At 46.7% G+C, this 72,089-nt stretch overlaps 1 protein-coding gene across 1 annotated transcript; it reads right to left on the bottom strand.

The window, feature by feature from the left end:
* Nucleotides 1–30,807: 30,807 nt before the first annotated feature.
* On the bottom strand, nucleotides 30,808–52,965 carry ACRV1 (acrosomal vesicle protein 1). The gene is made up of 3 exons (XM_089690897.1): nucleotides 52,936–52,965; nucleotides 37,254–37,915; nucleotides 30,808–30,898 (listed from the first exon to the last, which is right to left on the bottom strand). The coding sequence occupies exons 1-3, from the start codon at nucleotides 52,963–52,965 to the stop codon at nucleotides 30,808–30,810; spliced, it is 783 nt and encodes a 260-aa protein (XP_089547023.1).
* Between the last annotated feature and the right edge of the window lie 19,124 nt (nucleotides 52,966–72,089).

Genomic DNA, 72,089 nt, shown 5'->3' with positions numbered 1-72,089 from the left:
AACAGTAAAAGGAAAATCATTAGGCTGATAAGCTCATCTGTCACTCTGCTCTCTCCACCTATCAGCATGTTTCCTGTTAGCACATTACTAGTTACTTGTGCTGCATCTGCCTCTCCCAGTCTGAGCTCTGCTGTACAGGGCCTGCAATAGGCTGATACAGGTCAAAGTCAGGTACTCACATTGCTTGGGGGTCGATTTCCATATACTGTATGTGTTGTGGAAAGACATTTTACTCACACAGCAATGCTTGTTACATGCGCTGACCAATGATCAACACATGAAAGAAACGCACACACCATAGTGAATTGCAGCAAACATTGAGACACAACCAATACTTGGGACATTCTGAGTTGTCGGGAGCAGATTGATTTCTATAGGCTGCCTTAATTCCATGCACAATAATACAGCACAGAAACGTGAATGGGCCTTGAGGACGTATTAATGAATACGCAGCACATTATTTGTTTATGTCCACCCCAGTTCATCTTTACCATAAACCCAGAATATATTTTTAGACGGTCACGCAAAGTCTCTTGCCGCACAGGCTTTTATGGACTCCCCCCTCCCGCATACAAGGCGAGATATTATAGAATGTAAATCATAGTAGACAGTATAAAATCTGGTTGCAGCATCTGGTGTATTTTAGAAAAACTACTAAATGATTTGTATTTTGCCGATTGCTCCCCCAGAAGAGGTTATCTGCCAGGCTTCAGAGATGCCAGGCCATAAAGTATTCATAACATGAAGAGATGGAAAGGCTTTTATACGAAGGAATATTCTTCGGTGGCTCAGCTCTCATTAAAAATACAGCATTAAAAAATATCACAGTGCTACAGGAACTACAAGTATTAGCCAAAAAATGTTTAAAGAAGAACTCTACTCCAAAGCCAGAGGAGCTCCAAACGTCCATGGTCCAAAGCCAGAGGAGCTCCAAACGTCCATGGTCCAAAGCTAGAGGAGCTCCAAACGTCCATGGTCCAAAGCCAGAGGAGCTCCAAACGTCCATGGTCCAAAGCCAGAGGAGCTCCAAACGTCCATGGTCCAAAGCCAGAGGAGCTCCAACGTCCATGGTCCAAAGCCAGAGGAGCTCCAACGTCCATGGGCCAGAGCTCTGATGAAGAAGGGATGCCCTTCGAAACGCGTCAGCTGTACTGAGTATCTACCCCCATGATGGGATCCGCGCTGGCTCTTTATCTTTCAGGTCCCTTTGAGGACCTATATGCCTGATTTTATTCGCTGTTTGTGAGTATTATTTTATAATTAATAAACTTTGGTTACTGAGGTAATGCGCAAGGTTGGTGCGCTTCTTGTTTTTGTTTCGATTTGCAGTCCATGGTCCAAAGCCAGAGGAGCTCCAACGTCCATGGTCTAAAGCCAGAGGAGCTCCAATGTCCATGGTCCGAAGACCACCTTAAACCAAGTCACTGATGTGGTAGACCACCAATGCCTCCAACCAATTCTTACCAAGAAAATGCAATCACCAAAAGATAGACATGGCTCCCTGCTAAAACCCCATTTCATTCCTCAATTTGACTGGCCACAGTGTTCCAATGGCAGAGCAGCTCTGATCTCCATATGTAACCTATAAACAATATTACTTCACTTTCTGAAACATGGAAGGTTGCCATTATGCAAGTTAACAGATCGAAGTCAGCTAACCTCTGTCCGTGCTTGGCCTGTTTTAGGATGGAATTCAAGACAAAGCATTTAGATTTAGCTTTGGATGGAGTGGACAAGAAGAACCCCTGTCAGGCTTTTATTGCCAACTGTGTTCCTAATGTGAACTTCCCTCACCTTCTGTCCTAGTGATGGTTGGCAGAAGACGTCTACTGAAGAAGGGTTGGAAACACTTTCTGAAATTCCATTTATAAAATAATTTATGTTAGGTTCAGTCCATCCAATAGTGATCAGTTGTAGGTGAATTCTGGGGAGTCAAGTCACTGAGGATTTAGATGCGAGTTCTACTGCAACAAGTCTTCTCTGTCAACTTTTGGCATGTGTCTCTTGAGACCTACTAACCCTCTGGGCATTTCCTACTCCTCCTGTTGCATTCTCCATAATCTAAAACCTAGCGTGTAGAGTGAGAAGTCCTTGTAAAGTGACAGGTGTACAGACATAGAACTCCATTCTCAAGTCTACAAGAAAGAGTAAGGTTCTTCAACTCAGCAACTGATATACCACACTGAGTTGCTGATCACTTAACCTTTTTAAAACTATACACATAATTATATAAAAAGCTTCCGATGCCTCCAAATCTATTATTTCAGAGCAATGCTGTTCTTCCTGAATTCCGCACACAGGCCCCTTGCTACAGACAATGTCTCCCTCAAGTGTTAACAGGCAGGGTGAAGTGAGCGGCTTCTGTCATCTGGTACTACAGGGCAGCACATCGTAGCAGCACGCTCCCTCTCCCTTTCCCAGTCTGACCCCAGCAATACTGCGTGTATGCATTCTGTATACTAACCTGGCATGACCACAGAGCTGCTGAACCCAACCTCACAATGAGCCTTTCCGGAATCATCACAGGTACGCCTAATCCAGTCCCGTCAGCTTCTGGACAAGCCATGCATTATACATACATGATAGCCATGTATTATTCACAGGGACAAAAAAATGGACCGCAAAGAGATGCATACTGAACAGGTCATAGGATGAGGTAGATAAAGGATCTATAATTCATCGCTCTGTGCTTATATACTTTACAATCAGATGGTGCAAATCTGACCTTCAGCCTTCCCTTTAGTCTTGCACAGTTTTACAGACTGCTCTCCTGAACTGAAATTGCATAGGCTACTTTCGCAATGATCGCGTTTGCTGGGTTTTTTTTTTTTTTTTAGCTCAACCACCAATTGTCCATGTCCAGCTCAACCACCAATTGTCCATGTTCAGCTCAACCACCAATCGTCCATGTTCAGCTCAACCACCAATCGTGCATACCCAGCTCAACCACCAATTGTCCATGCCCAGCTCAACCACCAATTGTCCATGCCCAGCTCAACCACCAATTGTCCATCTCCAGCTCAACCACCAATTGTCCATGTCCAGCTCAACCAACAATCATGCATGCCCAGCTCATCAACCATTTATCCTATTCCAGTGATCTGCTCTTGCTTTGCTCTTTGCACATATCATAAGCTAGTTAAGAGGAACCTTTCACGACATAAATATGGGAGCTGCTACTGTAAACTCCAGAGCTGTCATCCTCGTATTTCGCTATTTAAGTCACTGAAAAGTAACACCAGTGCAAGTCAAGAAGCCTTCAATCCCTGTGAGCTTTTTTTTTTTTCAGTTGACAGACTAGGATGACAACCACAGAGATCTCACTTTAAGACAGCAGAAACAGCTTAATTTTACCAGCAAGGTAACTTAGTGGCGGTCACTTCTGCTTTGCAGCACTGGGGTCTACAGTCCGAATCCCAACCAGGACAATTATCTGCATGGAATTTGCATGTTCTTCCTGTTTGCATGCGTTTCCTCCAGGTACTCGGATTATCTCCGATGCTCCCAAGACGGGCTTAAAGGTAATTGGTTCTAGTACATGTGGAGAGATTGACTATAGACAAGTATTATCACAGAGCATGCGGGTCTCGAAGCCTAAACATTGGGGAGGAGTTAAAGACCTGGCGACCAATCGCATCATAAATTTACCAAGGAACAGGATCTCAAACAATATCAGCCTGCTCAGATACAACTGTACGGATATACAGGCAGGTCCATAAATATTGGGACATCGACACAATTCTAACATTTGTGGCTCTATACATCACCACAATGGATTTGAGATTAAACAAACAAGATGTGGTTTAACTGCAGACTGTCAGCTTTAATTTGAGGGTATTTACATCCAAATCAGGTGAACGGTGTAGGAATTACAACAGTTTGCATATGTGCCTCCCACTTGTTAAGGGACCAAAAGTAATGGGACACAATAATAATCAAAAATCAAACTTTCACTTTTTAATACTTGGTTGCAAATTCTTTGCAGTCAATTACAGCCTGAAGTCTGGAACACATAGACATCACCAGACGCTGGGTTTCATCCCTGGTGATGCTCTGCCAGGCCTCTACTGCAACTGTCTTCAGTTCCTGCTTGTTCTTGGGGCATTTTCCCTTCAGTTCTGTCTTCAGCAAGTGAAATGCATGCTCAATCGGATTCAAGTCAGGTGATTGACTTGGCCATTGCATAACATTCCACTTCTTTCCCTTAAAAAACTCCTTTGGTTGCTTTTGCAGTATGCTTTGGGTCATTGTCCATCTGCACTGTGAAGCATTTGGCTGAATATGAGCAGATAATATTGCCCGAAACACTTCAGAATTCATCCTGCTGCTTTTGTCAGCAGTCACATCATCAATAAATACAAGAGAACCAGTTCCATTGGCAGCCATACATGCCCACACCATGACACTACCACCACGCTTCACTGATGAGGTGGTATGCTTAGGATCATGAGCAGTTCCTTTCCTTCTCCATACTCTTCTCTTCCCATCACTCTGGTACAAGTTGATCTTGGTCTCATCTGTCCATAGGATGTTGTTCCAGAACTGTGAAGGCTTTTTTAGATGTCCTTTGGCAAACTCTAATCTGGCCTTCCTGTTTTTGAGGCTCACCAATGGTTTCCATCTTGTGATGAACCCTCTGTATTCACTCTGGTGAAGTCTTCTCGATTGTTGACTTTGACACACATACACCTACCTCCTGGAGAGTGTTCTTGATCTGGCCAACTGTTGTGAAGGGTGTTTTCTTCAACAGGGAAAGAATTCTTCAGTCATCCACCACAGTTGTTCTCCATGGTCTACCGGGTCTTTTGGTGTTGCTGAGCTCTCCGGTGCGTTCCTTCTTTTTAAGAATGTTCCAAACAGTTGTTTTGGCCACACCTAATGTTTTTGCTATCTCTGATGGGTTTGTTTTGTTTTTTCAGCCTAATGATGGATTGCTTCACTGATAGTGACAGCGCTTTAGATCTCATCTTGAGAGTTGACAGCAACAGATTCCAAATGCAAATAGCACACTTGAAATAAACTCTGGACCTTTTATCTGCTCATTGTAATTGGGATAATGAGGGAATAACACACACCTGGCCATGGAACAGCTGAGAAGCCAATTGTCCCATTACTTTTGGTCCCTTAACAAGTGGGAGGCACATATGCAAACTGTTGTAATTCCTACACTGTTCATCTGATTTGGATGTAAATACCCTCAAATTAAAGCTGACAGTCTGCAGTTAAAGCACATCTTGTTTGTTTCATTTCAAATCCATTGTGGTGGTGTATAGAGCCAAAAATTTTAGAATTGTGTTGATGTCCCAATATTTATGGACCTGACTGTATATCTAGCAAGACAGGTCCCCTTTTAGAATCCAGAAGCGGTTCAGAATTTGCATATCAAAAACATTTCCACAAAACAGCTTAGGGTAGCTAACTGTGCAATATGTTTTGGTGGACTGCGAGTCTCAGCGTGACCAAGTCATCATGCTAGAGGGGGCTAGGGGCTTGCAATACCACCAGACAGTCGAGAGACCGTGAAGTTTGCCAAGCTGGCCGAGAAGACAGTGCGCTCTCCAGTGTGCAGCATGAAAGCAGCCAGCAGCACCAACAATATTAATAATCCTGCAACAATTGGAATAATACATGAAGCCATCCCCTACTGACAGCAGCGACGAGCACAAGCTGAGAGCAACACATGGCGCGCCTCCATGAGAACATAAAATAATTGCACACAGCCCCAATCACTGGACCCCCATAGGCATACCACACACATGATCATACCCCCATAAGGCCCACAGCCCCAATCATCGGATCCCCATAGGAATACTGATCACAGCCCCAATCATCGGACCCCCTTAGAGCTGCTGCACGCAGCCTCAATCATCGGACCCCCTTAGAGCTACTGTAAACAGCCCTAATCATCAGATCCCCATAGGGATACTGCACACCACACTAATTATTGCACCGCCACACTGATATTGCACACAGCCCCAGTCATTGGACTCCCCAAATGATACTGCACACAGCCTCAACCATTGGACCCCCATACAGATACTGCACACAGCCCTAATCATTGCGCTCCCCACCCATAGGGATACTGCACACAGCTCCAACCATGTGACCCTCCCGCCCCTACTGATACTTCAAACAGCCCCAATAATTGGCCCCCATACTGATACTGCACACAACCCTATTCATTGGGCCCACATACTGATACTGCACACAGCCCCAATCATTGGGCCACCTATAGGGATACTGCACACAACCCCAATCATTGGGCCACCTATAGGGATACTGCACACATCCCCAATCATTGGACTCCCAATACGGATACTGCACACAACCCCAATCATTGGACCACCTATAGGGATAGTGCACACAACCCCAATCATTGGACCACCTATAGGGATAGTGCACACAACCCCAATCATTGGACCACCTATAGGGATACTGCACACAGCCCCAATCATTCGACCACCTATAGGGATACTGCACACATCCCCAATCATTGGACCACCTATAGGGATACTGCACACATCCCCAATCATTGGACTCCCTATACTAATACTGCACACAACTCCAATCATGGGACCACCTATAGGGATACTGCACACAGCCCCAATCATTGGACCACCTATAGGGATACTGCACACAGCCCCAATCATTGGACCACCTATAGGTGTACTGCACACAACCCCAATCATTGGACCACCTATAGGGATACTGCACACAGCCCCATTATTGCCTCCCATACAGATACTGCCCACAGCCTAAAATATTAGACCCCCATACGCAAACTGCACACAGCCTCAATCATTTGACCCCATTTGTATTGCAGACAGCCTCAATCACTGGACCCCCATACTGTTACTGTACACAGCCCCAATTATTGGACCACATACTGTTACGGCACACAGCCCTTATCATTGGACCCAGTACTGTGACTGTGCACAGCCCCAATTAATGGACCCCCATACTGTTAATGGACACAGCCCCAATCATTGGACCCCATATTGATACTGCACACAGCCCCAATCATTGGACCTGCATATTAATATTGCACACATCTCAGATCATTGGACCCTTATACTAAAACTGCACGCAGCCGCAATCATTGGACCCCCAGATGAATTCTGCACACTTCGTTGGACCCCTATACAGATATTGCACACATACCCAATCAGTAGGCCCCCAAACTGATACTGCACACAGCCCCAATCAATGGACCCCCAATTCTGATAATGCACATAGTTCCAATCATTGGACCCCCCATAACGATACTGCGCACAGCTCTGATCACTGGACCCCCATACTGATATTGCACAGAGCATTACCAAACAATGACAGCTGGTGAGACACTAAACTCCAACTACTTATTCAAAAAAACCAATTGTGCCCACTTGGGGGCCCAGAGACTCATCCTCTGACCTGGCATCTCAATCCTACAGGTCCAAAAACAACCCAACCCTTGCAGCTACTCAACCTAAAACCAGATAGCAACTTCAGATATGTTATCATAGATAAGGTGCGACCACGATTATTGCCCGACCCCAAACGTGTTGCCACCCTCCTCAAATTATCGCCAATAACAGCCGGCTTACCTGCCTGGCCGGCAGAGCCAGGAGAGGGGCGAGGACCCAGGTGGAGGAGGATGCAATGATCTTAGGAGCCTTTAATGCTAACGGCCACCAACAAGTAAACTTGATGCATGAAGATCGGTGGAAATTAAGGGGCCACGGAGGTGCACTGGGGGGTGTACTGCTAGGAGAGGCAATGCTTTCATCTCCAGCACTCTATTGGTGTGCAACGAAACAAGGTGGAGCTACAGACCGGGAACCCCTGGAATAAAGCGCTTCTGCCGCCAGCCAGAGCAGTGACCAGGAAACAGGAGAGGAGGAGGATGAGGGGGAAAAATGCAACACAAAATAAAAAATACACAGAGAGCCGAGGAGCCAGGAGTGACATTCCAGCAGCAGCTCGAAGTCACTGCTCGTGCAGAGGGGGGGGGAACTGAGCTGAGTAATGGAAGCGACGCAGCGCACAGGGTGCCAAGTCCTGTGCCCACGGAGGATGGCTGAGGCAGGATGGCAGACGACGGGGAGCAAAATCAGCAACTCTACAGAGGTACCAGAGCTGGACGAGGGAGCAGGGAGGGGCAGCCGTATGAAACCCGCTCACTCTTCCACAAGGGCTAATGAATAAAGGACCAGCAACGATGTAACGCTGCAACTCTTCCTCGGGTAGGTAAGAAGCACGCACAATGAAAATCTGCTCATTTCCTTCCATAAAACGATTAACCCTTTGAGTGCTAAGCCGCCTTCACACCATGTTTTATACAACACACCATCGCAGCGCTCTCAAGGGCTCGTTCACATGTGTGGTGCCCTCTGAAGAGCGATCCAAGCGCATTTGACAAGTGCTGAGGAAGAGTTGCATCGCCCTCTCACCATCTGCTTTAACCCCTTGCACTAGTGGGGCGCTTGCAAAGTGCACTAGTGGGGCGCTTCAAAGTGGTCCCATTCACTGAATGGGTCGTGCATGTTTGGCGGCACTCACCACTTGCTTTAACTCCTTCCACTAGCGCGGTTGTGGGGCGCTTGCAAAATATTGGCAGCTGAAAGTGGCAGGGGTATCATTTTTGTCGCAGCCGCGAATTGTAGCATCGCAGCATGCGTACACCCCCAGCCATTGCCTCGGCAGCTAAAGGGGGTAGTGGTTGGGGTTGGATGGGGGCGGTAAATGCACGGGTCAATCTCAGGTGTGAAAACGAGCACAGCCCAAAAAGAGCAGGAAAATGAGTTACCATTATAATCTCTTCAAATCAGTACATTGCATTTGAAGGCGGTGCGTTACCTTTTTCCAGAACCCTACTTGCTATATTTTTTTTTGTGCATTTTAGCAATATGCGCTACATTAGACTCAATGTCAATGGAAAATACACTAAAAAACGAGCGCAAAAAAAAAAAAAAAAAAAGGAATGCAACATGCATTTTAAATTAGTGTGTCTCAAGTCACATGTATGTATTTTTAACAAACAAAACCTACAAAAAAGGAGACAGGAGATTACCAAAATGAAAACGCAAAAAAAAAAAAAAAAAAAACACATTTGCGTGCAGAATGCATCTTGCATTGAGTTTTAAATGCAATGTTCATATCCCCTTAAAGCATTTTTGGCTTTTTTTTTAAAACATGATGGTGTGATTGGGTCCTAGGGCCAGATTTACCTTCATCTGTGACCACTTTTTCTTTTCTTTTTTTTTCTAATGGACATCTGAAAAGCCTCATTGAACAACATTGCTTCTTATGAGACAAGCGCTGTTTTGCTTTAGGGCTCGTTCACACTTGGCTGTTTTCCCAACGCTTGCCAAATGCCCCTATAGCGTTTGGCAAGCTTTGGTCCGGCGTTTGCGGAGCGTTTAACGTTCGGCAAACGCTCCACAAATGCCGCATGCGCGGTTTAGCGGCAGTTGCCGAGCGTTAACGCCCCACAAACGCCTATAATGCAGTTTGAGTGGTGTTACAGCTCTGCAAACGCCCCGCAAACACCAGCCGGGCGTTTGCGGAGCAGCACCATAGACGAGAATAGGAGGCTTCAACGCCTCCTGACTCGACCAGAGGCGTCCGTTTTGCCGCGACGCAAACACTCCCGTCAGAATTGGCAGAGGCATTTGGGAAGCAGTAAAAACGCTTCCCAAATGCCTCTCTGCCGCCTGCACACAACGCTAGTGTGAACGTAGCCTTACATGTGTTAAAGCACAAAAGTATGACCAGGGCACTGCTCCAAACAGCATGGAATTGTGTCAACATTTTGAATTAGAATTGTCTCAACTCCGGTTTCCCTGGATTTGATCGTTCCTTTTTTAAAAGGATCCAGTCTGTAGTGCGATCGTTATGGCTGGTCAATCAGGTGGTTAAAGGACTATTTACAAAGGACGAAACTAGGAGTTTGGTGAATTTTGGTCAGAGTGTAACCATCCGAGATTAGTCAGAAAGACCCCCCCCTCCACTTTTCAATCAACTTTCGAATAAAATAGATCCCACCAATTTCTGTATGGAATTTTCAAATGATTTAAAAAGCAAATCCCCCCAATTAAAAAAAAAAAACAAAAGTCTATCTCTGACACGTTCAAAAGCCAATTTGGGTTTGTTCACACAGGTGGCAAGGGAGCACTAAACTGGTTCTAAAGGCTCAAGGTTTTAACTTTCTCTGTGCAGCATCCCCTCAGCCCCACTTAATACTCACCGAATCCCCCACTCAATCCAGCGATGTGCACTGGAGTTTCGGTTGTCCCAGGACTCCCTCTCCTCATTGGCTGAGACAGAAGTGGGAGGCATTGTCAATCACAGCTAGTGAGCCAATGAGAAGGGAGATGGTCTGGAGCTGAGCCATGGCTTTGTGTGTAAATGGACACACAGAGCAGCGGGTGCCCCCATAGCAAGCGGTTTGCTGTGGGGGCACCCGACAGGAGGGAGGAGCCAGGAGTGCCAGCAGGGGACCTGAGGAGAGGAGGATCTAGGCTGCTCTGTGCAAAACCACTAGACACACCAGGTAAGTATGACGTCATTGTAATTTTAAAAAAAAAATAAATTAAAATAAGCCTTTATAATAACTTAAACAATAAGCAGGTAAACTGCAAATTTACAGCCCCCCAAGCTGCAGCGGCAGCCAGACAGGGTTATACACACACTGTGGCAGTGATGCTTTGTGGCTGCAGCAAAAAATGATACCCCATGTTGCAATCAGTAGTGCAGAAGTGAATAGGGCTGTGCCACAGCTGTATGTGATGCACTTTCATTAACCCATTCCAGTCCGGGCCAATTCTGACATCCTTCTCCCACATGTAAAAAAAAAAAAAAAAAAAAAAAAAAACAATTTTGCTAGAAGACTGCTCAGAACCCCCAAACATTACATATTTTTTTAAACAAAGACCCTAGAGAATAAAATGGTGGATGTTGCATTTCTTTATGTCACAAGATAGTTGCGCAATGGTTTTTTGAAACAATACACTAATGAAATTGAATGCATAGAAAAAAAAAAAAGCAATACAATACCCAATTTTTTTTTGTTAAAATATAAAATATGATGTTCAGCTGAATAAATAGCTACCAAACATGTAAGGCTTTAAAATTGTTTACGCTTGTGGAACAGCGCCAAACTACGGTACCTAAAAATCTCCATAGAAGACACTTTAAAGCTTTTACAGGTTACCTGTTTAGAGTCACACAGCTGGTCTGATGCTAGAATTATTGCTCTCACTCCGCCATTCGCAGCAATACCTTACATGTGGTGTGATCACCGTTTGCTTGCAGACAGGGGAGCTTTGAATTTTTTTAACTTTTTTATTTTATTAAAAAAAAAAAATGTATTATATATATATATATATATATATATATATATATATATATATATTCTACATTGTCTTTTTATTTATTTTTTAAATCAATTTTTTTGCTAATCGCAAGGGGTGAACAACATCCCCTGTGTTAGCAAGGGGGGAACCCCCTTCCCCCACCTTTAAGCTCCTTAGCCGCTAGGATTACTTTCACATGGAAGAGAATCGCTGGCTGAAAAAAAAATATTTTGGTCATCGCTGCAGCAAAGATATTGCCCTTTCCCTATTCAGGTACTTTGATGGACAGGAAACCATTAAAGCGGAACTTCAGAAAATGAAGTCCTGCTAGATCACTTCAGGCTGGCCCTTTTTGCAGGTATTGCTATGTAAAACATTAAAACAAGTGCCTAGACTGTTTAAAATCCAGTAATACCACTGAACCTCTCCAAAACCGAGTTTCTTGTCTTCCCCCCAACCCAGACACCACCCCCCATTGACTTCTCCATCACATCCAACAACGCAACCATCAAACCCGCCCTGCAGGCCAGAGTACTGGGTGTCATTCTGGACTCCAACCTATCCTTCCAGCCCCAAGTCCAATCTTTAACAAACTCGTGCAGACTCCACCTCCGCAACATCGCCAAAATCCACACGTTCCTAACCCCAGAAACCACTAAACAGCTCATCCACTCCCTCATCATATCACGACTCGACTACTGCAACTCCCTCCTCACTGGCCTGCCTCCCCGCTGGCTATCCCCGCTTCAGTCGATCCTGAATACGGCTGCCAGACTCATTCACCTTTCCAACCACTCCGTCTCCGCCACCCCCTCTGCCAATCCCTCCACTGGCTTCCGATTGCGCAACGCATCAAATTCAAAATCCTAACGCTAACGTACAAAGCTGTCCACCATACTGCCCCGAACTACATCACTGACCTAATATCCAAGTACCGCCCAGCACACACACTCCGCTCCTCACAAGACCTCCTTCTCTCTAGTTCCCTGGTCTCCTCCTCCCATGCCCGCCTCCAGGACTTCTCCAGGGTGTCACCCATCCTCTGGAACTCCCTGCCCCAACCCATCAGATTATCACCTACTCTCCTCTCCTTTAGGTGCACCCTGAAAACCCATTTCTTCAGGGAAGCCTACCCCACCCCCTGCTAACTTTCCGACCTCCTCCACTCTTCCTACCACTCCATCCCCCACAGCTATCTCCTCCTGTACCACCATCCCCTCAATCCTAGATTGCAAGCTCGATAGAGCAGAGCCCTCAATCCCCTCATGTTTTGCATTGTATTGGTATTGTTCTGTCACATGTTCTGTCCCCCTTTGTAATGTACAACGCTGAGCGAACTATTGGCGCTTTATAAATACTGTATAATATAATAATACACGGTCTCACCCTGCTCTGCACATGCTCAGTTGCTCTCTATTTTTAGGCACGGTGCTGAGTTTGTAGAGGCCGATCTGCTGACAGCCTAAAGATTTACTGCTGCTCAGGGGCTCTGGGCTTCAGCAAGATGGCAGCCTCCAGCAAGAAGAAGCAGGAACAATGCTGGAGGCAATTAACAGCACACTCTCATTTTGGTAGCACAATTATTGTGAACTCTATGTTCCTTGCCAAAGAATATTAGTTGTTATAGTTAAAGTTCCACTCTAGGATACCACCTGGTGATCCTGCCATGAAGGTTTTGTTCAGACACTTCCTGTTCTAGGGTGACAACAAACAGCCTTTTCCACGCACATTACACAGGCATGGTCTGCTGTTGTCACCATCAGGAAACATACTTCGAGAATGATACGAAGCCTTTGCTGGTGTGCGTGTAGATAGGAAGTGGCTGCAAAGAGGCTGCAGGAGGAAATCAACAGCACTGAGATGCAACAAAGGAAAAAAAAAAGTGGAAGTAAAATGTTTTATTAAAAAAACGACAATTGTGGTTCTTTAACAAACTAAACGTCATCCACTTAGGGTTTACTTCTACTTTAAAAAGAGGAACTTCCCCCAGATGGCTATAGAAAAACTAGAAGTCATCAGCAAGTACTGAAGCTGCCCAAAAAGTCCAGCACTGTTATCCCTGCGCATGATTCTTAGCAGGCCTTCTGATCTTCCACAATGCCATCTTGCATTCGGGAGCCGGCAGTCCCTTCCTGACCACTCATGGCCAGCTCCCTACTGCACATGTGCGAGATCAGCGGCTGCAGGGAGCCTCCTGGGATGTGTGACTTGTATTTCAGGAGGTGGGGGGGTAGGAGAAGAGGGTGGACTAAGGGGGGTACGTCATGCTCACACTTTTGTGGAGGAAGTGGGAGCGGGTAACAACAAAAGGAAAAAAATAAAAAAAAGGTGCTTGCCCCCCCCCCCCCCCAAAAAAAAAGCCTGATGGGGAAAGGAATGATACCCAGTGGTATTTTTAGGTGATGGTCACCTTTAAAGAGAAACTCCAGGTATGGGAATTTTATACATAGTTACATTGTTCCAGATTGGACCAATGTATCCATGTATATGCCATACCCGTGGGATCCCCCCTTGGAAGCTGGAAATCACTTAAGTACAAACCTCTACTCCAGTCGTCTCCATTTGCTTCCGGGTTCCCTGCTGCTTACTGAACACATGACTTTGCTTCCTTGCTCAACACCGGCACAATTTATAAAATGTTTTGCATTCTCTCAATGAATGCAAAGCGTTCTCCGATTGGATAAAGTGGAGAAACAGGGCGGTGACATCACCTTTTCTACCTTGTCCGATCAGAGAACACTTCAATCAGAGAACATTTTGCTTTGCACGTTCTCAATGAATGTGGACAAGGTAGAAAAAGGGGAAGTCACCGCCCTGTTTTTCTACTTTATCCAATCAGAGAATGCTTTGCATTCATTCAGAGAATGCAAACCATCCTCTGAATGGTGCCTGTGCTAAGTGGCCAACCTCCTGATTTATCAATGCATCAGGACAGCCGCTTGGCATGGGACCCAGAAGTTAGCAGAGATCACTGGAGAAGCAGAGTCTGCTTCAGTGATTTCCAGCTTCCAGAAGCATCAACCAGGTACCCGGAAGTTAGTGGAGATCACTGGAGAAGCGGTGTCTGCTTCAGTGATTTCCAGGGGCATCAACTAGATACCCGGAAGTTAACGGAGATCACTGGAGAAACAGTGTCTGCTTCAGTGATTTCCAGCTTCCAGAAGCATCAACCAGGTACCCGGAAGTTAGTGGAGATCACTGGAGAAGCGGTGTCTGCTTCAGTGATTTCCAGAGGCATCAACTAGGTACCCGGAAGTTAACGGAGATCACTGGAGAAACAGTGTCTGCTTCAGTGATTTCCAGCTTCCAGAGGCATCAACTAGGTACCCGGAAGTTAACGGAGATCACTGGAGAAGCGCTGTTTGCTTCTGTGATTTCCAGCCTCAAGGGGCATCAACTAGGTACCCGGAAGTTAGCAGACATCACTGGAGAAGCAGTGTCTGCTTCAGTGATTTCCAGCTTCCAGGGGCATCAACCAGGAACCCAGAAGTTAGTGGAGATCATTGGAGAAGCGGTGTTTGCTTCAGTGATTTCCAGCCCCAAGGGGCATCAACTAGGTACCTGGATGTTAGCGGAGATCACTGGAGAAGCAGTGTTTGCGTCAGTGATTTCCAGCTTCCAGGGGCATCAACTAGGTACCCGGAAGTTAGCAGAGATCACTGGAGAGGCAGGGTCTGCTTCAATGATTTCCAGCTTCCTTTAAAATGAAGGACTAACCCAGAAGGTCTCTTGCTGTGATTACTGCCCTGACCAAAACATCAGGGGTCCCTTTAGGGTTTATGGAGAACCAGGTCTCTGATTTTAGCGTGCTGCCAATGGTTTTTCTACAGCGTCAGCGATTTACTTATGGGTAAATAAAACTAAAATCAATAACTTTACAAAAATCAATAACTGGGACTGTTGGCTTAAGTAAGCAAAAAAAAAAAAAAGAAAAAAAAAAATCGACCAACTTGATCTGATGCCACAGAAAACACGGAGCGACCGTCGTGGGGGGGGGGGGCAGCCCCCGGGTGCAGTTGTGCAAGGCGTGATATAGATATACATTCTGCAGATGTCTCCTTTAATGAAATCAGTGTGTCATCTGCTTCCAGTAATGTATGGGCAGCTGCACAATGTAATTAACCCTTCGTCACGGCAGGTTCTCATGAGGCCCGTTCTGTGGACGCAACAAGGGGCTTCGGTTATTATACAAGACGCTGAGGTCAGCTCTGTTTAAAGGGCAAGCTTTACAACATACTGTATATTTAAAGGGAACGGTCGACGTCGATCTCGGAATACACTGCTGGCTGTCATATTGATCCAACAGCTTTCTCAGTAGAAAAGGCATGCGCCTACGTCATAGGGCAGCAACTCAAAAGTAATAGGACCCATTCACACTTGGCATTGTGGCAATGGTGATGTACTTGCTTCAAGTAGGACATGGTGCCATTTGTTATTACTGGCATCCTGTACTGGATGTGGGATTTTCAATACTTGGATAGGCGTGTGTGTGTGCGCACACATACATACATACATACACATATATAGTGGGGATCGAAAGTTTGGGCATCCCAGCTAAAATTTGTATTAATGTGCATAAAGAAGCCAAGATGGAAAAATCTCCAAAAGGCATCAAATTACAGATTAGACATTCTTATAATATGTCAACAAAACTTAGATTTTATTTCCATCATTTACACTTTCAAAATAACAGAAAACAAAAAAATAGCGTCTGCAAAAGTTTGGGCACCCTGCAAAAAACAATCCATGACACTGGCAGGTCTCAGCTTTGCAGAGGGGGCAGTGCATGCTATAAATTCTGCAGGGTGCCCAAACTTTTGCAGACGCCATTTTTTTGTTTTCTGTTATTTTGAAAGTGTAAATGATGGAAATAAAATCTAAGTTTTGTTGACATATTATAAGAATGTCTAATCTGTAATTTGATGCCTTTTGGAGATTTTTCCATCTTTCCTTGGCTAAAAACGCCCCACAAACGCCTATAATGAAGTTTGGTGTTAACGCTCCACAAACGCCCTGCAACCGCACACGCCGGCCGGGCGTTTGCGGAGCGGAACCACAGACTTGAATAGGAGGCTTCAACTCCTGACTCGACCAGAGGCGTCCGTTTTGCCACGACGCGACACTAATGCTCCCGTTTGAACAGCACCATCTGCTGCAATGTGCAGAATTTTCCCAGGCGTTTGGAAAATGGTAAAAACGCTTCCCAAATGCCTGTCTGCCGCTTGCTAACAAGGCTAGTGTGAACGTAGCCTTACAGTGAAGTCGCACAATTTCAAAGTCGGGGGACACGCCGATTTCCCGTGCTATTGGATAGACATCCGACACCAGCAGTCTATGCAAATCGCACCAAAAGTAGTGCATGTACTACTTTAGAAATCGGTGCGGCTCCGGCCAAGTCGGAAACGGAACCGATATGATCGCTGTGATTGTGGACAATGGGGTGCGACTTTAGAAATAATAAGGGTGCAGCGCTAGGAGTAAGAGTAATATCATGCAAATATCAACAATAAAAAAGAACAGAAATTAAGATATATACAATGTGCAAATTAGTTAACAAGAGCACATTGGGTAATATAAAATTATTGGTCAAAAATCAATAAAGTGTCCAAATCACAAGAAATATGGATATAGGAATCTTGCAGGGTCCCGTCTATCGGTGAAGATAGGGGATTCAAAGGTGAAGATAAATAAATAAGTGGAATGCGCACTCACCAGAAGTGCTTTTAAAATACGCATGAAAGACGTTTCCTCTATCAACAGATACATCTAGGTCATCTGCGTTCTGCTCAGGCTGCACTCACAAACATCCTTTGGTCATCCGTTATGACAGGGCTCCAGGGTTCATCAGACAAACCCACACATCCGGGGTCCCCCTTTAGGATAGGCACTGCGGAGGGTGGTGCTCATAAACAGAGCCCAATAAGGGACATCACATAGTGTGATACTGCATAAATGAACTTTATTAAGGTAGGTAGAAACCAAAGTAAACAATACTGACCGGAAAATTCAGGATGGCCACCAGCGGTGGCTAGATGTCCAAATGCTGTAGCCCCCCTGAATAGGGTGCGACTTGGCATACGATTTGCAAATCGCATGCCAAGTCGCACCCAGTGACCGGGGTGTAAAGATCAGAGGCACGGGTGGTCAGACAGGTAAGTACATATAGGGGTAGATTTGCTAAGACTGGAGCACTCAGAATCTGCTGCAGCTGTGCATGGTAGCCAATCAGCTTCCAACTTCAGCTTGTTCAATGAAGCTTTGGCAATAAAACCTGGAAGCTGATTGGTTTAAATCCAGAGCTGCACCAGATTTCCAGTTTTAGTAAATCTCCCCATAGTCTTTATCAGGAATTTTTTTTTTTTTAAAGAATGTCTACTGAAAATTAGAAAAGGACGGTAAATCATACTTTCACTTCACACCAAAACATCCTGATCCCCTCCGCACACACGCGGCGGCGGCTTCCTGCTCAGGCTGATGAACAGCACTACCCTCCGCCACTCCGAACTCATCCGCTTTGCATACATGATCCTTCTGTAATGTAAGCAATGGCCTATATCCACGGCAGCATGGAGAACACACATACCTAGAGAACAGCTTTGTGTGAATAATCTTCTCTTCTCTGCCTTCAACTCTCTACTCTCTCCACCCCCACCTCCACCCAGCACCTCACTCACTGCCCTTGAGATTGCCAATCACTTCAAAAACAAAATTGACACAATTCGCAAGGACATTGCCGCAACTCACACGCCCTCTCAACCTGTCCCCTCTCACACAGCTACCCCCTTATCCCCCCTCCCCCTCGACATAACCCGCAGGGACTTCGTCGCTGCTCAAACTCTCTCCAACCCCCTTCACCCTCACTCAGCTACCCCCTCATCACCCCTCTCCCACGGCCCCACCACTGCTCTGACCTCCTCTTCCACCCCACCCTACATTCCTCATACTGAAGCTCCCCCAACACTCCGCACCTTTGACCTTACTACCATCGAGGAAGTCTCCAAGATCCTCTCTGATGCCCGCCTCACCACCTGCCCCCTCGACCCTATCCCCTCGCAACTCCTACGACCTTCCTTCTCCTCCATCCTACGCTCCCTCACCCACATCTTCAATCTCTCCCTCTCCTCAGGCACTTTCCACTCCCCTCTGAAACATGCACACATCACTCCCATACTTAAAAAGCCCTCCCTGGACCCCAATGACCCGAACAACCTCAGACACATCTCCCTGCTCCCATTTACATCTAAACTCCTCGAGCGCCTAGTCTACGCCCGCCTATGCGCTCACCTCAACGACAACAACCTCCTCGATCCCCTACAGTCCGGCTTCCGTCCCCTACACTCCACCGAAACTGCCTTACTCAAACTCTCCAACGACCTGCTAACCGCCAAAGCTAATGGACACTATTCAGTGCTCCTACTCCTTGACCTCTCTGCGGCCTTCGACACAGTCGACCACCCCCTCCTCCTCAAAAAACTACACTCCCTCGGCCTCAGAGATTCTGCTCTCTCCTGGCTCTCATCCTACCTGTCACAATGCTCCTTCAGCGTTACCTATAATGCTACCACCTCCCCCTCACTCCCCCTCTCTGTTGGGGTCCCTCAAGGCTCTGTCCTCGGGCCCCTTCTCTTCTCCATCTATACCTCCTCCCTTGGCCAACTCATACACTCTCACGGCTTCATCTACCACCTCTATGCCGACGACACACAAATCTATCTCTCAACCCCCCACCTCACCCCCTTGGTCTCAGCCCGAATCACACACCTACTGAGCGACATATCAGACTGGATGTCGCTCCACTTCCTTAAATTGAACCTCTCCAAAACCGAGTTTCTTGTCTTCCCCCCAGCCCGGACACCACCCCCCATTGATTTCTCCGTCACATCCAACAACGCTACCATCAAACCCGCCCCGCAGGCCAGAGTACTGGGTGTCATTCTGGACTCCAACCTATCCTTCCAGCCCCAAGTCCAATCTTTAACAAACTCGTGCAGACTCCACCTCCGCAACATCGCCAAAATCCGCACGTTCCTAACCCCAGAAACCACTAAACAGCTCATCCACTCCCTCATCATATCACGACTCGACTACTGCAACTCCCTCCTCACTGGCCTGCCTCGCCGCTGGCTATCCCCTCTTCAGTCCATCCTGAACACGGCTGCCAGACTCATTCACCTTTCCAACCACTCTGTCTCCGCCACCCCCCTCTGCCAATCCCTCCACTGGCTTCCGATTGCGCAACGGATCAAATTCAAAATCCTAACGCTGACGTACAAAGCTGTCCACCATACTGCCCCGTACTACATCTCTGACCTAATATCCAAGTACCGCCCAGCACGCACACTCCGCTCCTCACAAGACCTCCTTCTCTCTAGTTCCCTGGTCTCCTCCTCCCATGCCCGCCTCCAGGACTTCTCCAGGGTGTCACCCATCCTCTGGAACTCCCTGCCCCAACCCATTAGATTATCACCTACTCTCCTCTCCTTTAGGCGCACCCTGAAAACCCATCTCTTCAGGGAAGCCTACCCCACCCCCTGCTAACTTGCCGACCTCCTCCACTCTTCCTACCACTCCATCCCCCACAGCTATCTCCTCCTGTGCCACCACCCCCTCCCTCCTAGATTGTAAGCTCGAAAGAGCAGGGCCCTCGATCCCCTCATGTTTTACATTGTATTGGTATTGTTCTGTCACATGTTCTGTCTCCCTTTGTAATGTACAGCGCTGAGCGAACTATTGGCGCTTTATAAATACTGTATAATAATAATAATAATAATCCCATCAATGTATTTGAAGGTTTTACAGCCTGGTTTCTGTGTATCACTTCATTTAAATATTTGCTCATTACGTATGCAGCCTTTGCTTCCTGCTGCACAGTGCCTGTGGTTTACCAGGAATGTCAGGGCCTTTCAATGTTCTGTTAGATAAATATGCGATGGAGATCGGTCTGATATAAAAGGTTATCAGTGTATGTTAACATTTTCAATAAAACATATCTCTAGATAATATTCAGAGCAAGGAGGCGGTTCCCTCCTTCACCGACCTATCAATACCCGCCGCTCCCTCCTCCTTCTCTGCCACCACCAAAATATCCATTATAGAAGGAGCGTCAACCCCTCTATCGTACGACTGTGCCCACCCCAGCCAGTGGTGTATTTAGGTTTTGTGCTGCCCTAGGACACCGACCAACATCAGCCCCCCTTCCCCCTCTTGAGGTGAGAGCCTGACATTGACCAACAACACCCCTGCCCCCCATCTGGAAGACCCTTCCGCTACTCCCGGGCAATAGAGCGAAAGACACCCATCTTCACAGCTTCGGACATCCACGGGAAAGAGTCAGGCTCTACATACACCATCAAGCAGCCCGTAGCCTCTCTCAGGTCCCACATGGTTCCAATGGCACGCATGTCCCTTTTTCCATCTCTTCTTCTGGGGGGAGGTGCTGCCCCCCTGAAAAATGCCACCCTAGGCAAGTGCCTTGTTTGCCTTGTGGTAAATACACCCCTGACCCCAGCACTGCATCATAGGGGGCTCCCCAATTCCCCAAAACACTGGGTATTTTGAATAAGCTGCATCAGCGTAAGGACTCATGTACATTGTGAACAAATATTTGGTCCTTTTAAAAAGCTCTGGCACCCAGGCCTCTTCACCTGATGGCACTGGCTTGAGCTGTTAAAGCAGACTTCATGCAAAGGAGAAGAAGGTTGTGGCCATTGACATGTGATTGGTGTTTCCCTCTTGTGCCAAGCATGCGGTATAGATTGAAAGGCCTTAAATCCTGGAAAACTTTGCAATCAGATCTTGACCTTGGTGGGACCTTCAGGACTTCTCTTTGCCATTCACAATGCTTTACAACCGCTTCTCTATTGCTCTGTGAAGGGGCTGGCCTGAAGCTCAAGCAAAGACCTAATACTAGGGTCTCCGAGCAAATTGCATGTATTTTTTTGGACTGTGAATATTTGGTCCTTCCGAAGAGCTCTAAAACCCAGGTGTCTTCATTCGGCAGGCATTGGCTGTTAAAGCAGATTGCATGCAAAATCAGAGGGTTGCGGCCATTGATCTGTGATTGGTTTGTCCCTCTCCTTATGCCAAGCATATGGTATAGCCTGGAAGACTTTAAACCCTGGCAAACTGGAGACCTTTGGCTTGAGATCTTTGAGCAGATTGCAGGTGCCTTTTTGGCTATGAGCAAATATTCAGTCCTGTCAGAGAGCTCTAGAACCCAGATGCTTTCATTTCACAAGCCTTGGCTTGAGCTCTTTGAGCAGATTGCATGTAGAAGGAGAGGGTTGTGGCCATTGATCTGTGACCAGTACATCCCTGTCTTTGTGCCAATCATAGGGTAGCCTGGAAGGCCTTCAGCTCAGATGAGTCAGACCTGGACCTTGGTCTGACCTCTGGGATGCCTCTCTACCATTTTGCAATGTAGTGCATGCACTTCTCTACTGGTCTTTGGAGGAACTGGAATTCAAGCTCAAGCCAAGGCCTGCGGGATGAACATAACCAGGCTTCAGGGCTCCTTGACAGGACCAAAACCTTTGCTTAGAGCAATCTGTTCTAGGACACAAATGTTAGCTGGACATGGGATACATTTTTGCTTGACATTTTCACTTTATTGCAGTGTTTGCTCTTCTGCAGCACATGGGTTGAGTTCAACACAGGAGGAAAGACTGTGTGTACATCCTGGGTGTAGAGATTTACTGTGCGCTCTAGCGTGACTGTGTGCACACCTCCCTGTCACTTCTTCATTCTGTTCCTCTCACACAGCGGGAAACATACCATCACTACACACAGTAACTAACAGCAAGAGGCCGAGTCTTCAAAGTATATATTACTCTCTGCAGATCACCTAAGAACATCTGCCTTTGGATGTTGAAGTATCTTGCTAGGTACTCCAGTTACTGCAGCTGTCAGCACTAAAGTTCATTTCTAGGGACCCGTGTGTGTGCTTATTCGGGGCAAAGTGGCAGGTTTTCTTGGCTCATCACCCACCTAGACCCCCACCAACCCATCCAATAATACTTCCACCACACTCTCTGAGAACCTAAGCCCAGTATTGGAGAGTGTTTATGGTTACATAGCATTGATAAACTTCTAAGCTGCCTGGATGGAAACGGATTTGGCCAGACAATTCTCTTCCATGCTGCAAAGGGCTGGGTATTCCTAAAGTTCCCATCAGATGGATCAAGCGATTGGGGAGCACAGGGAAGAGGAGTATCAATGGGTGGGGAGGGAGGTGGAAGGGAAGATGAAGAAAATCTATCATTTTGTCCTAAGTGACAAATTCGCTGAGCTACCAAACTGTAACAGCTCTTTTACACCTTAACACCACCACCTGGTGGCCCTTTAAGGGGGCTTTAACATCTGAAGCTGACAATGCGGTCAGTGCGCTAGGAGTGTGCTCTCAGCAAGCAACTCCTTGTGGCCATGGATGCATATGTTTGGCGGCTAGGCATTAAGTCCAACTTTCATGCCCCCACACATATGTTGATTTTTCAGAGATTAAATTGTACTCCTTAATAAAAAATGAAAGCTCTACTCCAAGCAGGATAAAAATTGCTCTTGCAGTAGGGCCTCCACACTGCAAAGGTTAAATGCTCACTAAGTCTAGGGGTACAGGAATATGGTGTAATACTTACCTTATTCCTCGCTTCAGCATGCTTCCTCCATCTGCAACCTGTCCCCCGACGCCTCTTGACTAGGCGCTCCAGCCTCTGGTTGCATGCACATGTCATTACACAATTATTCCACCACTGTATACAAGGAGATGTCCACCAGAGGAGAAAACCAAACTAGAAAAGTAGATCACCTTATTACTCTACATGTAGATATAAACAAGCATTTAATTCTTCCAGTGAGCGGCAGCTGGGAGGCAGTGGGCAATGAGGGGTCCAACGCAAGGGTACTTTCTTTTTTCCTAGTATGAGAGGTATCAAAATACAGCAGGGATAAGATATCCAAACATATCAAATAAATGTAGTTGGGCAAGAATATAGCAAGGGTACATTTTTTTAATGAGTTCAGCCTTAAATGGCAAAAAAAAAAAAAAAATCTAGTGATTTAATGGAAGACGGGTCAGAACTGCGACCCGAGAACGTATCTGAGCTCTTTATCTGCAGCATTTATTTTCGTCTCACTGTCAGACTCAGAGTCCAAGTATCTGGGAGTGTGGAAGCCTGAGAAGCGCAGTGTGTTCCTTGTCTAGCAGAGTCAGCCAGGAACCATAAATTAATATTCTACTAAGCCTGGCAATGTGACAGACGGCAGTAACGGGATCCCTTACATCACCGATTGTGTTCGAGAAAGATGACAAGTCATGTTTTCTACAGTCAGCAATCTGCGCGGCCGCAGATGTCCCCTCCTCTCCAAGACTATTTAAAGAAGAACTCTGCTCAGCACTATTTGTGTCTATAGCAGCCTTTCTCAATCTTTTTTTAACAAGGAGGAAAGTGTAAAATGACTTTCTGGGCTCAGGAAACCCTTGATGATAATTACTGTATCTACAGCTCAGAGTCCATTAATGTGTTGGTCAGTGAGAATGCCCCTTACATTGGTGATCAGTGGGAAGAATGCCCCTTACATTGGTGATCAGTGGGAAGAACGCCCCTTCCATTGGTGGTCAGTGGGAAGAACGCCCCTTCCATTGGTGGTCAGTGGGAAGAACGCCCCTTCCATTGGTGGTCAGTGGGAAGAACGCCCCTTCCATTGGTGATCAGTGGGAAGAACGCCCCTTCCATTGGTGATCAGTGGGAAGAACGCCCCTTCCATTGGTGATCAGTGGGAAGAACGCCCCTTCCATTGGTGATCAGTGGGAAGAACGCCCCTTCCATTGGTGATCAGTGAGAAGAACGCCCCTTACATTGGTGATCAGTGAGAAGAACGCCCCTTACATTGGTGATCAGTGAGAAGAATGCTCCTTACATTGGTGGTCAGTGGGAAGAACGCCCCTTCCATTGGTGATCAGTGGGAAGAACGCCCCTTCCATTGGTGATCAGTGGGAAGAACGCCCCTTCCATTGGTGATCAGTGGGAAGAACGCCCCTTCCATTGGTGATCAGTGGGAAGAACGCCCCTTCCATTGGTGATCAGTGGGAAGAACGCCCCTTCCATTGGTGATCAGTGGGAAGAACGCCCCTTCCATTGGTGATCAGTGGGAAGAACGCCCCTTCCATTGGTGATCAATAGGAAGAACGCCCCTTCCATTGGTGATCAGTGGGAAGAACGCCCCTTCCATTGGTGATCAGTGGGAAGAACGCCCCTTACATTGGTGATCAGTGGGAAGAACGTCCCTTACATTGGTGATCAGTGGGAAGAATGTTCCTTACATTGGTGATCAGTGGGAAGAATGCCTCTTACATTGGTTGTCAGTGAGAAGAACGCTCCTTACATTGGTGATCAGTGAGAAGAACGCTCCTTACATAGGTGGTCAGTGGGAAGAACGCTCCTTACATAGGTGGTCAGTGGGAAGAACGCCCCTTCCATTGGTGGTCAGTGGGAAGAACGCTCCTTACATTGGTGATCAGTGGGAAGAATGCCTCTTACATTGGTTGTCAGTGAGAAGAACGCTCCTTACATTGGTGATCAGTGAGAAGAACGCTCCTTACATTGGTGGTCAGTGGGAAGAACGCCCCTTCCATTGGTGGTCAGTGGGAAGAACGCTCCTTACATTGGTGATCAGTGGGAAGAATCCCACCTTTCAGATAGCTAAAAAGATCAATGGTGTCAGTGGTTACTTGTCTGCGAGGCAGAAGTTGCTCAATGCTCAAGGAACCCCTAGCAAACTCTGGAGGAACCCAATGGTTAGATGGAACTGTTTGAGGAAGACTTGTTGTTTCGTTTTTTTTTGCATAAAAACAGGAAAGCTTGTGGTTAGTTATTTTTAAGAAGTGTAAGACTTTCCCTATGTGCATGAGCTTCCTATAATAAAGACTGCTCACTGCTGATGTTTCCTTATGTACAGTGACTGGTCTTGTCTCCGCCCCCTCCTGTACTTTTCTGCAGGCAGCTTATAGTGGGTGGGGCCTGCTGGGTCTCTGAGCTCTGCTCAGGCTCTGTACAGCACAGTGATGAAGTCACTGAAACTTTAAAAAGGTAATATCTGGGTTTGTAGAGACATTCGTTGCACACAAAGCAGATTTATATCCTTACTGCCAACTAGAGAAAGCCCTTCAACTTCCTGTGTGCTCACTGGGCCAGGAAGTAAGAGAATTTCTTCCCAATGGGGACACAAGAGCCAAATATCTCTACCCTTTCCTAGCTCTATTCAAAATAAAAACCTAAAAAGTTTTGGTCAACTGAATAAAAACCACCAAAAAAACCCCAAAAAACAATAAAATAAATAAATTACAGCATCCTAAGCATGTTGGGAGGCAGTGAGCTATGAACATGGGATGGGCAGGAGCACAGGGTCATAGATGAGGACAGAAGTTTGTAACACATATGAAAGCACGGAGCAGGGATAGGGTGTGTAGTAAAAGAACCTACATAGAGCGTAGGAACTGAGACCTCTTTATTAATGCAACCACCAGCATGAATGGGGGCCCTGTGCACTAATACATAAACTTTGATGGGAGTTTCAGTCGGAACACAAAAGTAATGTTATATACTGCAGGTGACCGAGCCATGGTCATGGAATGAAGAGCATAGACCGGGCCAACAGATGACGAAAAACGACAAGTATCAGCACCACTTCCAGGGACTTTCTACAAAAGCGGTGACCATCATCTCAGCGAAGACAATGGTCACCAGTAGATAAAGACTTTCCTTTTAGAACTGCCATTTCAATCTAAGGATGTTGATTGATAGATCAACTTCTGTTCAACCACAGGGACCATACATGGATCGAAATTCAGAAAGTACCTGCTGAACCAGTCAAATTTCGATCCATGCATGGTTGACTTAGAACGGACTTTAAAGCGTTACTAAACCCAGGACCCTGCATTCACTATATCTGGTCTCCCCGGACCCTGCATTCACTATATCTGGTCTCCCCAGACCTTGCATTCACTATATCTGCTCTCCCCGGACCCTGCATTCACTATATCTGGTCTCCCAGGACCCTGCATTCACTATATCCGGTCTCCCCGGACCCTGCATTCACTATATCCGGTCTCCCCGGACCCTGCATTCACTATATCTGGTCTCCCCGGACCATGCATTCACTATATCTGGTCTCCCCGGACCTTGCATTCACTATATCTGCTCTCCCCGGACCCTGCATTCACTATATCCGGTCTCCCCGGACCCTGCATTCACTATATCCGGTCTCCCCGGACCCTGCATTCACTATATCCGGTCTCCCCGGACCCTGCATTCACTATATCCGGTCTCCCCGGACCCTGCATTCACTATATCCGGTCTCCCCGGACCCTGCATTCACTATATCCGGTCTCCCAGGACCCTGGATTCACTATATCTGGTCTCCCCAGACCCCGCATTCACTATATCTGGTGTCCCACATCCACAGAAGGCTTACAGAATGTTTACGGAGATGACACCATCGACAAGAGCAATGTCTTTCATTGGAGACTCATCAATGGATGTTGGACAGTCTGAACCTCTCCATCAAGAAATGAATGGCGGCACATTGCTTGGAATCCATTATTTGCCTGTGAAGAAGATGAGCTACTCTAGTCTCGAGGACAGGGGCGGACTGACAACTCATGGGGCCCCTGTGTCCTTGCCCAAACTCAAAAAAGCCTATGAAAAAAGGTACCAGAGGCATCTCATGGGGCCCCCTACTGACCCCGGGGCCCTCGGGCACTGCCCGAGTTACCAAATGGTCAGTCCGCCCCTGCTTGAGGAAGAGCAACTCTAACAACATGTGAAATTTGAACAACCTAAGTAAGTTGTGCCCACTTTTGCATTACTTTCGGCACAACCCTCATATTTTTTATAGTTTCTTTTGTAGAACTTCAGTTATCCTCTCATACAAATACCATTTCCATTTCTGTAGTCGCTAGGGCTGCTAATATGCAATTTAACTCAACCACACCGCCATGCTTCACTGTCTGCTTAATAATCATTGTAAATTGAAGGGAAGTACATTTAGAGGTCTGACCCTCAGTAAAAACTAAAGAAAAGGTTTTTTGTTTTTTTGGCGTGCATGTGCAATGGAACTGACAAAACATATTATACCGCAGAGGTTAGAAACCTTTCCACATTAAGTAGTTGATTAAAACTGAAGAGTGCAAAATCTGCTGCAGCTGTGTATGATAGCCAATCAGCTTCTAACTTCAGCTTGTTCAATAACGCTTTGAAAGAAGAAAAAAAACCAAAAAACAACTGGAAGCCGATTGGTTTCTATGCCGAGCTGCACCATATTTTGCACCCTTCAGTTTTAGTAAATAAACCCCCCCCCCCCCCCCCCCCAAGTGTCACATACAGTCAGGTCCATAAATATTGGGACATCGACACAATTCTAACAATTTTGGCTCTATACACCACCACAATGGATTTGAAATGAAACGAACAAGATGTGCTTTAACTGCAGACTGTCAGCTTTAATTTGAGGGTATTTACATCCAAATCAGGTGAACGGTGTAGGAATTACAACAGTTTGCATATGTGCCTCCCACTTGTTAAGTGACCAAAAGTAATGGGACAGAATAATAATCATAAATCAAACTTTCACTTTTTAATAATTGGTTGCAAATCCTTTGCAGTCAATTACAGCCTGAAGTCTGGAACGCATAGACATCACCAGACGCTGGGTTTCATCCCTGGTGATGCTCTGCCAGGCCTCTACTGCAACTGTCTTCAGTTCCTGCTTGTTCTTGGGGCATTTTCCCTTCAGTTTTGTCTTCAGCAAGTGAAATGCATGCTCAATCAGATTCAGGTCAGGTGATTGACTTGGCCATTGCATAACATTCCACTTCTTTCCCTTAAAAAACTCTTTGGTTGCTTTTGCAGTCTGCTTTGGGTCATTGTCCATCTGCACTGTGAAGCGGCGTCCAATGAGTTCTGAAGCATTTGGCTGAATATGAGCAGATAATATTGTCCGAAACACTTCAGAATTCATCCTGCTGCTTTTGTCAGCAGTCACATCATCAATAAATACAAGAGAACCAGTTCCATTGGCAGCCATACATGCCCACGCCATGACACTACCACCACCATGCTTCACTGATGAGGTGGTATGCTTAGGATCATGAGCAGTTCCTTTCCTTCTCCATACTCTTCTCTTCCCATCACTCTGGTACAAGTTGATCTTGGTCTCATCTGTCCATAGGATGTTGTTCCAGAACTGTGAAGGCTTTTTTAGATGTCGTTTGGCAAAACTCTGATCTGGCCTTCCTGTTTTTGAGGCTCACAAATGGTTTACATCTTGTGGTGAACCCTCTGTATTCACTCTGGTGAAGTCTTCTCTTGATTGTTGACTTTGACACACATACACCTACCTCCTGGAGAGTGTTCTTGATTTGGCCAACTGTTGTGAAGGGTGTTTTCTTCACCAGGGAAAGAATTCTTCAGTCATCCACCACAGTTGTTTTCCGTGGTCTTCCGGGTCTTTTGGTGTTGCTGAGCTCCCCGGTGCGTTCCTTCTTTTTAAGAATGTACCAAACAGTTGTTTTGGCCACGCCTAATGTTTTTGCTATCTCTCGGATGGGTTTGTTTTGTTTTTTCAGCCTAATGATGGCTTGCTTCACTGATAGTGACAGCTCTTTGGATCTCATCTTGAGAGTTGACAGCAACAGATTTCAAATGCAAATAGCACACTTGAAATGAACTCTGGACCTTTTATCTGGTCATTGTAATTGGGATAATGAGGGAATAACACACACCTGGCCATGGAACAGCTGAGACGCCAATTGTCCCATTACTTTTGGTCCCTTAACAAGTGGGAGGCACATATGCAAACTGTTGTAATTCCTACACCGTTCACCTAATGTGGATGTAAATACCCTCAAATTAAAGCTGACAGTCTGCAGTTAAAGCACAGCTTGTTCGTTTTATTTCAAATCCATTGTGGTGGTGTATAGAGCCAAAAATGTTAGAATTGTGTCGATGTCCCAATATTTATGGACCTGGCTGTACATAAAAACTGCTTGTAACCATGCACGGCACTGCCCCTCTAAGCATGCGTTGCAGTCTTGGCTTCTTTTCTGTTTTAGCGCTCATAGTTGTACTGCTAATGGTAAGGTAAAATCAGTTTCTAGATTATAAACGGATGAGTTTACCTTGCCATTAGCAGTAAAACTAGGAGTCTAAAAACGGATTACCTGCTACATACACAAACATGTTCAGCCCAAATCCTGCCTCTTCCACCCCCCCCCCCCCCGATCACCCCTAATTCCCATACCTTCACCCCTCAGATCACCCCTAATTCCTGCACCTTCACACCTCAGATCACCCCTAATTCCTGCACCTTCACACCTCAGATCACCCCCAATTCCTGCACCTCAACACCTCAGATCAGCCCCAATTCCTGCACCTCAACACCTCAGATCAGCCCCAATTCCTGCACCTCAACACCTCAGATCAGCCCCAATTCCTGCACCTCTACACCTCAGATCAGCCCCAATTCCTGCACCTCTACACCTCAGATCAGCCCCAATTCCTGCACCTCTACACCTCAGATCAGCCCCAATTCCTGCACCTCTACACCTCAGATCAGCCCCAATTCCTGCACCTCTACACCTCAGATCAGCCCCAATTCCTGCACCTCTACACCTCAGATCAGCCCCAATTCCTGCACCTCTACACCTCAGATCAGCCCCAATTCCTGCACCTCTACACCTCAGATCAGCCCCAATTCCTGCACCTCTACACCTCAGATCAGCCCCAATTCCTGCACCTCTACACCTCAGATCAGCCCCAATTCCTGCACCTTCACACCTCAGCTTAGCCCAATTCCTGCACCTTCACACCTCAGCTTAGCCCAATTCCTGCACCTTCACACCTCAGCTTAGCCCAATTCCTGCACCTTCACACCTCAGCTTAGCCCAATTCCTGCACCTTCACCCCTCAGATCACACCCCCAATTACTGAACCTTCACACCTCAGCCCAATTCCTGCACCTTCACACCTCAGATCAGCCCCAATTCCTGCAACTCTACACCTCAGATCAGCCCCAATTCCTGCACCGTCACACCTCAGCTTAGCCCAATTCCTGCACCTTCACACCTCAGCTTAGCCCAATTCCTGCACCTTCACACCTCAGCTTAGCCCAATTCCTGCACCTTCACACCTCAGCTTAGCCCAATTCCTGCACCTTCACACCTCAGCTTAGCCCAATTCCTGCACCTTCACACCTCAGCTTAGCCCAATTCCTGCACCTTCACACCTAGCTTAGCCCAATTCCTGCACCTTCACCCCTCAGATCACACCCCCAATTACTGAACCTTCACACCTCAGCCCAATTCCTGCACCTCTACACCTCAGATCAGCCCCAATTCTTGCACCTTCATATCTCAGATCACCCCCAATTCCTGAACCTTCATATCTCAGATCACCCCCAATTCCTGAACCTTCAAACCTCAGCTCAGCCCAATTCCTGCACCTTCACACCTTATATCAGCCTCAACCACCACTGTCACCTGAATAGCTAACTCTAACTCTTCTTGGCACCTATAAATGTTTCATGAGGTTTAGGAATCATGCAGAAAGTTTTAGCAACTATCTTTGAGGTGGACACGCTCTATTCTTAACCATGACCTGTGCTGAAAAGAAATTCTGAGGAGAACATAAAACAACTTGGTCACGGACACAACCCCAGAGCCCCAACCCCAGAGCCCCAACAACCCCCAACCTGCACCCTAAGGCCTTGCAGGAGGACCACCATCACACCAGACGGAAGGTCATCACTCCGCTGCTACCATCTTCTACTAACAAGCTTCCCGTATTAAACAGATACAGTATAACAAATCTAGAGTGTGATTCTTATTTTTCCATCGAGTGCTAAAGAACAGAAGACTGCGGAGATAAAAAAAAAGACAGGTGTCCCTGAATGGCTACCCATTTCCCGGCTACCTCCATGTGGCAGCAGGCAAGCAGAGCTCAGAAAAAACCCTCTCTCATAAATATGTAATCCCCATCTGTTACTGCCGAAAACGGTTACCATGACAACCAGGTGAGGACCAGACACCAACACTCCAGGTACATGAACAGAGGGCCCTCCGGCGCCATTGCCGGAGACTCCGGGGATTTCAGAGACTGCAATAAACAGGGGCGGGTATGGAGGCAGCACAGAAATTCCACGCACCATCTACAGACCTAATACACCACACATGCACAAAGTTTTATGTATGATATGACAATCAATATTCAAAGAAAAAAATTTTTTTTATTATATATATATATATATATATATATATATATATATATATATATATATATATATATATATATATATATATATATATACACACACACACACACACACACATACATACAGTCAGGTCCATAAATATTGGGACATCGACACAATTCTAACATTTTTGGCTCTATACACCACCACAATGGATTTGAAATGAAACGAACAAGATGTGCTTTAACTGCAGACTGTCCGCTTTAATTTGAGGGTATTTACATCCAAATCAGGTGAACGGTGTAGGAATTACAACAGTTTGCATATGTGCCTCCCACTTTTTAAGGGACCAAAAGTAATGGGACAATTGGCTTCTCAGCTGTTCCATGGCCAGGTGTGTGTTATTCCCTCATTATCCCAATTACAATGACCAGATAAAAGGTCCAGAGTTCATTTCAAGTGTGCTGTTTGCATTTGGAATCTGTTGCTGTCAACTCTCAAGATGAGATCCAAAGAGCTGTCACTATCAGTGAAGCAAGCCATCAGTAGGCTGAAAAAACAAAACAAACCCATCCGAGAGATAGAAAAAACATTAGGCGTGGCCAAAACAACTGTTTGGAACATTCTTAAAAAGAAGGAACGCACCGGGGAGCTCAGCAACACCAAAAGACCCGGAAGACCACGGAAAACAACTGTGGTGGATGAGCGAAGAATTCTTTCCCTGGTGAAGAAAACACCCTTCACTACAGTTGGCCAGATCAAGAACACTCTCCAGGAGGTAGGTGTATGTGTGTCAAAGTCAACAATCAAGAGAAGACTTCACCAGAGTGAATACAGAAGGTTCACCACAAGATGTAAACCATTGGTTAGCCTCAAAAACAGGAAGGCCAGATTAGAGTTTGACAAACGACATCTAAAAAAGCCTTCACAGTTCTGGAACAACATCCTATGGACAGATGAGACCAACATCAACTTGTACCAGAGTGATGGGAAGAGAAGAGTATGGAGAAGGAAAGGAACTGCTCATGATCATCCTAAGCATACCACCTCATCAGTGAAGCATGGTGGTGGTAGTGTCATGGCGTGGGCATGTATGGCTGCCAATGGAACTGGTTCTCTTGTATTTATTGATGATGTGACTGCTGACAAAAGCAGCAGGATGAATTCTGAAGTGTTTCTGGTAATATTATCTGCTCATATTCAGCCAAATGCTTCAGAACTCATTGGACGCTTCACAGTGCAGATGGACAATGACCCAAAGCAGACTGCAAAAGCAACCAAAGAGTTTTTTAAGGGAAAGAAGTGGAATGTTATGCAATGGCCAAGTCAATCACCTGACCTGAATCCGATTGAGCATGCATTTCACTTGCTGAAGATAAAACTGAAGGGAAAATGCCCCAAGAACAAGCAGGAACTGAAGACAGTTGCAGTAGAGGCCTGGCAGAGCATCACCAGGGATGAAACCCAGCGTCTGGTGATGTCTATGCATTCCAGACTTCAGGCTGTAATTGACTGCAAAGGATTTGCAACCAAGTATTAAAAAGTGAAAGTTTGATTTATGATTATTATTCTGTCCCATTACTTTTGGTCCCTTAAAAAGTGGGAGGCACATATGCAAACTGTTGTAATTCCTACACCGTTCACCTGATTTGGATGTAAATACCCTCAAATTAAAGCTGACAGTCTTCAGTTAAAGCACATCTTGTTCGTTTCATTTCAAATCCATTGTGGTGATGTATAGAGCCAAAAATGTTAGAATTGTGTCCATGTCCCAATATTTATGGATCTGACTGTACATACATACATACATATACATATACACACACACACACACACACACACACACACATATATATATATACACACACATACACACACATATACATGCACATACATACACACACACATATATTATATACACATACATACAGTTCATACATAAATAATTTATTTCTTAATGATTTTTATTTATTTTTTGCGTTTGTTTTTTTTGTTTGTTTTTTAAGTTTTATCATTTTTTGATCGAGCTCTTTAAAAAGACCAGATCCAGACCTGCATGCTTGCCCTGGGGTCAGTGACACAGAATGCAGCTTATCATAACAGCCAGGCAACATGTATTTTTGGGTTTGCTTTAACATTTCTGTTTCAATGGCTGAAGCCATAGAAAACCATGGGACAGTAATGTGCAAGCAGAGGAGTGAGACTTGTGGCTCTACATGTAAATGAACATAGGGGGGGCACTGCTCTCAAACTGAGGCACATTTGCCTCTGTAGAGAGGAGGAGGGAGGTTATGTTAGGTCGGGGCAAAAAGGACCAATGCACTTTGTTTTAAAGTGTACTTATCCCCTGCATTTAGGAATTAAAAGGGTATTAAACCCCCAAACCACAAATGTAATATATTGCAGCTTACCAATCAGGTGGTGGTGGCTGGCACTGGGGGGGGGTTGGCTTTTTTTTTTTTCTCCCTCTGTTTTGGCCTGGTGATCTGGCCAGTAACACACCTCCTGTATTAGAGGGCCCCCACTCTGGAGGAAAGAGCACAGCAGGCACGGCAGATAGCAGCATCAGCAGTCTCAGGGGGAGGGGAGTGTTACCTTTTTGCCTGTAGGTGAAATGAAACATGCACGGTTTAGGTGATATTCACTGGGTTGGTAACCCGTGCCGTTCCTTCAGAACTCCGTGCGTGCGGGAGTGACGTCATCGTGGCTCGGCCATTCAAGCAGTCACAGTCCGCGAACCCGGAAGGAAGATCAACTGAAGATGGAAGCCTCTGCAGCAGTGATACCTCGCCGCTGGAGGGCTGCATTTCAAGGTTAAGTCTTTCATAGTGTTCTAGTGTGCGATGCATACTAACACATTATGCCTTTATCTTAAAGAGAAAGTAAAAAACGTAAAAAGAAAAAAAAAAAAAAAAAAAACACACAACACTTTAAATATACTAGCAGATTTAAATACACTGCAAACTCCAGTTACAGCAAATTTTTTTTCCTTTTTAGGATAAAATGTGAACTGATCATAAAGGTTTTCCATAAATAAAAGCAAATCATTGTAAGCACCCCATGCCAGTGTTAAATGGTTTGTCAAATCCCTGTAAACCGACATGTCTGGAAGAGAGCTTGTTCTTTCGAAAAGCAACAGACTTACTGGCTGGATCGCCAGATAATAAAAAGAACGAAAGCCTACAAAAAGGAAACTAAAGCAGCCATCACATCTAAGAATTGGAAAGCGGCAATATAATAAAATGTTTGCTTTAGGGTTTAATAGGTTCTTCACCACTTGCCGGATCGGCACCGATCATCACGGCACTGATGATCAGTGCTCTGATCATCAGTGCCCATCAGTGCCACCCACCTGTGCCCATCAGTGCCACCCACCTGTGCCCATCAGTGCTGCCTATCAGTGCAGGCTCATCAACGCACATCAGTGGAGAAAAATTACCTGTTTGCAAAATTTTATAATAGAAACAAAGAAAAATGATTTTTTTCAAAGTTTTTGCTCTTTTTTTGTTTATTTGTGTGAAAAAAAAAAAAAAAAAGGATACAAATGTCATATCTGTACAATATTGCACGACCGCGCAAATGTCAAAGTGCGACAGCGCTGAAAGCTGAAAATTGGCCTGGGCAGGAAGGGGATAGAAGTGCCCGGTTGGCAAGTGCTTAAAACATATAAAAGCAAAAAAAATAAAAAAATAAAAAATTTGCATTGCATAGCTACATTGGTCCAGCTTGGCACTGTGTAAATATACATATACCAAATGGAGGACTATTGGTGAAGCAGACAATCACTATCACAGTGATCACCAAGATCTTCCAGGTCCTGTGCAGGTTGTCTGCCTCACTGCATACTAACCACAGGGGTCGCTCAAGCAACACGACCACCTTTCTTAGAACTTTTTTTTTCTAAATACAAGGCATTTTCTGATTGGACAAGGTGGAGATTGTATTTTAAGGTCACCACCCCCTCCTCTCCAGCTCGTCCAATCACAGAACACACTACATTGATTGAGAAAAATCCAAAGTGTTCAATGAATGGCATTCAAAGCTGAGAAGGTGACCCCCTGTTGTTGCTATGCTCAGCACAGGCAATCACCGTACACCGACTGTCAGCCTCCTGGCAGCCCATCAAGTATGATCTGCTTACTTACATTGTACCACCAATCTGGACCAAACATTCTACCACCAAACATTCTACCACCAATCTGGACCAAAGCAATAATGGTCATACCTGGAGTTACGCTTTAAATGTTTTTTTTTTTTAAATCACATGATATTTATTATTTATTTCAGGTACTTATATAGCGCCATCAATTTACGCAGCACTTTACATATATATTGTACATTCACATCAGTCCCTAACCCTCAAGGGGTGTACAATCTAAAGGATATAAGAAGGTTACGGTTAAAATAACTCATCCGTGTTAGTGAACACCTTCCACCACCACCACACCTTCCATGTCAGGAATTGTTCTACAGGCAAAAAAAAAAAAAGTGTTTTAGGGAACCAGGCCCTGATTTAGAGAAGTATTCCACTGGCGAGCCAACCCCCCACATGTGCATACTAATCCTCTATGGAGGAAGTATTGTAGAAGATCTGCTGGTTTACAATCACTGGGGTCATCGGTGTCACAAAATGGGAGCTGTAATGACAAATTGGACCGAGTCAGCAGACACTTAGCGGCTGCTTTAGTAAGGCAAAGGGCAATGGGGAAAGGAGGAGTAATGGATTTCCTCATTGGATTGGTCGATTATACCAAACTCAGGAAAAACCAAATGTGAAATTTAAAAAAAAAAAAAAAAAAAAAAAAAAAAAAAAAAAAGGACCCATCTACACTGTTGTGCTTTAATGGCTCGTTCACACTAGGGGGGGCGATAAAACCCCACAGTTGAGCAGTATTTTTAGCACCCCCTAACCACTCCCACATTAGCTGTATGGGCAGCTGTCGGGAATGTACATATCACAGCCACAATGCTTTTCTTCATGGCAGGAAACATATCACCTGGTGCCTGCTGAGTACCATCCATTGAAATGAATGGGGGTGCTCTGCAAGCTCCCTGCAACTGCTGTAATGTAATGGCAGCAGAATAATGCAGGGACTGATGGGTAAAAAGCAGGCAGGGAGGAAGCAATACGACAATTCTTCACTGCCTGTCAAATACTTTCTGAAAAACAAAATCGGAATGCATCCTTTTTAAGAGACCAAAGTAAGTGTGAATGAGCCCTAAAGCACATATTCACACATGAGAACACAAGCGTCATGGTTCCCCATAACTCCCAACAGACTCCTCTTCCCGTGACCCCAACGTCCCACCAGACTGTTCTTCCCGTTACCCCAACGTCCCACCAGACTGTTCTTCCCGTTACCCCAACGCCCCACCAAACTGTTCTTCCCGTGACCCCAGCGCCCCAGCAGACTCCTCTTCCCGTGACCCCAGCGCCCCAACAGTCCCCTCCTCCCGTGACCCCCGCGCCCCACTGAAACCCCTCTTCCCGTGACCCCAGCGCCCCAACAGACCCCTCTTCCCGTGACCCCAGCGCCCCAACAGACCCCTCTTCCCGTGACTCCAGCGCCCCAACAGACCCCTCCTCCCGTGACTCCAGCGCCCCGGACCCCTCCTCCCGTGACCCCAGCGCCCCAACAGACCCCTCTTCCCGTGACCCCAGCGCCCCCAACAGACCCCTCTTCCCGTGACCCCAGCGCCCCAACAGACCCCTCTTCCCGTGACCCCAGCGCCCCAACAGACCCCTCTTCCCGTGACCCCAGCGCCCCAACAGACCCCTCTTCCCGTGACCCCAGCGCCCCAACAGACCCCTCTTCCCGTGACCCCAGCGCCCCAACAGACCCCTCTTCCCGTGACCCCAGCGCCCCAACAGACCCCTCTTCCCGTGACCCCAGCGCCCCAACAGACCCCTCTTCCCGTGACCCCAGCGCCCCAACAGACCCCTCTTCCCGTGACCCCAGCGCCCCAACAGACCCCTCTTCCCGTGACCCCAGCGCCCCAACAGACCCCTCTTCCCGTGACCCCAGCGCCCCAACAGACCCCTCCTCCCGTGACTCCAGCGCCCCGGACCCCTCTTCCCGTGACCCCAGCGCCCCGGACCCCTCTTCCCGTGACCCCAGCGCCCCGGACCCCTCTTCCCGTGACCCCAGCGCCCCGGACCCCTCTTCCCGTGACCCCAGCGCCCCGGACCCCTCTTCCCGTGACCCCAGCGCCCCGGACCCCTCTTCCCGTGACCCCAGCGCCCCGGACCCCTCTTCCCGTGACCCCAGCGCCCCACCAGACTCTTCTTCCCGTGACCCCAATGCTCCTACATGAAAGTCCTTAAAGCAGAGTCCCCCCTTATGTGAGAGTCCATCTTACATCAGAGAGCTAGATAAACTCTTGCAGTGGACTGGACTTGGCCTACGGGACGTAGTTTGTTCTAGAACACACACACACACATACATATATACATCACATTTTCTTTTTTTTCCCCACTAAAATATCATACAAGTTTTAGCTTGCTAATGTAATTTTGTACGGCGCTTTCAGCCGCTCTGCTTGCATTAAAATTATACTTGGTGACCCTGCCGTAAAGATCCACACACATCCTATTATAGGGTGACAACACTCTGCCCCTGTCTCCCAATAGCGGTCGTGTGTTCTCACTGCATCACACAGGTTACCAATGAAGTCAATTGGCCATATAAGCAAACATTACAGTACGTAGGCATGGTCCTCACCATCGGGAAACCCACCCTGGGAAACGCCATGCAGCCATCACAGAGCGCATAGAAGTGGCTACAAAAGGCTGCAGGAGATCAGCAGCAACCATGCATCAAAAACAAAATTTGAAAACAAGTACTTTTAATATAACAAAATGACAACGGTTCAAGATACACGTTTTATGTAGGAGGTTAGACTGATCCCAGCAGACTCCACCTAGAACATAGATATCGCCTTTGGTATGGATGACCCTGATAAAACCCTGTGTATCTCCATTAACCCCGAGCATCTTTATTTTGCCGGAAACAAAATTTGTTATGTAACACATATACAATCACACCAATCCAATCTGACACACCCAACCAAACCACGAAACCTTCAGATTCCACAACAGGGTCAGCGGAGAGATAAAGAGTTTCTGCTTTAAAAAGAGGGAAAAAAAAAAAGAAGACGCTTCCATAGAATCTGGCGGCACTTGTAGAACCGCAGCCCGGGGCACCTGAATATTATCTATGTTAAAGAGTACAGACGCTGCCAGATGGAATCAGCTGTTCAGAGAGAGAGAGTGACAGGTTAATCCAGTCCGTCCATTGCAGAGCGCGCTCCCATTCCCGCTATCAACACACTGCGAGCAATCCGAAGAGTCAAGAACGCCGAGTGCTGGGGAAGACTACTGTATACAACCTCTATCACACACTGTATGTATGTATATAGAAACATCTATATCTTGACGCTACAGAAAATCCTGTACAACAATACCAAAATAAAATTAAAATTAAACAAACATTTACAATATAAAAATAAAGTAACTCCTTTAAAAAAATAAGTTAATAAAAGAAAAAAAATTAACAATATTTAAAGTAAATCTTTAAAATATAAATAAAAATATGAAACACACACACACACACACACACACACACTTATTTGATCCTCTGCAGAATGTGTAAGTTTGCCCACTTACAAAGAAATGAAGGGTCTATCATTTTTAACATAGGTGTATTTGAAGTGATGGGGCGGCACAGTGGCTTAGTGGTTAGCACGTTTGCCGTGCAGTAAATGGGTCATGGGTTTGATTCCCAACCATGGAGCCTCCTGCATGGAGTTTGCATGTTCTCCCTGTGCTTGCGTGGGTTTCCTCCCACACTCCAATGACATGCTGGTAGGTTAATTGGTTCCTGTCTAAATTGTCCTAGTTTCATCCCTGGCCATGTGGGATCTCCTGCATGGTAGGGGTTGGGGATTGACTTGGCAACCTACCCCGTAAAATAATTGCTAAGAGAATTCATGGAAAAAGTCGCGTTCGAGTGACAGTCCATGCAATAGCCAAGGGAGATTAGATAGATAGATAGATAGATAGATAGATAGATAGAGATTTGAAATGAAAGACAGAATATCAACCAAAAATCCAGAGAAAACACATGATGCCAATGTTATAAATTGAGTTGCAGTTCAGTGAGTAAAATAAGTATTTGATCCCCTACCAACCAACAATAATTCTGGCTCCAGACCTGCTATGTGCTCAAGTGGTACACAGATTAGTCCTGTTAGTTTAAGAAGGTGCACCTAATGACAACTTGTTATGTGTATAAAAGACACCTGTCTACAGAATCTATTTTTTTCCCCATTTCAAACCTCACCACCATGGGCAAGACCAAAGAGCTGTCAAAGGACGTGAGGGACAAGATTGTAGACCTGCACAAGGCTGGAATGGGTTACAAGACCATCAGCAAGAAGCCTGGTGAGAAGGAGACAACTGTTGATTATTCGCAAGTGGAAGAAATACAAAATAACCATCAATAGTCCTCGGTCTGGAGCTCCATGCAAGATTTCGCCTCATGGGGTAAGGATAATCATGAGAAAAGTGAAGAAAGTGAAGAGAGAAATCAGCCCAGAGAAGCTTGTGAATGATCTCAAGGCAGTTGGAACCACAGTCACCAAACAAACCATCGGTAACAATACACCGCCATGGATTGAAATCCTGCAGCGCCCGTGAGGTCCCCCACCTCAAGAAGGAACATGTACAGGTCTGTCTGAAGTTTGCCAATGAACATCTAAATAATTCAGAGACGGATTGGGTGAAAGTTCTGTGGTCAGATGAGACCAAAATTGAGTTCTTTAGCATCAACTTGACTTGCCGTGTTTGTAGGACGAAAATGCTGACTATAACCCCAAGAACACCATCCCTACAGTCAAGCATGGATATGGAAACATCATGCTTTGGGGCGGTTTCTCTGCTAAAGGTACAGGCCGACTTTGCCGCATTGAGGGGCCAATAGACGGGGCCATGTATTTCTAAAATCTGTCAGAACACTGAAGATAAGTCATGGATGGGTCTTCCAGCATGACAATGACCCTAAACATACAGTCAAGGCAACAAAGGAGTGGCTCAAGAAGAAGCACATTAAGGTCATGGAGTGGCCTAGCCAGTCTCCAGACCTTAATCCTACAGAAAACTTATGGAGGGATTTGAAACTTCGAGTTGCTAAGCGACAGCCTAGAAACCTCAAGGATTTAGAGAAGGTTTGTAAAGAAGAATGGACCAAAATCCTTCCTGAGATGTGTGCAAACCTGGTAACCAAACTACAAGAAATGTCTGACCTCTGTGGTTGTCAACAAGGGTTTCTCCACTAAGTACCGAGTCATGTTTTGCTTGGGGATCAAATACTTATTTTACTCCCTGAACCGCAACTCAATTTACAAGATTTCTATCGTGTTTTTTCTGGATTTTTGGTTGATATTCTAAATAAAAAATTATTGACCCTTCATTTCTATGTAAGTGAGCAAACTCTTTCCCCCAGTGTGTATGTATGTATGTATGTATGTATGTATGTATGTATGTATATACAAATCTCAATCAAAAACTGGGTAAAAAAAAAAAAAAAAAGAAAAAAAGAATTCCCACCGTGAATTCATGTCAGGGAAAAAGATTCATACGATTCATTGTTTTTCTCTTTCACGTTAAACTGCTGATTCAGATGTTGTCCACATATAAAAGGATTTCTACTTGAAATGCAGAGAAATTAATGGGATTTGCTGTATGAAAAAACAGACAATGGCCCCATTACATTTTTGCATTGCGGTAATGCATGCATTAAAAACATAGATGCCAATGCATGCACGTCGCACGCTAAGGCAGGGTTTGCTCAACCAGGATTCCATGGAATCCTTGGGTTCCCTCAGAGGTTGCTAAGGGACCCTTGAACAATGAGCAACTTCTGCCTCTCAGATTAGTCCCCACTGACACCATTGATCTTTTTAGCGATCTGTAAAGGGGGAATTCTTCCCAATGACCACAAGTATAAACTGCTAAATACCTTTTCTCATCAGCAGTTAGAGCAGTCTTGTGACTTCAGCAGAACACTGGTTAAAGCTTGTAGGAGGAGTTTTCTTTCTGCTCTATGTGATGTGAAACTACTGACCCTCTGTCTGGACAGTGCGGATTGGCCCTATGTTGATCACATGCACTCTCCCAAGAAAAACCTCTCTAGCAATAGGCACCAAACTGAGCATGTGCCTGTAACTACAGATTCAGTCTATATCAGGAGGTCATTTCCACAAGAGGGAGGAGCAGAGAAGGATCAAAACAGCCTCTCTACACAATGCAGAGGATTAACCCCTTAGGTTCCACAGTGAGTATAACAAGCATGCTTTACTGCATATACAGACCGATTGTACTGTTGTGGGTTTAGTAACACTTTAAGCTACGGAAGACTGACCTCATATTTGTATGCATGGAGCATTCTTCCCACAGACCATCACACTCATATCATGAGTTGTAGAAATATACTGCTCAAAAAAATTAAAGGAACACTTTTTAATCAGAGTATAGTATCCAGTCAATGAAACTCCTGGGATATTGATCTGGTCAGGTAAGTAGCAGAGGGGGCTGTTCATCAGTTTCAGCTGCTTTGGTGTTAATGACATTAACAACAGGTGCACTAGATGGGCAACAATGAGACGACCCCCAAAACAGGAATGGTTTTACAGGTGGAGCCCACTGACATTTTTTCCCTACTCCTCTTTTATGAATGTTTTTCACTAGTTTTGCATTTGGCTAGGGTCAGTGTCACTACTGGTAGCATGAGGCCATACCTGGACCCTACAGAGGTTGCACAGGCAGTCCAACTCCTCCAGGATGGCAATACGTTCCATTGCCAGAAGGTTTGCTGTCTCCCAGTACAGTCTCAAGAGCATGGAGGAGATTCCAGGAGACAGGCAGTTACTCTACGAGAGCTAGACAGGACTGTAGAAGGTTCTTAACCCATCAGCAGGACTGGTATCTGCTCCTTTGTGCAAGGAGGAACAGGATGAGCACTGCCAGAGCCCTACAATATGACCTCCAGCAGGCCACTGGTGTGAATGTCTCTGACCAAACAATCAGAAACAGACTTCATGAGGGTGGCCTGAGGAACTGATATCCTCTAGTGGGCCCTGTGCTCACTGCCCGACACCATGGAGCTCAATTGGCATTTGCCATTGAACACCAAAATTGGCAGGTCCACCACTGGCACCATTTTCACAGATGAGAGCAGGTTCACCCTGAGCACATGACAGACGTGAAAGGGTCTGGAGAAGCCACGGAGAACGTTATGCTGCCTGTAACATCGTTCAGCATGACCATTTTGGTGGTGGGTCAGTAATGGTCTGGGGAGACATATCCATGGAGGGAGGCACAGATCTCTACAGGCTAGACAATGGCACCCTGACTGCCATTAGGTATTGGGATGAAATCCTTGGACCCATTGTCAGACCCTACACTGGTGCAGTGGGTCCTGGGTTCCTCCTGGTGCACAACAATGCCTGGTCTCATGTGGCGGGAGTATGCAGGCAGTTCCTGGAGGATGAAGGAATTGATAGCACTGAATGGCCCCCACGCTCACCTAACCTAAATCCAATAGAACACCTCTGGGATATCATGTTTTGGTCCAGCTGACGCGGTCAGGTTGCACCTCAGACAGTCCAGGAGCTCAGTGACGCCCTGGTCCAGATTTGGGAGGAAATCCCCCAGGACACCATCCATCGTCTCATTAGGAGCCTCCCCCGACGTTGTCAGACATGCATAAAGGACCAATCTGAGTTGCTGCAATGACATTTCAGCAAAATGGACTCGCCTGCTGCATTATTTTTTCACTTTGATTTTCGGGTTGTCTTTGAATTCAGTCCTCTGTAGGTCGATCATTTTCATTTCCATCAAACGATGGGCCATCCTTACATTCCTAACACATTACCCCGTCCATATCAGTATAGAGATCCAGCATGAGATTTTTCCCAATTGAGATCTGATGGGTTTTCAAAGTGTTCCTTTCATTTTTTTGAGCCGTGTAGCAATCTTTAGAAGAGGTTGCATGAGACCAGGAAGTTACTTCAAGGGTTCTTCTGGGCTGAAAAGATTGAGAAGGTCTGTTCCAAGGTAACACACCTGAATGGTTGTGCTTTGCTTTAGGAAACAAAAAAACAGGTTCCTCGATGGTCTTGATTGGCGAGGTTGTGATGATGTAACTCCTGCGTCCAATAATGTACACGTGTGCAGCTCATGGAACAATGGAAAGAAGATTGTGAACATGCAGGAAAGTTTGTTGTGTGGCAGAACAGACCAGCATGTCTCCTCTGCAATGAACCGCTTTCCTGCTTGCATTTTTTTTTTACATTTTAACTTTAGTTCAGGGGTGGACTGACAACTCATGGGGCCCCCCGGGCAATAGGGGATCATGGGGCCCCTGTGTCCTTGCCCAAACTCAAAAAAGCCTATGAAAAAAGGTACCAGGGGCATCTCATGGGGCCCCTACTGACCCCGGGCCCTCAAATGATCAGTCCGCCCCTGCTTGCTTGTTATCAGCAATCTTTTCCTCACACGCTTAGTCTGTGTGAGGAAGAGACTGCCAATTCCTGGCAAGGCTGTCAGCACTTTGTTTTCACTAATCATCAGTGCTCTGATGACCAGTGCAGCCCCAGCAGTGCCCATCAGTGCAGCCTATCAGTGCCCATCAGTGCAGCCTATCAGTGCAGCCTATCAGTGCCCATCAGTGCAGCCTATCAGTGCCCATCAGTGCAGCCTATCAGTGCCCATCAGTGCAGCCTAATCAACGCACATCAGTGAAGAAAAATTACTTATGTGCAAAATTGTATAACAGAAACAAAAAGTTTTTTTTTTTTCAAAAATTTTGCTCCTTTTTTCCTTTGTTTAGCAAAAAATAGTAAAACCCAATGGTGAATAAATACCAGCAAAAGAAAGTTCTGTCTGTCTCAAAAGAACAATAAAAATGTAATTGCATACAGTGTTGCATGACGGCGCAAATCTCATTCAACTGAATTTCATTCATTCAAATGACGGTGCCCAAACTCAAAAAAGCCTATGAAAAAGGTACCAGGGGCATCTCATGGGGCCCCTACTGACCCCGGGCCCTCGGGCAGTGCCCGAGTTTCCAAATGGTCAGTCCGCCCCTGCTTTAGTTCTGCTTTAAACTGAACAAAAAATAAAGAGAAGCTCATTATTAGATTTGACATACCACTGTAATAATGCAGGCTGTATGCTCAGCAATTCCGATGGGTTTATAAAGAGATCCCCAACAGGAGGGGCCATTACATAATAAATAAATCTCTTAAAAAAAAAAAAAACACAACAACATCTCTAGAAAAACAAAACAGATCTTGGAATGTGCTGCGACATGGTGGTGTAACAATCCGATTCTGCGAAGCACAGCTGGACGCCCAGTACACGCGTGGAAAGTTGCACCACGCCCCACCATCACCTCCAACACAAGTTCAAACTGCAAAGCCCTGAAGGAGAGAGATGCTTTTCCCCCCCGAAGGGGAGGAACGAGGCGGCTCAAAAAGCATTACAAGTAACCGGAGACGGTGAGCCTACACAACTGGATCACTAATGAGGTCAAACATTTACATTGATGGCCCTGTCCAATGCAGATACACATTTATGACTAGGACAAAAAAAGTTCATACAGCCCCAGGCATACAGGAGCTCACTTTTCTACAGGATTCCACTCCCAGAATGGAGAGAGAAACACAAAAAGCAGAACTCCACCCAGACATTTTTTTTTTGGGGGGGAGCACAAATATTATAACGCCATATCTACTAGTGGAAACAAAAAGCTAGCAGTGACAGTTCTGCAAATTTAATGAAAACCCCTTATGGTCATAGTCCTTTTACAAAAATATAATAAATGCTCCAACAATGATAAAATAAAAAATGTGCATTTATTAAATGTTTGCATTAGAGCTTGCAGAGCATTCCAACAGAGATGGAAGCATAAACAACGTGTAGGCATATATTACCAGCGGGCTACTGGCCGACCCATTTCTTTACCAGCGGGCTACCGGCCGGCCCATTTCTTTACCAGCGGGCTACCGGCCGGCCCATTTCTTTACCAGCGGGCTACCGGCCGGCCCATTTCTTTACCAGCGGGCTACCGGCCGGCCCATTTCTTTACCAGCGGGCTACCGGCCGGCCCATTTCTTTACCAGCGGGCTACCGGCCGGCCCATTTCTCCACCAGCGGGCTACCGGCCGGCCCATTTCTCCACCAGCGGGCTACCGGCCGGCCCATTTCTCCACCAGCGGGCTACCGGCCGGCCCATTTCTCCACCAGCGGGCTACCGGCCGGCCCATTTCTCCACCAGCGGGCTACCGCTAGGACAATACATAGTTCAAAATGAGTCTAAAGCTCAGTGTGTTTTTCCAAACACATTTAGGTGTGTTCAGATGTCTTCAGGCGCATTTTTGGCGTTTATTCATTTAATTGGCCAGAATTTTAACTTGTTCTGGCCATTAAAATGAATGAACACTAAACGTGCCTAGCAATTAAGCGTATTTACATGCATCATCAAAACGGTCCTCTTCCTGAACGCGCCGGCCGTTTTTTTTTCTGCCTCTGAACGCCTATGTGTGCACAGACACCTAACCTAACAGAGGGGCGTTTAGAGGCAGAAAAAAAAAAAAAAAGTTAAACGCCCTTAAAAGCAGTGTTTTTGGCACCCAGTGTGAATGGGGATTTACAAAGTCTAAAAAGTGCTGTCCAGTAACCAAAAGACTTTGCACTCATGGCAGACCATATCTATTTATTTATTTAATTTCAGGTTCTTATATAGCGCAGACAATTTACACAGCACTTTACATATATATTATACATTCACATCAGTCCCTAACCCTCAAGGGGTGTACAATCTAAGGTCCCTAACTCACATTCATACATACACATATTAGGGCCAATTTAGACAGGATCCAATTCACCTACCAGCATGTCTTTGGAGTGTGGAAGGAAACCGGAGTACCCGGAGGAAACCCACGCAGGCACAGGGAGAACATGCAAACTCCAGGCAGGTGGTTCCATGGCTGGGATTCGAACCGACGACCCTAGTACTGCCAGGCGGAAGTGCTAACCATTTAGCCACTGTGCTGCCCTATAGGTGTGTGTGTATCACTGGTTGTCAACCTTTGAGCTAAAGGGTCCTCAAATGCAGCCCATGACATCACCAAAGGGCCGCAGATAATATTCAATATATGGAATGCTTGAGAGGACCGTCAGACTGCAGACCTAATAGAGGAAACGAGGGTCAGAGAGTGAGGACAGGATACATTTCTGGTTGGGGATGTGCTGCAGAAGACAATATGAAACTGGGAACATGTTACATGAGACTAGTAGAGATCAATGCTTTTACCCCAATCAATGTTTCCTCTACAGACCCCTAAGCTCCAAGGGCAGCACATCACATACCAAAGTACTGCATGAGGCCACAAGTTGGGCACCAGGGGTGTCTACAGAAAGTTGACATCTGTTGTTAAATATTTCTGAATATAAAGACAGCATCTTCTGGAAATAGGAAGACAAGAGCTCCTTTTATCTCCATTGTCATTATTTAAACAATAGGGATGTTTTTCTATAGCATTCCTCTGACCTTCATGTGCATTCCTGGCAACCGGTGTCATGACAGCACAGAAAAATTGGCATTACCAGCACAGCATCTGTCACAAGTACAGTGAAGGAAATAAGTATTTGACCCCCTGCTGATGTTGAATGTTTGCCCACTCACAAAGAAACGAACACTCTAAAAATCGAATGTTCGGTGTATTGTAACACAGAGACAGAATAGCAACAAGAAAATTCAGCAGAAATGCATGTAACAAATGATGACTGATCTGCATGTTCATGAGGGAAATAAGGATTTGATCCCCTTCACAAAACATGACTTAGTACTTGGTGGCAAATCTCTTGTTGGCAATCACAGAGGTCAGACGTTTCCTGTAGTTGGCCCCCAGGTTTGCACACATCTCAGGAGGGATTTTGGCCCACTCCTCTTGGCAGATCCTCTCCAAGTCATTAAGGTTTGGTGGCTGACGTTTGGCAAATCGAACTTTCAGCTCCGCCACAGATTTTCAGTCGGATTAAGGTCTAGAGACTGGCTAGGCCACTCCAGGACCTTAATGTGCTTCTTCTTGAGCCACTCCTTTGTTGCCTTGGCCGTGTGTTTTGGGTCATTGTCATGCTGGAACACCCATCCACGACCCATTTTCAATGCTCTGGCTGAGGGAAGAAGGTTCTCACCCAAAATTTGACGGCACATTGCCCCATCCATCGTCCCTTTGATGCGGTGCAGTTGTCCTCTCCCCTTAGCAGAAAAACACCCCCAAAGTAGAATGTTTCCACCACCATGTTTGACAGTTGGGATGGTGTTCTTGGGGTCATAGGCAGCATTCCTCCTCCTCCAAACACGGCGAGTTGAGTTGATGCCAAAGAGCTCGATTTTGGTCTCATCTGACCACAACACTTTCAACCAGTCATCCTCTGCATCATTCAGATCTCCTAGATTGTAAGCTCAAAAGAGCAGGCCCCTCAATCCCCTCATGTTTTGCATTGTATTGTTATTGTTCTGTCATATGTTCTGTCCCCCTTTGCAATGTACAGCGCTGAACGAACTATTGGCGCTTTATAAATACTGTATAATAATAATAATTCAGATGTTCAGTGGAAAACTTCAGACGGGCCTGGACATTGCTTCTTGAGCAGAGGGACCTTGTGGGCACTGCAGGATTTCAATCCTTGTCGGTGTAGTGTGTTACCAATTGTTTTCTTGGTGACTGTGGTCCCAGCTGCCTGGAGATCATTGACAAGATCCTCACGTGTAGTTCTGGGATGATTCCTCACTGTTCTCATGATCATTGACACTCCACGAGGTGAGATCTTGCATGGTGCACCAGACCTAGGGAGACTGACAGTTGTTTTGTGTTTCTTCCATTAGCGAATGATTGCACCAACTGTTGTCACCTTCTCACCAAGCTGCTTGGCGATAGTTTGGTAGCCCAGTCCAGCCTTGTGTAGGTCTACAATCTTGTCCCTGACATCCTTGGACAGCTCTTTGGTCTTTGCCATGGTGGAGAGTTTAAAATCTAATGGTTTGATTGCTCCTGTGTACAGGTGTCTTTTATACAGGTAACAAAATGAGATTAGCAGCACTCCCTTTAAGAGACTGCTTCCAATCTCAGCTTGTTACCTGTATGAAAGACACCTGGCAGTCAGAAATCCTGCTGAATGATAGGAGCTCAATACTTATTTCCCTCATGAACATGCAAATCAGTGCATCATTTGTTAGACATACATTTCTTTAGAATTTGTTGTTGCTATTCTGTCTCTCAGTGTTACAATACACCGAACATTCGATTTTTAGACTGATCATTTCTTTGTGAGTGTCCATCCGGCTGTATGTCCCAATAGACATCTACAGGACTGCAACAACTGTGCATCTATGTGCTGGCAAAACACAGCCCTGCATGGGGCATGCAAGTATTCGGCGGTATGAACGAGGCCCAAGGCAGTCCATTCTAACACCAAACAGCACACAAAAAAAAAAAAAAAAAAAAAAAAAAAAAAAAAAGGGTGCATGGAGCAATTTTGGCAGTTTGCAACACATGTGCACTGAGAATGGCACCACATTGCAGCAATGCATGTACTTACTGTGCATGGTACTGAAGTCCTTTTGTGTGAACAAGTCCAAAAGGGTAACTAGAGTAGATGCCATTTCTTCCCAATATAGCTCTCTTTGACAATCTGCAAACACTAAAACCGGGCTCACGCTGTTGTGGTGCAATTGAAGCAGAACTAAAGCCAACTTATAGAAAACCCTGAGCAGGCTCTCTTCACTGCAGAACATACAGTAAATGCAGTAATACTGGATATTCAAACCTGCCTACTCAGTTTTCTTCTATTGAATGAACATGGGCTGAGCTGGAACAACGGACTGTCGTGCGCATGAGATGATGGAAGTGGTGGAAATGAATATATTTGGGGTTTATTTTTGCTTTAACATGTTTGGGGTTAGGAGTGATCATTCATTTGGAGTTGGCTGTCTATAGTAGGGGTTTCCATAATTTCTAAACAAAAAGGGAAAGTATACTGTCCTTCAAACTTTGGGGGGGTAGTGTGGCCTGAGGCCAGTGGGAGCAGAAAATGTCCTAGTGTCAATGGGAATAAACAATTCCTCAGGCTTGGTGTCACTGGGAGGACACGCGCCCCATTGTTGGTGTCAGTGGATGGAATAGTGCCCCATTGGCCGGATAAAAGCAAGGGTCCACATCTGGCCTTCCTTCCGCAGTTTTGAAACCACTGGTCTAGTGCATCAAAAAAAGGTACTTTTTTTAATGCAATGAACATGCAAGTACAGTATGCTGCAACACCCATCTCTTGACAAGGTGCGTTGCGTTGCACTGCCATTTATTCTTAATGGCAACCCAACGCACCAACAACACAGCATGCACGTTTGGGCATGATACCACAACAGATTATGAAACCAGCCTGAGATACATAGGACATTCATACAACATCTAAAGATCAATTGAGAAGCAAATTATTTCCTCCCCCGGACAGATCAATCTTAAATCCAGAAACAAATCCAACACTCACTGAAGACCCCTCAGACCAACCAACACTGAATCATATAGATCAGAAAATCTCACACTATTCAAAACGATTCTACCTAAACAACTTTGCAACTTATGTTTTGTTACTCTTTAATAATGTTAAAAAAAAAAGACTAAAAATTACACACGTCCATCTATTCTCTCAATCAAATCAAGCCTACTAAACATAAGTTTGCAAATGCAAAAAAACAAGAGCTTCCATTAAAGTCTAGTGGCCCAAAATAGCTCATGTACCTTTTCGTGCTTCGAGTCTCATGGATTAGAGACATGATCAGCCAAAATAGATATGAAAAGGATTCTTGATGTTGACATTTTCACTCATAGGGAAATGAGCAAATTCAACGCAAGGCACTTCTTACCACCCATCTGGGTAAAGTCAAACTTAGATGGCCATAGCTAGTAGACATCAACGAGACCATACCAACCTCCAGTCTACACATGTTGATGACCTATCCACCCATTGCGGCACATTGCTATATGGAATTCAGCTCAAGCACTATAAATGAACAAGAACCTAAAATAAGACTTCACCCAAGTCAACCCTTTGCCAATCCATATGATCCATCACCCTCCTTACTGCTAAAACACCCACCAAGGAATAGGTGCTCCAGTAACAAAACAACGGTTGGTGGCAGCAAACCAAACAGAATAGAGCGTTAGCATTATCAGCACGCCAAAATTATGCAGAAGGTAGAAACATTTTTTGCAGCAAACTTGCATTAGAAGGCTTTGGAGCCCCAAAGGATTCCTTCATGTAAGACAGCAGTGACAACAATGCAAGCAGACACAAGGTTCAAATAGTCAACCATGCACAACCCCACACTCCTATAAACACAACCGCAGTAAATGTAAAACAGTGAAGGCAACCCTGGTAGTGATAAATGTTCCAGCATGGTGCACAATTTTGGTGTGCTGGTGGTGCACCCGTGTTATTCAGCCCTCTAAACCACCCAAGGAAAGACCTTTAGAGTGGTCGGAGATCAAAAGTCACTATGCTTTTTTTCTATTAATAATAATTTTTACGTTTTTCAGAATGGCCATCATGCTACAAACTATCCCAGATTCCCCAATATTATCCCATGTGCGCACCTACCAATCAACATTCTGGCAAGGAGCTTCTCCCAGGAGGACCTCACCCGGTAGATGGTTGGAGTCTGTGTGTAGCAATGGGCACCTGTTATACTGCCAAAATGCTCTGGCTTTTCTTGTCTATCTAGTAAGGTGTCTCCAGTTTGGAGCCTGACCTGCTCTAGGCTTCATTCTAACAGATAGGCAGCTTCAACTGGTTCTTAAACACCCTCTGCTATTTCAAACACCCAACCAGATAAGAGCAGTACACTGCTGAGCCACCGAAAATATGCCCTGAAGACACTTCATATGCGCCTAGACATCAGACTGACGAAGGCTACATTTTCGTACTTAAGCTGGCCATACATCAGTAGACTTTCGTTGGAAATTTTCGTTTTCAGAACATTCGCTCAGTTTTCTAATGGTTACTGGGGTCAAATCAATGTTCGTTATCAACGTTAATCCAGCTGTGGATAATGGTTTTGGTTATACTTTTTTTTTATTGCAGGTGACAGAGCTGTGACTGGCCAATTTGTAGGTCCTTCTACAAGTTCTTTTTTGTTCCAGGTTTACTTTTTTTAAGCTATTACTATACACTCTGTGATGTCACCATTATCTTTTGAAGGTCACCTTTATGCAGTTGTAGTGCCTGACTGTTCATTCAACTGTGAATTGTAACTGTCAAATGTTCATTTTGTATCTGATGGCAGATTTTATTAGTTTTGCATGCACCCATCAACGTTTAAGAGACCAAAAAAACGATCAATTCTTCCCGAAAAAAACATGTACTTTTTTTTTTTTTTTTTTTAAATTACAGGTGTTCAGCTACTACAGAAAGAGCAGTCAGATGTGAATAGGCATTAACTAAAACAATGGGACTCTTGACATTGAATCTTGCTAAATAGCTCAGGTGTGAACGGAAGGGTTATTTCATAATCAAAAGTTCACTGGGCCAGTGAACTCCTCTAACCAGGGGCGGACTGACCATTTGGAAACTCGGGCACTGCCCAAGGGCCCGGGGTCAGTAAGGGGCCCCATGAGATGCCCCTGGTACCTTTTTTCATAGGCTTTTTCGAGTTTGGGCAAGGACACGGGCCCCCATGATCCCCTATTGCCCGGGGGCCCCATGAGTTGTCAGTACGCCCCTGCCTCCAACCGATTTGAGGGGAAAATATGGTGAACCAGTTTCAGACCACCAAGGGAAAGGTCATACGAAAGTGGCAATACAAACCCCAAGGGAAACAAGAAAAAAAATAAAAAAATTTACCCAACACTAATTTCCATTTCAAACATCTACCAAGTGGGCGACCTTTTTCGATTTACAAAAACAGATCTCAGATGCACACACCTGAAAGGTACCAATCAGGATAGAGCAATGGAAGCGGTTGTCACCTACTTGTTTTTGGAGGTGCCTGTTCCTGGGGTGATCATCTTCATCCTTGGTTCCCTACTCAATGACCCTAACCCACAAAACCTAAGCAAGTCACGAAAACCGTGTTCACCGGTTACATGCGTGTTCAAAGTCAAAGCAGCTACTGCAAATTGGAAGTGACCACTGTTTCCAAAATTGACTGCTCTCCAGCATTTTTGAGATGGTAAAAAAAGAAAAGGCTAAAATTATTTCACCAACGTCCACCTCCTACAAAGCTACTGTACTTACCTCCAAGAATACTGAGCTGTCGGTGCTCATGCAGCTGGTCGGGAGGTCTAGGAAATTCTCTCAGAGGGATAGCATTCCCATAGGAATGCTAAGTAGTCATCACCCTGCACAGTGAATAGCTCTGATCCATCACAGAAGCCAAGCAAAAAGAAGAGGGAGAAGAGAGGGGATTTCAAATCCCGAGACCACTGGACTGGCTGCAAAGGTAATCCCAAGAGGTAAGTACAGTGTGGACCGGGGGATGGGAAGATATATGGTGTTAGTTCACCTTTTTATTTTTTCTGTAAAAGGTGAACACTATAAGGCAGGCTTTCTTAGCCATTTTTACCCTGGAGGAACCCTTAATAGAATTTTTAGGTCCCAGGGTACCATTGATTAAACCAACTTACCCGTGGTCAATGGAAAAATGTCCCCTTTCATTTGTGGTCTTTAGGAAGAATGATCCCATTACAGTGGTGGTCAGAATGTCACCTTTACATATAAAGATCACTGGTGCCATGGCATTGTCCCTCAAAACTATATAGACGCCATCAAATGAGGGGTCAACCAACCACAGCTCAAGGAACCCCTAACAAACTCTGAAGAAACCCTAGGGTTCCACGGCTGAGAATGGCTGCTTTTAAGGCAGTGCATGCTAAAACATGGGGGCATTGCGACTACCAATGGCAAAGTTCCTGTTCTATGTACAGTGCATGCTAGGGTGTCCTAGGCACCCTGATGCACTGCATAGTAGAGTGCAATGCGCAAATGCAACACAGTGAACCTGACCGTGTGTTGTGATGTGCTACGTTGCTGAAAAAAAGAAGAAGAGGGCCATATGTCATTTTTTGATCTGTTGTGGTGTCCAACGGATCGATTACGAATCCCATACATAATGGACGCCTCCGCTGAGATGCCAACAGTCCAACAGCGCCAAGCGCATCATGACTGACAATTAGCCTTCTCCATCTGACAAGACCATCTCTGCAGGTCACCAGGTTAATCTGCTCTCACTAAAGTGACAAACTTTCATTGTTCTGCACAGCCGTCCAGCACAGCGTCCAATCCCTCTGCTCCTCAGCTGTGGCTTTTTTTTTTTTTTTTATTCCCATCCACCCCCCTCCTCCCTGCTCGAGTCTCGCACACGACAAACATGTTTACGTTCCCGATCTCTGGCAGGTTTTCTTCTTAGAAGTCAGCGTTTGAAACAGGATATAACACTTTCCTCGCTCGCCGGCCAAAAAAAAACAAAATATTTTATCTGTCATCTGAAGACATAAAAAAACGGGAGACTTTCAGCAACGGCGGAACAAAAGCAGATTACTCCAAAGAGGGCAAACGCTGCTCTGCCTTCGAAGTGCCACTAAATGCATTCAAAGCTGGCTTTAATAACCGGCTGCGAAGCCAAACAGACCTACTTTACTGCATTTGATGAGCTTCGCCTGCATTGGGGTTTTTTTTTAATGCTCCATTTTTTTGGCATCCAATGCATGACTTTATAGGAGGAAAAAAAATTTGACAAAGGATCTGAGAAGACCTCAAATTTATTTCAGGTACTTATATAGCACCATCAATTTACGCAGCACTTTACATATATATTGTACATTCACATCAGTCCCCAACCCTCAAGGGGCGTACAATCTAAGGTCCCTAACTCACATTCATATACTAGGGACAATTTAGACAGGATCCAATTAACCTACCAGCATGTCTTTGGAGTGTTGGAGGAAACCGGAGTGTTGGAGGAAACCGGAGTACCCGGAGGAAATCCACACAGGCACAGGGAGAACATGCAAACTCCAGGCAGGTGGTGCCGTGGTTGGGATTAGAACCAACGACCCTAGTACTGCCAGGCGGACGTGCTAACCACTAAGCCACTGTGCCAAATGCATCCTAGGTCAGCAGTCGCCAGCCTTTCAGACCAAAATGTAAATTAATTGGTATACGTGAAAGTTATAGCGTTTCCAAATGGTGGTATATATACTGGGATTTTTTCATTTTTAATAGCAATGGCGGTGATCTGCGACTTATAGCGGGCATTCTGACACTGGGGGGGGGAGGGGGGGGGGTCACTGACATCCCCAGTGACACCAATACAGTGATCAGTGCAAAAAAAAAAAAAAAAAAAAAAAAAAAAAAAAACACTGACACTGTACTAAAGGCACTGGGCAGGAAGGGGTTAACATGAGGGGTGATCAAAGGGTTAACTGTGTGCTGTGTTACTATTATTATACAGCACTAAAAGGTTCGCTCAGCGCTGTACAATATAGTGGGGAACAGAACATGAGACAATACAGTAACAAAACAAAACACGAGGGATTCAAGGGCCCTGCTCTTTCGAGCTTACAATCTAGCAGACTATGTGCTTCACTGTAAGCACACTGCTTTGGATGGCAGCAAAGCCATCCAAAGATGAAGCACACTGCATAGCCATCCAAATCCAAGTGCATAGCCATCCAAAGCAGTGTGAACGAGCCGATTTACAACCAGTTCTCCTCTCCGTCGGAGATGCTCGGCAAACACTGGGCGCCGGCAAGTAATCACCGGCTGGGACCCGGTGATTGACAGCCACGGCTGCAAATGGCGGCGCCGGTATAACCTGACATGCAAAATCACGTATATATACGCGATTTTAAGCACCCATGCCGCCCTGTAGCAGTATTTCTGCTATAGGGCAGTCGGGAAGCGGTTAATTATTACAAAATAATTGAAGCGTATTTAAGTATACATTTTTAGTGCGATATTTGTTCCTGCTTGTTTGAAATACGTTTATGGATTTTTGGCTCCAATGACGTAACTGCAAGACAGAGAGCCATTTTTATTACAAGCCGAGACCGGTACCGACCATACTGACGCGTACGGCTCGGCAACAGTTGCCTCATACAACTTGGGGCTACTCCGACGTCACGCTGCTCCTCTCGTGTTTCCCCCTCTCTAGTACATTTCGTGAATTTAGTGCAATATAAAAAGGCGAAAATTGTCATTCAGAATAAAAGAATTTCTTAGACTATTTTTGTTTTATTGTTAATAAAAACGTTAAAAAAATGCAAAACGTCCAAATTTTTCTGCGCACCACCAAAACACATCTGCATTATTTTGTGCGATTTCGTATGCCAAGGGCCCATATAAGACGTATCCCTGATGCATGAGATCCCGGTGTGTAGGGACCGGTGCACAACGCGCTTCTACTACTGGAAGCCTGTTCAGATATAGGAGAGGCTATAAGCTGCTGCAGCTGGTCGGTGCAGCAAGTGGTACCAGCATGCAGGGCAGTATGCGCCCAGAGACTGCCAGGAATGCAAACAGTCCGCATTCTAGGCATTCACCCCTGGGCACATACTGCCCTAATCATTTCTGCACCTTCCAGCCCCCAGCACATTGCAGCCTCCCAAATTTGCCGACAGCGAGGCTGGACTCACCTGGGCGCAAAGGCCAGCACAGCATGCAAGAGCCATTGGTTTACGTGCGAGCAGCAGACTTCATAATGCAATGAAGATGCAGCGGCTGCAAGGATTCACTTGCACATCTGAGTTTGGCCACATTCACACAGTCACGGGAATTCAGTTTTTCATTTTTCATCAGTTCAGTCACGTTTTTTCCAAGAAAAAGCTCTTGGTCTCACCAGCTCCAGAGGCTGGTGAGACCAAGAGCTCACATTTAGGGCAACAATGGCTGTCTCCATAGGAAATTGTAATTTCGGTCCCAGCAAGCATCTGTTCACCAATATCTGGCCCCATCACCTAAGTATTTTGTGGACAATGATTCTGCCAGGAAAGATCATTGTGGTCAATAAACATAGGTTCCTATATCTCATGGGCGGTCCTGGAAGACGATTTGGGAAACAATATTTTGTGCAAAAGACTCTTCTTGGGCACCATCTACAGCTAGCTGGAGACAACCTGACTCCCTCACCGACAACAGATAATGTGAGATCTTCTCGTTCTCATCCAGGAAACAGAAGGACAGCCCAGTCTACGAAAAGATCCTCCATGGAATTCTGAAGGACCCTCTGCACACTGGTATATACCCTTTCAAGCAGACTATGCAATAAATAGGGATATTTAGTTCACACATATTGCAATACATGCTTAAGCTGGCCAACCGCATCAAAGTAATCCCTCTATGGCCAACCGCGTCAAAGTAAGCCCTCTATGGCCAACCGCGTCAAAGTAAGCCCTCTATGGCCAACCGCATCAAAGTAAGCCCTCTATGGCCAACCGCGTCAAAGTAAGCCCTCTATGGCCAACCGCCTCAAAGAAAGCCCTCTATGGCCAACCGCCTCAAAGAAAGCCCTCTATGGCCAACCGCCTCAAAGAAAGCCCTCTATGGCCAACCGCCTCAAAGAAAGCCCTCTATGGCCAACCGCCTCAAAGAAAGCCCTCTATGGCCAACCGCCTCAAAGAAAGCCCTCTATGGCCAACCGCCTCAAAGAAAGCCCTCTATGGCCAACCGCCTCAAAGAAAGCCCTCTATGGCCAACCGCCTCAAAGAAAGCCCTCTATGGCCAACCGCCTCAAAGAAAGCCCTCTATGGCCAACCGCCTCAAAGAAAGCCCTCTATGGCCAACCGCCTCAAAGTAATCCCTCTATGGCCAACCGCCTCAAAGTAATCCCTCTATGGCCAACCGCCTCAAAGTAATCCCTCTATGGCCAACCGCCTCAAAGTAATCCCTCTATGGCCAACCGCCTCAAAGTAATCCCTCTATGGCCAACCGCCTCAAAGTAATCCCTCTATGGCCAACCGCCTCAAAGTAATCCCTCTATGGCCAACCGCCTCAAAGTAATCCCTCTATGGCCAACCGCCTCAAAGTAATCCCTCTATGGCCAACCGCCTCAAAGTAATCCCTCTATGGCCAACCGCCTCAAAGTAATCCCTCTATGGCCAACCGCCTCAAAGTAATCCCTCTATGGCCAACCGCCTCAAAGTAATCCCTCTATGGCCAACCGCCTCAAAGTAATCCCTCTATGGCCAACCGCCTCAAAGTAATCCCTCTATGGCCAACCGCCTCAAAGTAATCCCTCTATGGCCAACCGCGTCAAAGTAATCCCTCTATGGCCAACCGCGTCAAAGTAATCCCTCTATGGCCAGTCCTACTCTGCCCTGCCTATGCAAATGTTACTGTGGACACAATGCTAGCATAGGGGAAAAGACACAATGGGGAGAGCTACAAGGTTCAGGTCTGGCTACTGACCCAACAATACAACAAACAAGAGATACCTGTTCTCAAATCCCAACAAATAGTGCATGCGATTATCCATCAATTATCCATCAGGTGCTAAAGGGGTGTAACCACATATTAACACCAGAAATTCTGAAGGACCCTCTGCACACTGGTATATACCCTTTTAAGATCCTCCATGGGACACATTGAAAGACCTGGCATTTGACCAATATCGGTGTGATTGGCGAAGCTGTAAGTTCAAACACTGCCTCACACGTTGCTCACTCAGATCTGTATTTTGCTAAGTAGGTTTTACAAAGACAAACTCCATGCTGCTGATGTCTTCTACACTGAAATGAATGCTCATCCGTTAACCCCAATGCTATGACAGCAGCCCAGCAATGCTCCCATCCTCACTAGAAGGAACCACATCATGAAGCCATAAAGGTGCAGCCCCCCAGAACCTGGCACCCCAAACACAACAGGCTATACGCCAAAAGCAGAACCCACAATTAATATAAATACGTTCTCTAGGATTTTCTTTTTTTCCAGGCTTCATAGAAGTACATTTGTTGCAACATACAACTTCATTAGTACATCTTCATTCTCTCTAATAACAATAATTCTAGTCCACTGCGGCTGTGCCGTGATACCTTACTTTGCGTTGAGTAACTCCCTCAAAGTTACCTAGAAAGTCCAGTACTCAGAACCCATTCCATGGTCCCACTAAGGAGCAGCTCAATTGTGTAGGCTGGATTACATGCCTGCACCATCCTTATGGACCCCTTCTTATCCCCAGACTGCCATGAGGTCCAGTCTCCTCCTGCGTTACTCATCACAAAACAGAAATGGAGTCACGTAGGGGAAGACACATCACCTTGCTAAGCATTTTAACCCCTATAACACCTAACATTAACAATTTATTTTACAAAAAAACATTTATTTGTAGGCGCCTGCCTACAGGCATGTATCTGTAAAAGGGCACTAACGCCACCGGCATCCCGCTCCATTGTTTGCATGTACTGGGTAAGGACCCAGACTGAAGTCGAATGGATTAGAAAACCGCATGAAGTAGACGTTTGGATTGAGAGGAGTTCAAAGGATGCCCAAGTTCATCTATAGTTGTGATTTAAGAACACAATCTACTTTGAGGCTGAGAATCAGGACAAGGGAAACCCCCCAGGCAGGGAATGTGGAGGGTGCCATTGCTGGTCACAATACGTTCTGCAGAATGATACACTTGCTGGAGCTTGAATGTCCATGAGCCCACCAGGGAAAGGCTTGACCAACAAGGCCATCAAGTCTATATCCAGTTAATAACCACCAGAGGAATTCAGGATCCAGTCAGTCCAACCTAAAAGTCAGGAGGAACCAGGGGTGGACTGACAACTCATGGGGCCCCCAGGCAATAGGGGATCATGGGGCCCCTGTGTCCTTGCCCAAACTCAAAAAAGCCTATGAAAAAAGGTACCACGGGCATCTCATGGGGCCCCCTACTGACCCTGGGCCCTCGGGCAGTGCCCGAGTTTCCAAATGGTCAGTCCGCCCCTGAGAGGATCTTTTCGAAACTCAAACCTCCGGCTCTGGATGTAATTACTTATACCGACTATAGAGGGAGTATAGAGGGGGCCCATTCTGCTCCCTACACAGTCCTAGATAATGCCAATAATATTGAAGGTAACAGGAGGTCCACATTGTTGCATCATATACACTCACCGGCCACTTTGTTAGGTACACCTGTTCAAATGCTTGGTTACACAAATTACTAACCAGCCAATCACATGGCAGCAACTCAATGCATTTAGGCATCTAGACGTGGTGAAGACAACTTGCTGAAGTTCAAACCGAGCATCAGAACGGGGAAGAAAGGGGATTTAAGTGACTTTGAACGTGGTGCGGCTGTTGGTGCCAGATGGGCTGGTCTGTGTATTTCAAAAACTGTCAATCTGCTGGAATTTTCATGCATCACCATCTCGAGGGTTTACAGAGAATGGACCGAAAAAGAGAAGCAGTTGTGTGGGTGAAAATTCCTTGTTGATGTCAGAGGAGAATGAGCAGACTGGTTTGGAATGATAGAGTGTCACCAAGCAATTGAACAGGCGTACCCAATAAAGTGATACATGTGCGCCGTTTGTATCCGCACGTTTGGAGAGAGACACGATGGACCCTGGTCCCCACCTGACCTCCTCAGACCCATCCATAGGAGATGTTCTAAACCTGCAAATGCCACTGCAAGTGATCAATAAATTTCATTCAATAGATTAAAATATCAAGTGTATGTATGTATGTATGTATGTATGTATGTATGTCCCTCCGTTTACACCCAATTCCAGTACCCCCTCCAGCATATAGCTACACTGGTATATGCACATGTACCCCCCAACCACATCTCATCCTGATAGGACATCCTGGTACCCCCCTATGCATCTACTATTGTGGTATCCCCATAGGTTTGTACTACTAGGACACACTATTGTGGAATCCCTCCGTGTAATTACTCCATCCCAGAAGTCCTCCAGCACACCCTCCCCGTGTACATTCCTATACACCTCCACCATGTACAGCCGACAGCCCCGTCCTCAGTCATTGTGTGAACAGCTGATCTGTATACATACAGCGACGTCCATGCTCGGGGATATTTGGTAACATGGTGCACACAGCAGGATAGGGATGTGCCGGTAATGCAGAGCACCCAGAGTCCCGTCTATGGAGGTCCATCACTATAGGACCATGTCTGTTCTGATGAGATCCATCACCTGGCATGGCCAAGCTCTGCTGCTCCCTGACATGGTACTGGCTGACTCCCCATAGCAGATACATTTATGATACCAATCACGCCACCAGCGCCCCGCGACGTCCCTTGCCTCTAGCGCCCCGCGACGTCCCTTGCCTCCAGCGCCCCGCGACGTCCCTTGCCTCCAGCGCCCCGCGACGTCCCTTGCCTCCAGCGCCCCGCGACGTCCCTTGCCACCCGCGCCCGTCTCTTGCCACCCGCGCCCGTCTCTTGCCACCCGCGCCCCGCGCCCGTCTCTTGCCACCAGCGCCCCGCGCCCGTCTCTTGCCACCAGCGCCCCGCGCCCGTCTCTTGCCACCAGCGCCCTGTTCTGCCCAATGTATGATATCAGTTACAGTGGAACAGATATTAGCCGCGCCCGTACCAATCCTCCAACCAATACAATCACTCTCTGACCACTGAGAATTGGGGCGGTAATACACCTGTACTCCGCCTGTGATCCCCCACATACACTGGTCTCCACATCACAGACATGTGACACCCCCCCCCCCCCCCCCCACACACACTGACCTGGAGAATGGAAATGGAGAAACAGAAAAAGGGCGCACCGACCTAGTGCATTATCGTTTAAAATAATTTATTGAAGAAACAAAGTAAGTATCATACTCACAATGGACATAATAACACAGGCATGTCAAACTGAACAAGATGTATGATCCAAACAACATCTGAGTCCATACGATGGAACCCTGGATGACCAACTTGCTAACGCGTTTCGAGGACACAACCTCTTCCTCAGAGCCCTCTTTCTGTTTCTCCATTTGCATCCAGTGTATTCGGACCACCCCGGTCTGTTGAGGGCAGCAAGCAGTGCATATTCCAGAGAATTCCAGAACATTCCTATTGGGTCTACTGAGTCCTTTCCTAGCGGAGGAGTAAAGTGTTTGTTGTGTTGGATTTGCCACACTGACCTGTACAGCCGCTCCCCACTCTGTACAATATGGGGGGTAATAATACACAGAGCAACCATCATACAATGTATGAACACACGACAGGGAACACGGCAACCACCTGGACATACATGGGAGTGCGCCTCCTGTGTGCAACCGACACTCAGCTCTAGATAGTATGCTGTGCAGTGAGCAGTATAGTAATGACAGGGAAGTGATCAGTAGGTAGTGCAGTATGCAGTGAAAGTAAAGGATGGTAGTGCAGTGGTCAGTATACAGTGTATGGGGAGGGTGGGCTATATCATTAGAGAGGAGTGCAAGAAGTATATGCGGTGCAGTGATCAATATAGATAGTGTGCAGCATATGGAGTGCAGTGAGTAGTGATCAGTACAGGTGGAGTGCAGTGGGTAGTGTATATGAAGTCCAGTGATCAGAATATATGGAGTGCAGTGAACAGTATTTGCAGAACAGTGGGTAGTATAGATGAAATGCAGTGAGCAGTATAGGAGTGCAGTGGATAGTATAGATGGGAGTACAGTGGGCAGTATGGACAGACTGCAGTGTGTAGTAAATGTGTAGTGCAGTGGGCAGTACAGATGGAGCGCAGTGCGTAGAACATGTGTAGTGCAGTGATCAGAACAGATTGGGTGCAGTGGGTAGATGTGTAGTACAGCGATCAGTGTAGATGGGGTGCAGTGGGTAGTATAGATGGGGTACAGTGGGTAGTATTGATGGAATGCAGTGGGCAGTATAGAGGTTCAGTGCAATATAGATGTGCAGTGCAGTTTTGAGTATGGATGGGAGTGCAATGGGTAGCATAGATGTGCGTGCAGTGGGTAGTATGGATGCGCAGTGCATTGTGTAGTGTAGAGGGGTGCCGTGGGTAGTAAGGATGTGCAGTGGGTAGTATAGAAGTGGGGTGCAGTGGACAGTATGGTTTGGGTGTGGTGGGTAGTATGGATGTGCAGTGCAGTGATGAGTGTAGATTGGGTGCAGAGGGCAGTATGGATGTGCAGTGCAGTGGGTAGTATGGATGGAGTGCAGTAAGTAGTATTTATGTGCAGTGCAGTGGGTAGTATGGATGGAGTGCAGTAGGTAGTATTTATGTGCAGTGCACTGGGTAGTATGGATGTGCACTTAAGTGATGAGTGTAGATTAGGAGCAGAGGGCAGTATGGATGTGCAGTGCAATGGGTAGTATGGATGGGGTGCAGTGGGCAGTATGGATGTGCAGTGCAGTGATGAGTGTAGATTGAAAGCAGTATGGATGGGGTGCAGTGGGTAGTACATATGCAGTGGGCAAAATAGATGGGGTGCAGTGGGTAGTAGATATGCAGTGCAGTGGTTAGTAGTGTAGTATGGATCTGCAGTGTAGTGGGTAGAATGGATGGGGTGCAGTGGGTATTAGATGTGCAGTGCAGTGATGAGTGTAGATTGGGAGCAGAGGGCAGTATGGATGTGCAGTGGGTAGTAGATGTGTAGTATGGATGGGGTGCAGTGGGTAGTAGATGCGCAGTGGGTAGTATGGATGGAGTGCAGTGGTAGGTAGATGTGCAGTGATGACTGTAGATTGGGAGCAGAGGGCAGTATGGATGTGCAGTGCAGTGGGTAGTAGATGTGCAGTAGGCAGTATGGATGGATATGCAGTGAGTAGATGTGCATTAAGTAGTATGGATGGGGTGCAGTGGGTAGTATGGATGGATATGCAGTGAGTAGTAGATGTGCAGTGAGTAGTATTGATGAGGTGCAGTGAGTAGTAGATGTGCAGTTGGTAGTATGGATGGATATGCAGTGAGTAGTAGATGTGCAGTGGGTAGTATGGATGGATATGCAGTGAGTAGTAGATGTGCAGTGGGCAGGATGAATATGCAGTGAGTAGTAGATGTGCAGTGGGTAGTATGGATAGATATGCAGTGAGTAGTAGATGTGCAGTGGGTAATATTGAAGAGGTGCAGCAAATAGTAGATGTGCAGTGGGTAGTATTGATGAGGTGCAGTGAATAGTAGATGTGCAGTGGGTAGTATGGATAGATATGCAGTGAGTAGTAGATGTGCAGTGGGTAATATTGAAGAGGTGCAGCAAATAGTAGATGTGCAGTGGGTAGTATTGATGAGGTGCAGTGAGTAGTAGATGTGCAGTGGGTAGTATTGACGAGGTGCAGTGGGTAGTAGATGTGCAGTGGGCAGTATGGATGGATATGCAGTGAGTAGTAGATGTGCAGTGGGCAGTATGGATGATATGCAGTGAGTAGTAGATGTGCAGTGGGTAGTATGGATGGATATGCAGTGAGTAGTAGATGTGCAGTGGGTAGTATTGATGAGGTGCAGTGAGTAGTAGATGTGCAGTGGGTAGTATAGATGGATATGGAGTGGGTAGTAGATGTGCAGTGGGTAGTATAGATGGATGTGCAGTGAGTAGTAGATGTGCAGTGGGTAGTATTGATGAGGTGCAGCGAATAGTAGATGTGCAGTGGGTAGTATTGATGAGGTGCAGTGAGTAGTAGATGTGCAGTGGGTAGTATGGATGGATATGCAGTGAGTAGTAGATGTGCAGTGGGTAGTATAGATGGCTATGCAGTGCGTAGTAGATGTGCAGTGGGTAGTATAGATGGATATGCAGTGAGTAGTAGATGTGCAGTGGGCAGTATTGATGAGGTGCAGTGAGTAGTAGATGTGCAGTGGGCAGTATTGATGAGGTGCAGTGAGTAGTAGATGTGCAGTGGGTAGTATAGATGGATATGCAGTGAGTAGTAGATGTGCAGTGGGTAGTATAGATGGATATGCAGTGAGTAGTAGATGTGCAGTGATGAGTGTAGTAGGGCCGGGTTATGATGCAACAGAAGCTATGTCCGGGCGCTGTGCAGTGAGGGTCCCGGGGCCCCGGACGTGTAGCCCGGATGTAGGCGGGGGGGTACATACCGCATGGCTGTAGGTGGAAGACTCTCCGGGCCGCCATCTCTCCGGTGTCCGGCTCTCCGGGTCACCCCATCACCTCCTCTGCTCTCCTCTCTCCGGATCACTTCAAGTTTCTTCTGTAGGAGGATCAGCAGAGAGAGTGGCGCTTGGTCGGGGAGGAGGGGACGGACACACCCTCCGCTCCGCCCACCAACTGCGCCCCGCCTCCGACTCCGCCCGCTCCAGGAGATAGAGAGAACGCAGACCGCCTGTCCCCGGAACTTGGGGGCTCTGTACGGGGATGTGTGTGGGGGGGACACCGGGGAGAGGATACACTGCCCCCCCCCCCACACAGAGGAGAAGAGACACTGCCCCCCCCCACAGAGGAGGAGAGGATACACTGCCCCCCACAGAGGAGAAGAGACACTGCCCCCCCCCCCCACAGAGGAGGAGAGGATACACTGCCCCCCCCCCACACAGAGGAGAAGAGACACTGCCCCCCCCCCCCACAGAGGAGGAGAGGATACACTGCCCCCCACAGAGGAGAAGAGACACTGCCCCCCCCCCCCACAGAGGAGGAGAGGATACACTGCCCCCCCCCCCACAGAGGAGAAGAGACACTGCCCCCCACAGAGGAGGAAAGGAGATACTGCCCCAACAGAAGAGGAGAAAAGACACTGCCCCCCCCCCCCCACAGAGCACAGAGGAAGAGATGAGACACTGCCCCCCCACCGAGGAGGAGAAACTGCCCCCCACAGAGGAGGAGAGGATACACTGCCCCCCCCCCCACAGAGGAGGAGAGGATACACTGCCCCCCCACAGAGGAAAAGAGGAGAAACTGCCCCCCCCCCACAGAGGAGGAGAAGAGACACTGCCCCCCCCCCCCCCCACAGAGGAAGAGACGAGACACTGCCCCCCCACAGAGGAGGAGAAGAGACACTGCCCCCCCACAGAGGAGGAGAGGAGACACTGCCCCCCCCCCCCACAGAGGAGGAGAGGAGACGCTGCCCCCCCACAGAGGAGAGGAGACACTGACCCCCCCCCCCACAGAAGAGGAGAGAAGATATTGCCCACCACAGAGGAGAGGATACACTGCCCCCCACAGAGCAGGAGAGGAGACACTGCCCCCCCCCACAGAGGAGAAGAGACACTGCCCCCCCACAGAAGAGGAGAAAAGACACTGATCCCCACAGAGGAGAGGATACACTGCCCCCCCACAGAAGAGGAGAAAAGACACTGCCCCCCACAGAGGAGAGGATACACTGCCCCCCCCCCCCACAGAGGAGGAGAGGATACACTGCCCCCACACAGAGGAGGAGAGGAGACACTGCCCCCCTATCCCCCCCACAGAAGAGGAGAAAAGACACTGCCCCCCACACAGGAGAGGATACACTGCCCCCACCCACAGAGGAGGAGAGGAGACACTGCCCTCCCTACAGAGGAGAGGATACACTGCCCCCCCCCCCCTCCACAGAGGAGGAGAGGAGACATTGCCCCCCCCCACTGAAGAGGAGAGGATACACTGCCCCCCCCCACAGAGGAGGAGAGGAGACACTGCCCCCCCCCCCCACAGAGGAGGAGAGGAGACACTGCCCCCCCCCCACAGAGGAGTAGAGGAGACACTGCTTACCCCCCCACAGAGGAGGAAAAGAGACAGTGCCCCCCCACAGAGGAGGAGAGGAGACACTGCCCCCCCCCCCCCCACAGAAGAGAAAAGACACTCCCCCCCCACAGAGGAGGAGAAGAGACACTGCCCCCCACCCCACAGAGGAGGAGAAGAGACACTGCCCCCACCCCACAGAGGAGGAGAAGAGACACTGCCCCCCCCCCCCCCACAGAGGAGGAGAGGAGACATTGCCCCCCTACAGAGGAGGAGAGGAGACACTGCCCCCCCCCACTGAAGAGGAGAGGAGACACTGCCCCCCCCCCCCCCACAGAGGAGGAGAGGAGACACTGCCCCCCCACGGAGGAGGAGAGGAGACACTGCCCCCCCCCCCACAGAGGAGGTGAAAAGACACTGCCCCCCACAAAGGAGAGGATACACTGCCCCCCACAGAGGAGGAAAGGAGACACTGCCCCCCCCCACACACACACACAGAGGAGAAGAGGAGACACTGCCTCTCCACAGAGGACAGGATACACTGCCCCCCCACACAGGAGGAGAAGAGACACTGACCCACGCCCCACAGAGGAGAGGATACACTGCCCCCCCACAGAGGAGAGGATACACTGCCCCCCCCCACAGAGGAGGCAAAGAAAAGAGACACTGCCCCCCACAGAGGAGGAAAAGAGACACTGCCCCCCCCCACAGAGGAGAGGATACACTGCCCCCCCCCCCCCCACAGAGCAGGAGAGGAGACACTGCCCCCCTACAGAGGAGGAGAGGAGACACTGCCCCCCCACAGAGGGGAAGAGACACTGCCCCCCCCCACACAGAGGAGGATAGGAGACATTGCCCCCCTACAGAGGAGGAGAGTAGACACTGCCCCCCCCCCCCCCCCCCACAGAGGAGACACTGCCCCTCCCACAGAGGAGGAGAGGAGACACTGCCCCCTTCAGAGGAGGAGAGGAGACTGCCCCCCACAGAGGAGGAGAGGAGACACTGCCCCCCCCCCCCCCCCCCCACAGAGGAGAAGAGACACTGCCCCCCCCCAAAGAGGAGGAGAGGAGACACTGCCCTCCCCACAGAGGAGGAGAGGAGACACTGCCCCCCACAGAGGAGGAGAGGAGACACTGCCCCCCCACAGAGGAGAAGAGACATTATATCCTGCAGGCAATACACTCCTGGGAGAAGACTTGACACTGCACCTCACTAGGGAAAGAAGACACTCCCACACTGGGGAGTGGAGAGGAGACACTGCACCCCACCAGGATGTAGACACACACTGCACCCCACTTGGGAGAGGAGACACTGCATCCCCCCGCCCCCCCCCCCCCCAGCAAGGGGAGGAGAAGCTGTTCGGTTTGATCGGATGCTTTGCCGGTAATGACTTGTTTAAATCCAACACCAAGTAAACAGACAGGAACTCCAAGGCAGTTCCCCTAAACAAGTTCCACAGGAGAACAACTGCGTTTTTTCCCCACAAAAATAGACTTTATTCCAGAAAGAGTTTATTAAACATAGACATAGTATACATAATACCAGCATACAGCTTGCACCCTTCACCAGGTGACAACCATTGTCCAGGCTCTCACACCAACACCATACACCCTCTGCTTACAGCCATGTAAAAGTACCGGGACCATTCATTAGGCAGGAACCAGCTATAGGTTACGTTCGTTAAAGGGGGGGGGTCTTTATTACACTCAATTCTCCAATGTGGGGGGTTGTTATAATATGGCCACTCTCAGTGCTCCTCTAACTGACGCAATATGAAAAACCTCATTGTTCTCCTATGGAACTTCTTTAGAAGGTGAAGTCCCTGTGAGTTCCCGTCCTTTTACTTGGTGTAGTTATTACTGAGTCCTGAGGACACCTCCTTAGTGACATTGGTATAGGGGAGCTGGTTACCCCTTCATTGTATAAATGCATTTGTGGAAATTCTACATGTTGTTTAAATCCTGGCAAATCCAGAAGTGAAAAAGATCCTTCCGTCTTTTTTATACCAGAGAGATAATCAGGGACCTTCTGGCCCTTGGTCATCTCTATGGTAAGCCAAGAGCCTGGAAGGCGGTGGGAGGGTGGGACCCTCTCCCGCTGCATGTAAAAGCAATCCAACGGATAACTAGTGAATTGCCAGCTGAAAAAAAAGATACTGAAATGATGCTTGTAGCTGCAGGTATCTTCCTGGTATAAGCATGGAAAGTCCAGAACGGGACCCCCCCCCCCCATCACAATTTCATTTTAAAATATCACCCAAACCATCCTTTCCACTCCTCCCAAGACCACGTTCAGAACGTCTACAGAACCTCCCCCATCCTCTGGAACACCTGAGCTTCCTAGGAGCTTTTCTTTGGGGATCCCCAGAGTAGAAGATAGTTGAACAGGTTGGGTTAAGGCAGGGGTGTCAAACTGGCGGCCCCCCAGCTGTTGCCATACTACAAGTCCCATGAGGCATTACAAGACTGACAGTTACAAGCATGACTCCAAAAAGCAGAGGCATGATGGGACTTGTAGTTTTGCGACAGCTGGAGGGCTGCCAGTTTGACACCCCTGCACTTAACCCAACCTGTCCAACTGTCTTCTACTCTGGCGATCCCCAAAGAAAACCTAGGAAGCTCAGGTGTCCAACTAACTTCTACTCTGGCGATCCCCAAAGAAAACCTTCTAGGGAGTCAAGGTGTCCAACTAGCTTCTACTCTGGTGATCCCCAAAGAAAACCTAGGAAGCCCAGGTGTTCAACTATCTTCTACTCTGGCAACCCCCACAGAAAACCTAGGAAGCCCAGATGTTCAACTATCTTCTACTCTGGTGATCCGCAAAGAAAACCTTCTAGGAAGCCCAGGTGTTCAACTATCTTCTACTCTGGCGACCCCCAGAGAAAACCTTCTAGGAAGCCCAGGTGTCCAACTATCTTCTACTCTGGCGAACCCCAAAGAAAACCTACGAAGCCAAGGTGTCTAACTATCTTCTACTCTGGCGATCCTCAAAGAAAACCTAGGAAGCTCAGGTGTCCAACTAACTTCTACTCTGGCGATCCCCAAAGAAAACCTTATAGGGAGTCCAGGTGTCCAACTAGCTTCTACTCTGGTGATCCCCAAAGAAAACCTTCTAGGAAGCCCAGGTGTTCAACTATCTTCTACTCTGGCGACCCCCAGAGAAAACCTTCTAGGAAGCCCAGATGTTCAACTATCTTCTACTCTGGTGATCCGCAAAGAAAACCTTCTAGGAAGCCCAGGTGTTCAACTATCTTCTACTCTGGCGACCCCCAGAGAAAACCTTCTAGGAAGTCCAGGTGTCCAACTATCTTCTACTCTGGCGAACCCCAAAGAAAACCTACGAAGCCAAGGTGTCTAACTATCTTCTACTCTGGCGATCCTCAAAGAAAACCTAGGAAGCCCAGGTGTTCAACTATCTTCTACTCTGGTGACCCCCAGAGAAAACCTTCTAGGAAGCCCAGGTGTTCAACTATCTTCTACTCTGGCGATCCTCAAAGAAAACTTTCCAGGAAGCCCAGATGTCCAACTATCTTCTACTCTGGCGATCCCCAAAGAAAACCTAGGAAGCCCAGGTGTCCAACTATCTTCTACTCTGGCGATCCCCAAAGAAAACGTTCTAGGAAGCCTAGGTGTCCACATATCTTCTACCCTGGCCATCCCCAATAAAAACCTAGGAAGCCTGTCCCACCTCTACCTAAGGACTGTCTCATTCGAACCTCCTAATCCTCTTGCAGCATCTCTCAATACTTGGTACACCGCTACTCAAACTGTTGATGCAGGGACTACAGGGAGGCCTTCCTACAAATGGTGGCTTCAATGGCTAGTAGAGGTTGGGCATCTCCTTGATCGTTCTTCTATGTGAAAAGGTGAAAGATCAGAGGACCTTGTGACCAACTACACTCAGTGTAGGGACATTACGGGACCGAAATTAATAATATAACATGGTGGCAGCTGCAGCGTAAGGAGATCCCGTTCATTAACGCAGCAATACTGATATAGATGGAAAAAGATAGCAGCAGCTGCTCAGCATCTTAGGCAGCAGATATGTCAGTGATCATTGACAGCCTCTCCTTCTACTCCAACACCTTCTATCACATTATGCTCACCAGGGGTAAATGGCCCATTTAATAGACTTGGCCGGTGATAAACCTGTAGTTTCAGAGTCTTATCTGCAGTCCCATTGCCAAGCTTATCAGTTCAGAGCGATAATTGTAGCACTTTATCAACACTCACACACTGTTATGCCAACAAAGTCATGTTATGATGGCTCTAGGGTTAACCCGTGTTTAGTAAACAGGCTGAGTAATCTGCAGGGTTTGGCTCCATTGCTCTGCGCTTTCAAAATAGATCAGATTGGAATATTTCCTTGGTTGGATTTTTTTTTTTGCAGGGGATGTTTTAAACAAATCGCTTTTTTTCAGGCAATTTTTAAATGTTTCGCACACATATTAAAATCTGAATTTTTGCTATAAATGACTTTAATTCCCCAAACAATTATATATTTTCAGAAAGCAGAGACCCTGAACGATAAAATGGTGGCAATTGCAATTTTTTTCTTTTTTATGTTAGCTATGGTACCCAGAATTCTCAATACGCAATGCTTTAACCCTATTATTGCCACCACCTTAAGGCACTCCATAGACGGGACGTTGATCGGACGAATTTTCGGCTGATAAACAAAAAATCGGTCGGCCCCGTTGCCGATGCTGCCGCCAATGTCCATTAAAAAACAGCCAGTTTTCAAGGATTTTCCAGCATGACCGATAAAAATAAATGAGGAGATCTGCGAAAAACGGCCGACGGGCTGGCCCCACTAACGGCGTGAATATTGGCGGATTTTTTGTGCGGAAAAAAATTTGGCCGATGAACGACCCGTCTATGGCCTGCATTAGATTTACAGTGGGGGTTAAACACACTACCCACTCGGAAGAAAAATATATTTGAAATATATTTTAAAAATATTCTTCGCAAATATATTATGATATATTTGAAATAGTACAATTTTGGCCATATTCAATATATTTCAAAATATATTTCAATAAATAAATATATATATATACAGTGGGGCAAAAAAGTATTTAGTCAGCCACCAATTGTGCAAGTTCTTCCACTTAAAAAGATGAGAGAGGCCTGTAATTGGCATCATAGGTAGACCTCAACTATGAGAGACAAAATGAGAAAACAAATCCAGACAATCACATTGGCTCCCTTTTAAAGAATTTATTTGCAAATTATGGTGGAAAATAAGTATTTGGTCAATATCAAAAGTTCATCTCAATACTTTGTTATATATCCTTTGTTGGCAATGACAGAGGTCAAACGTTTCCTGTAAGTCTTCACAAGGTTGGCACACACTGTTGCTGGTATGTTGGCCCATTCCTCCATGCAGATCTCCTCTAGAGCAGTGATGTTTTGGGGCTGTTGCTGGGCAACACGGACTTTCAACTCCCTCCAAAGGTTTTCTATGGGGTTGAGATCTGGAGACTGGCTAGGCCACTCCAGGACCTTGAAATGCTTCTTACGAAGCCACTCCTTCGTTGCCCAGGCGGTATGTTTGGGATCATTGTCATGTTGGAAGACCCAGCCAAGTTTTATCTTCAATGCCCTTGCTGATGGAAGGAGGTTTGCACTCAAAATCTCACGATACATGGCCCCATTCATTCTGTCCTGTACATGGATCAGTCGTCCTGGTCCCTTTGCGGAGAAACAGCCCCAAAGCATGATGTTGCCACCCCCATGCTTCACAGTAGGTATGGTGTTCTTTGGATGCATTCTCTCTCCTCCAAACATGACGAGTTGTGTTTCTACCAAACAGTTCTATTTTGGTTTCATCTGACC

Source organism: Staurois parvus, unplaced genomic scaffold, assembly GCF_062004578.1.
Source record: "Staurois parvus isolate SC_StPar_1 unplaced genomic scaffold, SC_StPar_1.0 ptg000545l, whole genome shotgun sequence".
NCBI lineage: Eukaryota > Metazoa > Chordata > Amphibia > Anura > Ranidae > Staurois > Staurois parvus.
The sequence above is the reverse complement of the archived record's forward strand: the minus strand, read 5'-3'. Positions and strand labels throughout refer to the sequence as shown.

Bases quoted from the DNA above. Each gene is read 5' to 3' on its own strand.
- ACRV1 (XM_089690897.1), bottom strand. From the start codon at position 52,965: ATGAGCACCGACAGCTCAGTATTCTTGGAG. The intron at 37,916-52,935 runs GTAAGTACAGTA...CTCTCACATAAG, and splicing joins ACAGCTCAGTATTCTTGGAG to GGGGGACTCTGCTTTAAGGA. The intron at 30,899-37,253 runs GTCTGTTGGGGG...AAACATTTATAG, and splicing joins CTGGGGTCACGGGAAGAGGG to GTGCCAAGAAGAGTTAGAGT.